This window comes from Helianthus annuus, chromosome 9, assembly GCF_002127325.2.
Source record: "Helianthus annuus cultivar XRQ/B chromosome 9, HanXRQr2.0-SUNRISE, whole genome shotgun sequence".
Lineage (NCBI taxonomy): Eukaryota > Viridiplantae > Streptophyta > Magnoliopsida > Asterales > Asteraceae > Helianthus > Helianthus annuus.
In genome coordinates this window covers 132,551,708-132,623,796 of record NC_035441.2, presented here as the reverse complement: position 1 = coordinate 132,623,796, position 72,089 = coordinate 132,551,708, and the positions used below count along the sequence as shown (strand labels likewise).

The 72,089-nt window shown below is 40.1% G+C and overlaps 2 protein-coding genes across 3 annotated transcripts; one reads left to right on the top strand and one right to left on the bottom strand.

The window, feature by feature from the left end:
* The first annotated feature begins 19,606 nt into the window (after window positions 1-19,606).
* LOC110889254 (protein MON2 homolog) lies at window positions 19,607-38,085 on the top strand. Of its 2 annotated transcripts, XM_022136762.2 has the most exons (44): window positions 19,607-19,934; window positions 21,085-21,270; window positions 22,580-22,669; window positions 23,023-23,096; window positions 23,480-23,635; window positions 23,703-23,823; window positions 24,304-24,359; window positions 24,688-24,742; window positions 24,878-24,934; window positions 25,011-25,112; window positions 25,390-25,470; window positions 25,576-25,628; window positions 26,094-26,163; window positions 26,474-26,537; window positions 26,809-26,957; window positions 27,034-27,161; window positions 27,240-27,297; window positions 27,413-27,510; window positions 27,713-27,800; window positions 27,894-27,959; window positions 28,046-28,105; window positions 28,221-28,307; window positions 28,448-28,634; window positions 28,797-28,840; window positions 28,927-29,046; window positions 29,146-29,268; window positions 29,913-29,965; window positions 30,043-30,091; window positions 30,405-30,463; window positions 30,845-30,984; window positions 31,084-31,244; window positions 31,397-31,525; window positions 31,842-31,927; window positions 32,023-32,138; window positions 32,224-32,336; window positions 32,448-32,571; window positions 32,670-32,791; window positions 33,632-33,818; window positions 34,187-34,388; window positions 35,035-35,362; window positions 35,444-35,583; window positions 35,883-36,004; window positions 36,088-36,292; window positions 37,806-38,085. In XM_022136762.2, exons 1-44 carry the CDS (start codon window positions 19,830-19,832, stop codon window positions 37,891-37,893), a joined length of 4,902 nt encoding a protein of 1,633 aa, XP_021992454.1. In that variant the 5' UTR covers window positions 19,607-19,829; the 3' UTR covers window positions 37,894-38,085. The 2 variants fall into 2 exon arrangements, with proteins under 2 accessions (XP_021992454.1, XP_035833494.1); XM_035977601.1 differs by lacking the exons at window positions 19,607-19,934; window positions 21,085-21,270; window positions 22,580-22,669; window positions 23,023-23,096; window positions 23,480-23,635 and having other exon boundaries at window positions 23,751-23,815.
* A 5,552-nt stretch (window positions 38,086-43,637) lies between these two features.
* LOC110889255 (14-3-3-like protein) lies at window positions 43,638-45,310 on the bottom strand. The gene is made up of 3 exons (XM_022136763.2): window positions 44,721-45,310; window positions 44,049-44,171; window positions 43,638-43,958 (listed from the first exon to the last, which is right to left on the bottom strand). The coding sequence occupies exons 1-3, from the start codon at window positions 45,207-45,209 to the stop codon at window positions 43,791-43,793; spliced, it is 780 nt and encodes a 259-aa protein (XP_021992455.1). The 5' UTR covers window positions 45,210-45,310; the 3' UTR covers window positions 43,638-43,790.
* Between the last annotated feature and the right edge of the window lie 26,779 nt (window positions 45,311-72,089).

Genomic DNA, 72,089 nt, shown 5'->3' with positions numbered 1-72,089 from the left:
TGCTAATGCTGGTGCTGAGGACATATATTCTTTAAGGGCTTGTAAAGCGTTCTCATGTTTCTCAGTCCATTCAAACTTCTTATTCTTCCTTAGGATATCGTAGAATTCTTTGCATTTTTCTGAGGATTTCGATATGAACCTGTTCAAAGCTGCTATCCTGCCTGTCAGTCTTTGAACATCCTTGGCATTGGCAGGAGATTTGATATTTATTAATGCTTTGATTTGTTCCGGGCTTGCTTCAATGCCCCTCTGGGTTACCATGTATCCTAAGAACTTTCCTGCCTTAACACCAAAATGGCATTTTGAAGGATTAAGTTTCATGTTGTAACTATCAAGGATATCGAATGCTTCTTCCAAGTCCCTTAGGTGATCCTCAGCTTTCTTTGACTTGACCACCATATCATCTATGTACACCTCCATAGTTTTTCCAATTTGATCTTTGAACATCATATTTACCAGCCTTTGATATGTTGCACCTGCATTTCTTAGTCCAAAAGGCATGGCAATATAGCAATATAAACCGGTTGGGGTCATAAAGGCTGTATCCTCTTGGTCAGATGGTTCCATCTGGATTTGTTGGAACCCAGATGATGCATCCATAAAGGTTAACAGTTCATGCCCCGCTGTTGCATCCACCGTGGAGTCAATGTGGGGTAATGGGAAAGGATCCTTGGGACATGCCTTATTCAGATCAGTGAAGTCGACACATACCCTCCACTTTCCATTTTTCTTTTGGACAACGACCACATTGGCTAACCATTTTGGATATTTTACCTCTCTGATCATACCTGCTCGAAGTAGTCTCTCTACTTCTTCTTGGATAATGGCATTCCTTTCCAGTGCAAACTTCCTCCTTTTTTGATGGATTGGTTTGATAGACCTGTCAATGCCAAGTTTGTGAGTAATAATATCCTTAGATATACCTGTCATATCTTCATGTTTCCAAGCAAAGGTAGATTTTCTTCTTTTGAGGAAGGATATTAAGTCTTCTTTCATCTTGCCAAGGATCCCTAATCCGATATAGATTTTTGATTCAGGATCACTAGGATCCAAGAGGATTTCGTCCACATCTTGTTCCCTTGCCTCCAAGACATTCCTCGGAGGATACTGTAATTGCTATTGCTCCCTTGGCTTCGAGGTTGGCTTCATGGATGAGGTATAGCAATCCTTAGCCTCTTGCTGATCACTGTCGATCTTGATTATCCCCCATGGGCTAGGGAGCTTCACACATTGATGGTAGGTAGATGGAACTGCTTTCATGTCATGTATCCAAGGCCTGCCAAGGATAACGTTGCAACAAGATAAACAGTCAATAACACAAAATTTTTGGTAATTATGTAATCCTTCCACGTAGATTGGGAGTTTGATGTCCCCCAGAGTTTTCTTCGTTTCCCCACTGAATCCTACAAGCACGGAGGATCTTGGTGTGATGTCTGATTCTGGGATTCCCATCTTCTTCAGGACATCAAGCTGGATAATGTTCACTGAGCTCCCTCCGTCAATAAGGATCCTGCGGACAAAATGGTTAGAGATAAAGAGAGTGATAACTAAACTATCATGGTGAGGATCCTGAATGTTAATGCGATCATCCTCATCAAATGTTATCATCTTCCCTTCTGAGACACTTGAGGTTCTAATAGGCCTTTCTCCATTATCCATTTTTGATTCTTTTGCATGTCTTTTGGCCGCTGAAAAGGATGTACCACAAATGTCTGATCCTCCGGATATAAAGTTAATCACTTGTGCGTTTGCCGGAGGTGCTGGAGCCTTTTCAGGGATCCTTTCAGGATCCTGGGTCCTTTGCTTTTTTCTCCCCAACAATTCTTTTAGATGCCCCTTGCTTAGCAGGTATCCAATTTCTTTTCTTAAGGCTATGCAATCTTCAGTTAGATGCCCGAAATCCTCATGGTATGCACACCATTTGGACTTGTCTTTAGTCCCGGATGGTTTATCATTCTTCCTGGGCCACCTAGCTTTTTCACCTAGATTCTGCATTGCAAGGATTAGTTCATGATTATCAACGGAAAAACAATATTCTGAGATTGGAGGATATTCTTCATCATCCTCTTCTTGGTCAACAGCATGCACATTCTTGTTCTCATTTCTATGGTAGGATTTGAACTTGTTGCTCTTGAAGGAGGATCCTTGCTTATCTTGTTTTGAGGATCCTACTTGTCTCTCCTGGATCCTCTTGTCATCCTCTAGCCGGATGAACCTGAGTGCTCGAGTTCTTACTTCATCTAGATTCTTGCACGGTGTCATAACAAGATCATCATAGAATAATGAATCCTTAAGCAGTCCCATTTTGAAGGCTTCAACAGCCGTAGCCATATCCAAGTTGGGAATGTCCAAGGATTCTTTACTAAATTTAGTTATATAATCCCTTAATGATTCATTATGATTTTGAGTTATCCTGTACAAATCACTAGTTAGTTTTTCAAATTTTCTGCTACAAGAGAATTGGTTATTGAATAAATTAACTAAATTAGCAAATGAAGTAATAGAGTAGGGGGGAAGACTTAGCAGCCATTTAAGAGCTGATCCTGTAAGAGTGGATCCAAATCCTTTACATAGGCATGCTTCCTTCAATTTTTCTGGGATAGGATTGATCTCCATCCTCTCCCTGTATTGTGCTATATGCTCCTCTGGATCCGTTGTACCATCATACAGCTTCATGGTAGGGATATGGAACCTTTTGGGTACCTCTGCATCACAAATTGGTGGTGCAAAGCGAGATACCTTGTGGCTTCCATCTGCAATCTCTGGGATAGGCTTGACTACCCCTGGAACACTTGAGATCATGTCCTTTAGTTTCTGTAATTCCCTGGTCATAGCATGATTGGTACCTGTATCCTGCATGAATCCATGGTTAGTGGTAGGATAATTATTTAAAGTGTTACCTCCCATTGGGTTCAAGTTAGGGAATCCATATTGCTGGGATTCCGGAACAACGGAGGGACCAGTGGAAGCAATGGTCTGCATTGGAATGAAGTCCCCTTGATGGACATCTAGACTTCCTGTTTGCAAACTTTTTAAGGATCCTGGCATCTGTAAGGATCCTGGTATCTGGGATGATCCTGGAACGAAGGAAGATCCTTGAACCTGGGATGATCCTGGAACAAAGGAGGGTCCTTGAGCCTGGGATGATCCTGGAACAAAGGAGGGTCCTTGAATCTGGGATGATCCTGGAACAAAGGAGGATCCTTGGCCCTGAAATGATCCTGGATAGGCTCCCGGATTCATGAAGGATCCCATGTATTGAGGATAGGATCCTATTGGCTGAGAATGTGAATCTGATGTCTGAGTCATTGCTGCCGAGTTGAGACGTGATCCTCTTGACTCCCCTATGATTTGCACGTCGGGGATCCCTGATGGCTGGGAAGTGATCATTGGAGTATCGAAGCTCAAGGATTTGGGCATCAGTGGGGAATGATCCTCTGCCGCTTTCTTTTGTCTTTTGAGGTCTCCAATTTCCCTGAGGATCCTGTCATTAGTCTCATCCTGTTGCTGCATACGATCTTTCATCTGCAAAATTAAAGCAAATACATCACTAGTACTGGGAATAGAAGAATTCATAGCAGAAGAAGATAAAGGTTTAGAGAAAGTGGGAGTTGATCTTTTCTCAGTATTTTTCTGAGATCCTGCAGGTGGAGGAGGCAAAGTGATCTGTGATGAGGTGACTGCAGACATCGCCGTGGACGTGTTCTTCAATGATGAAGCCATGTAACTCTTTGAAATGATTTCGAACAAAAAGATTTTCTTATGAATGAAGCACCAATTGCCCCACGATGGGCGCCAAACTGTTTTGGTCAAAAATCACACAAGGATAATGTAACCAAACTTTATGTAAACGGGGTATGATGCTTGGTTAATTATGGAAGTAAAGGATCACTTCTGTGATAAAGATGCAAAGACACAACGATTTATACGAGGAAAAAGCCCTTGATCAATATATGATCTCCGGCATAAAAAACCTCGGGTGATGGCAACTACCGATCACCAAACTTCAATATAAGAACAAAATGATTACAACTTTGGATGATAATGAGCTGAGTACAAGGATCACTATTGTTTCGAGTGTCTAAGTGTGTGAGAGTTGCGTTGTATGTCATGTGTCCTTTTCCAAATGATGGAGAAGTGATATTTATACATGTGTAGGTGACCTATTTTAGGTAGCTAAACTAATATTCAGCTCATTACCCCTTTAGAAATGAGATACAATCTAGCCTAAATAGCCGCCCATAAATCAAGCCATGTTTCCATATCCTGTGCAACGTCTATCTCTGATTTAGCTCCTGCCATAATTGTGAAGACGCGTCCCTGGATTATGACGCCTAGAGCGTATCCTGCTAGATGTTCCTGTAAAACAATAATGTATTAAGTCGAAGTGGCCGTTAGTATGAGGATCACCATAATGTCCCATGATCCTGATCCTGAAGTCCTGCTGAGGATCACTGTCTGCCAAAGAAACAAGGATCACTGGTTAGGATCATGTGTAAGGATTACCTATAATAAAAATCCAGCCGAGCACCGAGATATCTGGATTATCTGATGTTCAATATCCTAAGGGATATTGGTTCCTACGAGCACCGAGATATCTGGATTATCCTGGTCCAGGATAACTTTCTTCAGATCCTGCTCTGAAGCCTCCATGATATCCTAGCCTCGCATCTTTAATTGATATGTCATACTAGGCTTGGTAGAGGATTTCATGGAGGATGAGTAGCACTCCTTCGCCTCCTGTTGGCCACTATTAGGGGTGCAAACGAGCCGAGCTACTCGCGAGCTACTCGAGCTCGGCTCGAAAAAAAGCTCGAACGAGCCGAGCTTAAACGAGCTCGAGCTCGAGCCCGAGCCTAAAATCAAGCTCGTTTACTAAACGAGCCCGAGCCCGAGCTTCGCTTATCGAGCTCGAGCCGGCTCGCGAGCCTAATCGAGCTTTCTGTTTATATATATTTTTTTATTAATATATTAAACATATATTTATATAATATTAATTACCATTTATATAAATATAAAAAAATAACTAAATTGTATGTATAACAATAGTTATAATTAATATAAATTAATTAATAAATACTAAACAATTCGAGCCCGAGCCGAGCTCGAGCTTGAAAATTTACTTTCGAGCCGAGCTCGAGCTTCAGAAATAAAGCTCGAATCGAACCGAGCTCGAGCTTTCAAATGTTAAACGAGCTCGAGCTCAAGCCTGGTCGAGCTCGGGCTCGGCTCGGCTCGTTTGCACCCCTAGCCACTATCTACTTTGACAACTCCCCAAGGGGTTGGGATCTTGATGCATTGATGATAGGTTGACGGCACAACTTTTATATCATGGATCCAAGGCCTACCTAATATAATATTATAGCAGGATAAGGAGTCCATGACACAAAAGCGCTGCATTGAGTTGACCCCTTCAACATACACGGGGCAACTTTATCTCTCCCACGGTATCCCTTGCTTCTCCACTGAACCCAACAAATACGATGGATTTCTAAGTAATATCCATCGGGGATACATTCATCCTCTTCAATGTCTCTAGTTGGATTATGTTGACGGAGCTTCCATCGTCCACCAATGTCCTGCATACAAAATGGTTAGCCACATATAATGTTACTACCAGAGCATCATGGTGAGGATCCTGGACAGTATCCTGTCATCGCTATCGAACGTGATCACTTTATCAGTCGTGAGGGTTGACATCCTGGTTGGCTTATCTTCCCTCTCTGCCTTGGCCTCCTTCGTGTGTCTTTTCGCCGCAGAACATGATGTCCCGCAAATGTCGGATCCTCCTGAAATGAAATTAATTATTTTGGCATCCGCAGGAGGTGATGCTGCTCGTTCAGAATCCTTCTCAGCATCCTGACCCTTATTCTTCTTTCCTCCCAGGAGATCCTTCAGATATCCCTTGCTCAAGAGATAGCTTATTTCTTTCCTTAAAGCAATGCAATCCTCAGTAACATGTCCGAAATTCTCGTGGAAGGCACACCACTTGGATTTATCCTTCCAATCAGTTTTTTGTTGATTCTTCCGGGGCCATCTTGCTTTGTCTCCTAAACCCTGCATAGCATACATCAGTTCAGGTATATTAATAGAAAAACAATATTCAGATAACTCAGGATACTCCTCAGGATCCTCGTCTTCAACAGCATTCACTTTCTTGATGTCATTTCTACCATATGGCTTGGAGCGATATGGTTTGTATGAGGATTCTGACTTCCTGTTAGTTGATTCATATGTTGAGGATGCATTCATCCTCTCTTGCGTTTTCTTATCATCTTCCAGCCTGATATATCTCAAAGCCCTGTTCCGAGCTTCACCTAAGTTCCTGCAAGGATTCATTACAAGATCCTGATAAAATTGACGATCCTTCCGTAACCCCATTTTGAACGCTTGTACTGCCGTAGCAATATCAAGATTCGGGATATCCAGGGATTCTCTACTAAATTTGTTAACATAATCCCTTAGGGATTTTGTGATCCTTTTGTTATCCTGTAAAGATCACTTGTTAGTTTCTCAAAGCTCTTGCTACAAGAAAGTTAACTGATAAACAAATTAACTAAATGAGAAAATGATGTAATTGAATAAGGTGGAACATTTAAAAGCCATTTTAAGGCCGATCCTGTTAAAGTTGAACCGAAGCCTTTGCATAAGCATGCTTCCTTAAGTTCTGGTAGGATTGGATTGGTTTCCATCCTTTCCCTATACTCGGCAATATGCTCCTTAGGATCTGTCATCCCATCATACAACTTTATGCTGGGAGTCTGGAATCTTTTTGGAATTTCAGCATCATAAATTGGATGAGTAAATCGGGATATCCTGTGACTACCCTGGGATACTTCCGATATAGGCTGCACTTTTCCAGGAACACTTGATACCATATCCTTCAATTTTTGAAGTTCCCTTGTCAATGCCGGTGTTACACCTATATCCTGCAAAGAATCAGAATTATTAGTAGCAGGGATACTGATATTGGCAAACATGTTACCAGCCTATTGCTTTTGCCATATCCTGGACCATATCTTGGGCCATATCCTGGATCCCTCAGGGTCGATATCCTGGCGGATGATGGTATCTCCAGCATGTTGCTCCGGGACTGACTCGGTATCATGTTGCCTTGATTATCCTTGGTAGATGTTGCTGAACTAAAGTTCAGCATCCTGGGCGGTAGAGGAGTAGTTGTATCCTCCATAGGTTTCCTGGAGTTTGCCTTCGAGAGTTGTATATCCTTCATGATCGTCTAGTTAGTTTCTTGCTGCCTCTTCATTTGATCCTGTATATTACCAAACAAAGTTAAAATTTCATCATTAGAAACCATAACAGGAGTTCTCCCTAGGACACCAGATCTGTTGACATTCTGAGCGGGAGGAGTGTTTCGGGATATTTGGCTTTCATTTCTCTTTAAGGAGCTTGAACTTGTAGAGGAGGAGGAAGCACTAAACCAGTTGTTGCAGAGGTTGTTGCAGACACGGTAGAAGAGCTCATGTTTGATCTTGAAGCCATTGAAAATAGTTGTGCAAAAAGTTTCGAAAAAAGAAAACCAAGTAATGATTTTAGCAAGGTTTTTAGCAAGAATAGCATCACTTGCCCCACGGTGGGCGCCAAATTGTTTTGGTCAAAAATTACCGAAGCAATTAAGTGATCAAATTAGTTAAGTGAGGTAGTGTGCTAAGAGAACGTGTTCAAAAATATGTTAATTGAGTTATTTGCAAAAACAGTTTCAGGATACAGCTCAGGATATAGAGTCGTATATGTGATCAAACAATGAGCAAAAAAGTAAAGGTTGACACGTGATGTACGAGGAAAGCCCTTGATCAATCTAGATCGCCGGCATAAAACCTCGGGAGCTGACAATCGCAGCTGCCTTGTTCTTCTATTACTTCAAACGTCAGGATACAGTGCAGGATATTGATCGGATCGCTAAGTGTTACAATGAGATTTGAGTACAAGTGTTTGTGTGTAGTGGTTGCTAGTAGCTAGAGAGCAAAGAGTGTGAGTGAAAGTGTGTGAAAAGTTGTGTCCACCTATGATCCGATCGCCCCTTTATATAGTTACAAAAACAAACTAACTCTCCTATTATTCCGGGATGCTGGGAATATTCCATTCTGAATGTTGGGGGACTCTTTCTACTTGTTTTCCACGTGCTTATTGACTACAAAACCGGGTCTTCAGCTCATATAACCGTTACAATGTCAATAACATTGACCAACATCCGATATTCTCGCGGAATATGCTTTTCTGACCGTTACAAGACCCATTCTTCCACCATCAACGTCCATTTTTCAACCACCTTGAGCGAATCTTCAGGTAGATCAAGTCTTTTAACGTTGGTACCTTGCAACCAACGTTTTACAAGCCAATCGTTAGTAATAGTCAGGATACTGCCTCAGGATATTACCAATATCCTGGCCCGGTATCCTGATCCGGTATCCTGATCTGGTATCCTGATCATATACAACTAATAAAAAATTAAGATACAAAATCAGGATATGGGCTCAGAATTTCACCCATAACAAGAACTAACAAATAATCATGAAATACTTCCGAATTATTAATATATCTGAACTACTTATACTTTCTTAACTATCCCTTCCGAAATATTAAACTTTAGAAGTATGATACTTCTAAACTTGACCCTTCCAAAGAACCAAAAACTCGGAACCTCTTGCTCCTTTACAAACCTCGAAACTAATAAACTTCTGACTAATCTGAGCTCAAACCTCAGAACACATATTTCTCTGAACAAACTTGAAAACTCGGGCACTTGAAAAACTCAGACAAAACTTCTAAGCAATCTTAATACTTCGGAACAAAACCAAACTACAGATCAAATTCAGTAATTTGGACAAAGTTCTGTCTGAAGTATTAACCCTATTCCGAAGTATCTACCAATACATGACTTCACATAAAGGTCATCAATACTACGGAAGGATGAATCTGGAATAAGTAATACTGAACAATGTAATTCGGAACAACTAATCAAACTCGGAAAGAGCAATTATCAGATTAATAGTTCGGAACACAGAGTTGTTCTTCGGACCACTCCAAAACCCAGCAAAATCGAACAAAATCAATCCATTTTCACATATCTAAACCAATTTCACCCAAATTTCTTCAAATTTTCAGCAGAAATCCATTCAACCACACCAGATCTACTTGATTTTGAACTAGAATCCAGAAACACATTCCGAAATCATCAAAATCTCTCTGAAATTTCACGTCTCCGTGATGTTGGGCGGAAACAAACATCAAATCAAGAGCAAATGGTGATCCAGAAGGCGGTTAGACCATTCCGTATTGAGCACCATGCTCTGATACCACTGTGAGATCCCCCGAGACCTTCTACAACGATGACGAACACCGAAAACATTGCACTTAATCAAGACGTAAAACATACAAAACAAATAAGATATAAAATGTAGAAGAACAAGAAATAGGAGAAACTAATAAGTTTTTCAGTTATTTTACTTCGTTCCACATCATACACGTAAATTGTACATTGTCCCTAATGCACATAAAAAGTAAATATAATGCAAGGAAAAGGAACTGAAAACTCCTTTGGTATACTGTGGTTCATATATCGTGGCAAAGATATGAATGCTACATGGCCATAACCGCATTGCTGGATCCTTAATTATGTCTTGCTTGGTCAATGAGATTGAAGCTCGAAACTCATGAGTTCTCGCTTAGAGACTTTGAAGAAACACTAGATAAATGGTCGGAACCGAAATATCTAGGGGGTTTGAATCCGCATAAAAGGTTAGTTTCCACCCGACTGATTCAGATCCAATTGACCTTCTTCTCCGATAACTCTGCAAAAAAGAGCGCCGTTAGCCTCGCCAAAGGGAGAAGGGGGTTCTCTCCTTGACCTGACTCCGGTGTGAGAATAAGTATTGGTAATGAAGAAGAAGGTGATGTATTTGGTAAGTGTGTGTAACTTGTTTCATACCTGGGTTTCATCTCTTATTTATAGCCGGGAGTCATTTGGGCGGGAAAACCTGTTAGTTAAAAGTTAACGGAAGATGCTAACCCCGTAAGCGGTTACATTTCCTTCTGTTAAGCTTTCTGATCTGACGTGAGAGCACACGGATTGTGACTTAGATCGAAGGCTGGGAATCTGCCACGTGTAAAGTGATCAAGTGGAGATTTCTCTCCATTTGCATGCTTCTGTTGTGATTTCAGGGACGCATGAGATGGTGACACGTGTCCATTCGGTTGTAACCGTCTTGGTGGTGCACGATTGTATTCCTTCTAGAAGATTACTGTTGTAATCTGTGTCACCTTATCGTGTGGAGACAGGTGGATAAATAATTCCCAAGTCTGGGTAAATAATATCCAAGTCCGGATATAAAGGCGGGATGATTTATCTCAGGATTTTCATCCTTTGTTTATGGGAGAAAGCGCAAAGGTTTATGATTTCCTTTGGGCGCGCCAGTGTTGATAGTTTGAGTGTTCCTTAGATCTCTGTTTGTAAGACCAGTGCGCGGCCGCGCAAGGTATAAGGTTTGATCAGTAAGGTTTTGGTATGGTTCCCAGCGCCTTTTACGGGGTTTTTGGGACCTTATCCCTTCAAGTCCCCCCAGTCTAGTGTTGTACTTATGCAAGTAAGTGGAGCACTGGACTTTTGAGAGGGAAATGCTTTGGGCTACGAAAAAATGAAGAATCTTCGATGAGAAGATTTATATGTATTAAAAAAATTGTTCTTTGAAAATCATGCCATGACGTATAATGACGTCAGTTGGCAGGGAAGGTGGTATTTGCAAAAATTTACCTGCTTTTATTGGGATGTGTAACGGCGTTTGTCAGATTCATTTAATGGAGATATGACTCCAGTTCCTGTAGCGCCGTTTGGATGTGATATTTCCCTGACAGTTAATCATGATGGTTAAGCTTTCTTGAAGTTGAGTTTCCCTATATATATGCACATTTAAGATGCTTTGCTTTTAGCCTTTTCTGGTAAAGAAGATGAAACGTTCTTACTATACTCGTCGCTTGTTGGATGCTTTTAGGGTTTATGAGGCTGCTGAAGGTCTCGTGCTTCTTTCTTGTTCACCGCCTCTAATTGTTACCAGAAAGGATCCGATCGAACCTGTTTCCCTGGCGACTGTTGGTTCCAGCTGTAAGCTTCTCCAGCACAAGGTTGTTATTGATGGTGGTATTGTGCTAGATGCTGATGGCTTAATAGCTCGCTTTCCACTGCTCCAGAAGGGAGGGTGCCGGCTGGTATATCAATGCCGGAGAACTCGTCAGTGCGGGCAGATGTCTGTTGATGATGATTCTGATGTTGGTTAGGTGTTTGACTTTAGGACTATCTTTCATCCTTTTTTGTAAATCTGAACGATTTTTTGTGAAGATCATTGTCATGATCTTGCTAAGTGTTTGTGGTTACACTTTTGATGATGTGCATATTTTTGATGTAATATTATCCCTGTTAGGGTTTGCTTTGTATGTTTGGATTACAATGTGTTGCATATTTTTTAATTGCTTTGATTAGTTAGAGCGAATGAGAAATGGTATTGTGCTCACGTGTGAACGTTTGTCCGGAATATGCGCTTATGCTGCGCTTTTCTTTTTTTTCCAAACTGTTCATGAGGTGTACAATGTTTACCATATTGTTTTCGCGCGAACCAAAGTAATTTTATGCAATTTGTAGCAAACAGTGATCATGAAAATAGTGTTTGTATTAATAAAGCGCAAGGCTTACAATATGAAATTAGGAAACATATTGCCTGTGAGTGAGTTGTCCTATATGTAACACATGCGCAGCTACTGCGCGTTCCAGGTGCGGGGCACTAGAGTTCCGTCAATTCTCTTAAGGGTATATGCCCCCTTGCCTAGGACTTCATTGATGACATATGGCCCTTCCCACCTTGGGGCCAATTTGCCCGGTTTCTCCGCATTTGATGCTTCGTTGTCGCGTAAGACAAAATCCCCGGGAACAAAGGTGTATACGCGTACGCGTGCATTATAATATTTTTCGAGTTTGGACTTGTACCTTGCTTTAGTGATGGCGGCGTTTTCGCGCCGTTCTTCAAGAAGGTCTAAGTCCATTCTTCGCTCTTGCTCATTATTCTGCCTTTCCATGGCTATCATGCGCGGTGACGGAAGACCAACCTCGGCTGGAATACCGCTTCTGAGCCGTAAACCAGGCTAAACGGGGTTTCTCCCGTGCTAGTCTTTGGCATTGTACGATGTGCCCATAGGATGCTGGGGAGTTCGTCGACCCATCCTCTGCGCGCTGTTCCAAGTCTCGCTTTTATGCCGTCAACGATCTATTTGTTTATACTTTCTACTTGGCCGTTCGCTTGTGGATGCGCGACGGAGGCGAAATTATGTTCGAACTTCATTTCTTTGAACCATTTTTGAAGATCTTCTGAGGCGAAATTTGTGCCATTGTCCGAGATGATGCGCAATGGTAATCCAAACCTGCAAATAATATGTTCCCATATAAATTTGCGGATTACCATTGCTGTGGTTGAGGCCAGGGCTTTGGCTTCCACCCATTTGGTGAAGTAATCGACCGCAACGATGATGAATTTTACTACGCCTGGCGCATCAGGAAATGGGCCAACAAGATCGATGCCCCATTGTTGAAATGGCCAAGCAGATGTGACTGGTACTAGCGGATTTTTTGGTCGGAGCGTCTTTGGCGCGTGACGTTGGCATGCTGTGCATTTTCGTAAGATTTCTACCGCATCTACGTGCATTCCGGGCCAATAATATCCTGCGCTCATTATCTTGGCTACTACCGTACGCGGACCAGCATGTATTCCACACAAACCTTCATGGATTTCTCTGATCAGGTATTGCGCGTCTGTCTTGTCAACGCATCTGAGTAATGGTCCCATGAATGACTTTCTGTAAAGAATGTCGTCTGCCATTTCGTAGTTTACTGCTTTGTTCTGAATTTTCCTGGCTTCTGCTTTTTCCTCCGGGAGTTTCCCGTGCTGTAGGTACAAAATGATCGGGGACATCCACGATGGATTGCCGATCTCTATGATGTTGACTTGTTTGAGAGGAACAGAGGGATTGGACAGTACCTCTATGCGCACCTCTTTTGCTAAGTGTTTGAAGCTGGTCGCGGCCAGTTTGCTCAATGCGTCTGCATGTTTGTTTTCACTTCTGTTTATATGATTAACCCTGAATGTCTGGAATTGGCTGATTAATGCCCGCGCTTGTTCAAGGTATAATGCCATAGCTTCTCCTTTAGCATCATAATGGCCATTAACTTGCTCGGCTACTAGCTTTGAATCGACGTTGGCTTCAAGGTTTCTTGCTCCCATTTTAAGTGCTAAGCGGAGACCTGCCAAGAATGCTTCGTACTCGGCTTCGTTATTTGTACTTCGGAAATCCAAGCATATGGCTTATGTAAGTTCGTGATCGTCAGGACTGACTAATCGAAGGCCTGAGCCGGCTCCGTCATTGTTGGAAGCGCCATCTGTGTGTAAAGTCCACACCCTATCATCGAAAACAGGAAAGGGTTCTGGATTGCTTCGCATTCTTGAACTTTATCGATGGGAACTTCCATGGCAAAGTCTGCCAGAACTTGCCCTTTAATTGCCGGTCTTGGTCTATACAAGATATTATATCCCCCCAGCTCAATAGCCCATTTAGCCATCCTTCCCGCCACGTCGGGTTTGGATAAGATTTGGCCTAAATGATAATTGGTGAGAACTGTGATGACATGGCCCGAAAAATACCTGCGTAGGCGTCGTGTTGCATGTACTAACGCCAAGACTAGCTTCTCTATCATCGAGTAACGAGTTTCTGGGCCGGTGAGCATCTTACTTATATAGTAAATTGGAGTCTGAATGTTTTCTCGTTCTACCATCAATACTGCTCCTACTGCTACTTCCGCCGCAGACAGGTATAAAATCAATGGTTCTTTTTCTTTTGGTGCAGTCAGCGTAGGTAACTGAATTAAATACTCTTTCATTTGTTTGAATGCTGCTGCTACTTCGGGTGTCCACTGAAAGTCAGTTTTCTTTGTGCAATTTCACAGCGTGCTGATGAATGGGTAAGACCTTGCCGCATGATTAGCCAAGAATCTGTTCAAGGCCGCTAAGCGCCCGGCGAGTCTTTGCATTTCTTTTATTGTTGCAGGCGATGGCATTAGCTGTATGGCCTGAACCTTTTCTGGATTTACTTTAAACCCATCTCTTGTGACTATAAAACCCAAAAATTTCCCCTCTTCCATGCCGAAAGAGCATTTTGTTGGATTTAATTTCAGGTTTACGTTGCGCAATGAGTCAAACGTGCGCTGAATATTGTCGAGCATTGTGTTTTCCTCGTGGCTCCTGATGACGAGGTCATCCATGTATACCTCGACTGTCTTGCCAATGTCGCCTTTAAAAACTTTGTCCATCAAGCGTTGGTAAGTTGCGCCTGCGTTGCGCAAGCCAAAAGGCATTTTAGTGTAACAGAATATGCCCTTGTCTGTGCGAAATGCAGTTTTATCTTCGTCTTCTTCCTTCATCTGGACCTGATGATAGCCTTTGTAGCAGTCAAGAAAACACTTCCATTTGAAGGACGCTAGAGAATCGACTTTTTTGTCTATCTCCGGAAGCGCGTATCAATCTCTTGGGCACGCTTATTCAGGTCTTTGAAGTCGATGCACATTCTCCATCCGCCACTGTGTTTCTGTACCATTACTGGGTTGGCAACCCATGTATGGTATTTAACTTCACGTAAGATTCCCGCATTGAGTAATTCTATTACCTGTTCGTCCATGGCTTTCGCTTTTTCTTCACTAAAGTTACGCCTTCCCTGAGCAACAGGTTTTGTTGTTGGTTTGATATTCAAGCAATGTTGCGCTATGTCGCGTGGAACCCCCGTCATGTCTGTTGGGCACCATGCGAATACATCTTTGTTGTTGGTCAGCAACTCTTTTAATTGTTCCCGTGTTGCCGGTGAAATGGTGTGTCCTAGCAGGATGGTCTGTTCCGGATATTCGCTGTTCAGGACCCATTTCTCCGGCTCATTTGGTGCTGACGGTTTGGCTACCTTTGCCGGTGGTTCGTCATCTACGTACATGACCTCTTTGCTTGAGTATAGAATTGCTACTCCAGTCTCCGTTGGAAATCCGCATGCAGCGTGTGGGATAGAGGTGATCATGCTGAATTCTCTTTGTGACCTTCTCCCGAGCAAGACATCATGTCGCGATGTTGCCGGCATGACCATGAAATTTACTGTGACTGTTCGTGAATGCTCACCATCCGATAGAGTCACCGGGAAAGCTATCTGCCCTAATGGGAATACAGCTTCGTTACAGAATCCGGTGAGAGGAAAATCAACCGGTTCTAAACGTGCTTTGTCTTCTAGATCGAGCTGTTTGAAGCATTGCTCGTATATGATGTCCATCGAGCTTCCCGGATCTATAAACATATAGTCTGTCCGGTAATGGCCGAAGATGCCGGTAATAATTACTGGTCGTTCTTCTTGGGGGCCTCCAGGAACAACAGGAAATACGACTTGTTGTTCCCTCCAATGTTGATCATGGTTCCGCTTATGTGGTCTCCGTGACGTACCTCCTTGAACCATGTTTATTTGTTTTGGTTTAATTTCCTGATAACTGTTATTCCTGGATTGTGTATCGAGATTATGACCAGATTGGATTGCCTTCCAACAGGGTGTTAGTAGGTCCAATACTGTCATGTTGATTTTTTCACCAGATCTGATGTTTTTGTTTGCTCCCTTGATTTCAGCAGTCTGGGTTTTTTGGGGTGTGGAACCCTTGGATTCAGATCGGGGATCTGATGAGTGAAACAATGAATTCTCTACCATGTGAAAATAGAGAATAAAAAAGAACTGAATCGAAACGAGATGAAAACTGAAAAAACAGAGGAATCGGTGGGCGCCAATGAAGAAACACTAGATAAATGGTCGGAACCGAAATATCTAGGGGGTTTGAATCCGCATAAAAGGTTAGTTTCCACCCGACTGATTCAGATCCAATTGACCTTCTTCTCCGATAACTCTGCAAAAAAGGAGCACCGTTAGCCTCGCCAAGAGGAGAAGGGGGGTTCTCTCCTTGACCCGACTCCGGTGTGAGAATAAGTATTGGTAATGAAGAAGAAGATGATGTATTTGGTAAGTGTGTGTAACTTGTTTCATACCTGGGTTTCATCTCTTATTTATAGCCGGGAGTCATTTGGGCGGGAAAACCTGTTAGTGAAAAGTTAACGAAAGATGCTAACTCCGTAAGCGGTTACATTTCCTTCCGTTAAGCTTTCTGATCTGACGTGAGAGCACACGGATTGTGACTTAGATCGAAGGCTGGGAATCTGCCACGTGTAAAGTGATCAAGTGGAGATTTCTCTCCATTTGCATGCTTCTGTTGTGATTTCAGGGACGCATGAGATGGTGACACGTGTCCATTTGGTTGTAACCGTCTTGGTGGTGCATGATTGCATTCCTTTTAGAAGATTGCTGCTGTAATCTGGTGTGTTACCTTATCGTGTGGAGACAGGTGGATAAATAATTCACAAGTCTGGGTAAATAATATCCAAGTTCGGATATAAAGGCGGGAGTATTTATCTCAGGATTTTCATCCTTTGTTTATGGGAGAAAGCGCAAAGGTTTATGATTTCCTTTGGGCGCGCCAGTGTTGATAGTTTGACTGTTCCTTAGATCTCTGTTTGTAAGACCAGTGAGCGGCCGCGCAAGGTATAAGGTTTGATCAGTAAGGTTTTGGTATGGTTCCAGCGCCTTTTACGGGGTTTTTGGGACCTTACCCCTTCAGACTTGAAACAACCCTAGTGTGTGTTTTTTTGCTGGTGTGGGATTGGGACCTAGGGGTTGAATTCAAATAAGCATTGTATTCCATTCATACCATGTAAATTGGGGTACGTTCAAGCAATACACGATTGAGGTTACAGGTCGTATCGCCTTCAAAGTTTCGTCCTCGTTTCGACAACCGACATTTGACATTGTGTTCAATCAAGATCAAAGAAAATATTTGGAACCTCATGCCCCCACACTTATTCGAAAGAAAAATATTCTAAAACTCAGGTTGTGACCTGGAAACTCTAAGTTTACAAACGAGTCGTTAGTTGGACTCACACCCCATATTTTATTTTCTATTGGGACAGGGGGGGGGGTTATTGCCCCAATCAAGTGGCTTCGCTTTTCTCCGTTTACCATCGTCTCGTTTAGTTTCATTCGTCTACTATTGGGTGTCATTAGTCCAACGGTAGACCTTACAACGGCTTTGGAAATATGGGAGCTACAACAGCGTGTAACCCTTATGAATTGAATGGTAATTTTGATATAATGGTGGTTAATGAGTTCAAATGGGAAACGACTCTGAAGTATTTATGGTGGATGGAGCGCAACGAAGAACATAATTCCAAAGATGGAGGCACTTTTAAATAATGGTGCAAACATCAACTAAAGCCCTTATGTGACCTATAGTGAAGTACCGGAGTCCTTATCTCACCTACTGATCTTTTGCAATCTTGCAAAGACTATCTAGTACCAAAACAATCTACGGTACAATCATCCCTTTATGGTAGTTCGGCTTAGGACATCTTTGATATCAAAAGACAAATGCCAATATCTAACTACATGTTGGTGTATATGACTAGCTTAAAATGACAAAGTTTTCAATAACAATTTTTTAAATATAATCGAAAAAATCACGACGAGATTTCCTACAAATAAAGAATAGGACGAAACTTCCAACCTTAACCTCGCAAAATTGGACTAGTTTTAATTTCATTATCAAGTTTAAGAAACTATGTACTATGTAGGAATCAATCATCGATTCACATAATGTTACTCAAAATTTTAAGGAAAAATTACACGTTTTGTCCTTGTCTTAACACCATTTTACAGGCGGTGTCATTTTCAACGAATTTTGACAGGTTTTGCCCTTTATAGGGAATTTTGTTGCACGTTTTGTCCTTTGACCCTAACCTAGTTAGATTTTCTTGTGAAATCTGGTCATGTGCAAGTCACATGAGGGTAGTTTAGTCTTTATACATATAAAGGACAATTTTTCTAAATATTAATAGCCTGCAATCACCAACCACCGCTAGCCACCATCTCAAGCCATCACCACTTGCCAAGCACTGCCACACTACCACAACCCCACCATCCGGCGACCACCACTTGCCATCACCACCAGCCCACCATCACCTGCCACCACAACCCACCCAATCATCATTTTTCAACTAGTCCACACTGAATTTAGGAATTTCCAACCACTCAATACGACCTTCATTCCCGATTCATAATTGCCATCACGGACTTCATCAATCAACAACTTTTCACCACCACTTCATCTTCCCAATCCTTGACCCACCAAAATCATACTGAAGCTAAAGAACAAGTTAGAAGAAGATTACACACCACTAAACCCTATCAAGAAAGACTCTTAAATATGGCGGAAGCCCGAAGAGAAATTGTCACCACCCTCAAGATCAAAACAACAAAAATAAAATTTCTATTTTTTTTTTTTTACTTTTTGGATGAGCCAAAACCTGCAAAACCCATCATAGCTGCAACATCAGGGTCCACTTCAACTTCCTTCTCTATTGCCTTCTCTTTCTGTTAAAAAAACATAAACGTACACATCAATCAGACTCCTTTGATTCTAAGCTGGCGGCTAGGGTTTCATTAGACGGTGGGACGCCAGATCTATGGAGTTGGAGTTGTTGGTGGTCAGATGAGGGTGGTGCGGTGGGGTTGGTGGTTGTCGGCATGTGGGGGTGTGGTGGTCGGCAGGTTGCGGTGGTTGTTGACAGAAGAAAGGGTTATGGAGGCGATGGGTTAGTTGTGGCGGGTGGAGGTGGTCCGGTGGCGGTGGTGGCTGTTGTTCTGATGAAGAAGATGGTGATGGTTGTGGAGGTAATAAAGGGAGACAGATAGATATAGAGAGAGGCAATACAGTATAGTGTGTGTGATTTGAGAGTGAGATTTTTAATTTTATAAGTCCGCCCGTAGTGGGGCGTTTTGTTTAAAAAAAATTGAAAAAAAACGCCTAAAAACGCCCCTCCCACCATTACATGGGGCGTTTTTTTTTTTTAAAATTTCAAAAATTTGGTTCCAGCGTTTTATTTATAACGCTTTGTTAATTTTTGGGGGGCCAATCAATGTTAAGCATGTATGACAATCACCCACCATTGCATGTGCACAAGTTTGACCAGCCAATCCCATTTCTTTGCTTTTTTTTTTTTTTTTGTTTAACAATTGGAAGGGGCGTTATTGGCATAATGCCCCACTACGCCACTTTTGCTATAATGCCCCCTTGCTGACTAGGACGCCACGTGTCGTATAATGCCCCATGGTGGGGGCATTATAACCTCTACCACTACACATGGTCTAAAGATATTAGTTTTCTAATATATTAAAAAGATTTTGTTTTATTTATTAATAAAAAAATTAACAAAAAATGGGTAGAAAGACTAAACTACCTCTGTTTGACTAGATTTAACAAGAAATATTAACTGGGTTAGGTGTAAAGGACAATACGTGCAAGGATTTTTTTATATAAAGAGCAAAACATGTCAAAATTCGTGTTAAGATAAAGGACAAAACGTGTAATTTTTCCAAAATTTTAAAGTAAAAACACAGAAACAATTTTAGGGCAAGAACAAAGGCAACGAACATGACCCGAACCCATCGATGCCACCTAGCTCAACTAGCCTCAGGTCTTTAGTTGCGCACTTCTACGCTTCTCGTTCTTCTATGCACATCACACGTGCATCACAACTAAACATCACACAACTGATACTAATAACAAGATCTACAAACCGAAAAATCTGACCTCAGGATTTCAATAGATCGATCGATCGCTCGAAGGCGTATGTGAATTGCGAGAGAGGACGAAGATGGCGTTTATGGCGGTTTTGGAGTCAGATCTACGTGCTCTCTCCGCCGAAGCTCGCCGTAGGTATCCCGCCATTAAAGACGGAGCTGAACACGCGATTTTGAAGGTTAATTTCACGTTAACCGTCTTCTGTTTGTTCCAATTTGATGTTACATCTCGTTTTATTTGATCTGTATTTGTTATATGTGAAACTGATCTTGATATGTGCAATGCTAGGGCTACATAGCTGGTGAAAGAACTGTTGCTTTGTGAAGTTGAGTATTTAGCAGTAGCAGATGTATAGAATTAGGTGTTAGTTTGCAAATTGTTGAGCAGCCTAGGGTTCTGTAGTCTTACATTGAGTTATCTTTTTCGATTAAACTGTTTGCAAATTCGTTGTGACATTTTGTTTTATTTGGATTGATTTCATCTGTGTTTGTTATGTATGAAATTGATCTTAATATATGCAAGTGTACGGATACTAGGTTTATATAATTGTTGCTTTATGAACTTGAGTGTTTAGCAGTAGCAGTGGTACAAAATTAGGTGTTAGTTTGCGAATTGTTGAGTAGCCTAGGGTTCTGCAGTCTTCCATTGAGTTATCTTTTTTTGGATTAAACTGTTTGCAAATTCATTGTGACATTTCATTTTATTTGGATTGATTTGATCTGTATTTGTTACGTATGAAATTGATCTTGATATGTGCAAGTGTACGGATGCTAGGTTTACATAGCTGGTGAAAGAATTGTTGCTTTGTGAACTTGAGTATTTAGCAGTAGCAGCTGTACAGAATTAGGTGTTAGCTTGCAAATTTTTGAGTAGCCTAGGGTTCTGCAGTCTTACATCGAGTTATCTTTTTGCGATTAAACTGTTTGTAAATTTGTTGTGACATTTCGTTTTATTCGGATTAATTTAATCTGTATATGTTATGTATGAAATTGATCTTGATATGTACAAGTGTACGGATGCTAGGTTTACATAGCTGGTGAAAGAATTGCTGCTTTATGGACCTGAGTATTTAGCTGTAGCAGCTGTAAAGATTTAGGTGTTAGTTTGCAAATTGTTGAACACTAGCAGCCTAGGGTTCTGCTGTCTTACAGAATTAGGTGTTAGTTATCTTCTTTAATTAGACCGTTTTATGCAATATTACATCAGGTGCATTTGAAGGTGTTAAATACGATTAACTTTTTTTGATGAGTGAATCAACTTGAGCTGGTAATATGTTGTTGGATGTTTGTGTGTTGAGGTTGAGATTTATGTTGTTGGATACCTTGCAGCTCCGGTCGTTGTCAAGTTCTAGTGAGATTGCGCAACATGATGATATATTGAGGATTTTTTTGATGGCATGTCAAGTTAAGACGATCAAACTGAGTGTCATTGGTCTATCGTGTTTGCAAAAGCTCATAGCACATGATGCGGTAGCCTCATCAGCCTTAAATGAGATCCTTGTCACCCTTAAAGATGTAAGTGTGTTTGGGTCTTTCTTCTTTACTGTTTAATCTATGCAACGGCGTTCTAGCAGAAGTAACAATGTGAAGTAGCTTGGTTTGTACATATATGTGTCTCCAAAGCTTTGGTCGTCTCTTTCTTTTCCTTCTTCTAGTTTTCTGAAGCTTTTCATTTTAGGCTACACAAGTAGCGTGTGATACATTGCTTTGTTGTTCTTATTGTTTTATGTCAATGCCCATGCTTGTCATTGTTTTCAAGGTTTAGGAACTAACAAAATGATATTCCGATGATTAAAGTAATAAATAGTTTGGTATATTGGATTTAGGCTGTTTTTCTTTGTATATTTATTTTGCCCCTTTCAAAGTCAAAATCCTATTGATGTTTGTTTTTGACTTTAAGTGCAAGTTTCATGAAGGTCAGGTGGGCTAAAGTCAATCCTTGCAGAATTTAGTTAAAGATAAGCTAACCAAAATCGCCAACTTGATTTGTAATCAGAAGACTAAATAAGGGTGAACGATAATGCCAATGGCATGAATCATAAGATATGGCACTTGTCGCAAGTAGTGTAGTTCTTTATCAAAAGTGATATGTAGAAGTAGTTTAGAGCTATCTTATAGAAATTAGGCTATAGGGTGTGGTCATGACCCTCAAGACCACCATTACCTTCCATGTCAACGCCATGTCACCCCACTCTCATCCACCATCCAAATCCACCATCCTATATGGTGTGGTCAAGACCCAAACCACCATCCCCATTTAAAAAAAATTATTTTGTGTAAAATATATTTAACTAATTAAGGTAAGGGAGGTGCATAGTTGCCATGGTTTAATCCATGCCAACCATGGTGGTTCTCTAAGGGGGTGGTGTAGCACATCATCCACCATCCTAGGTGGCAATCCATGACCCATCCCATGCCCCCCATACCCCTTAGCCTTAGTGCCGAGCTAAGGAGTTTAGGGATTTGATTCTAATTTTCAGGTAATTATTATGTTTTTTTTTTCTTTTTAGATTTCTTAGTAAATATTTTATATGGCATACGGGGTTAATACGTAAAACATATCTTATGCAGTTCATTAAGATCACCAATTGTTTTTGTATCTTCCCTTGTGTAGCATATGTGTAGGGTAATACTTGCTTTGACTTGAGTCACATATTATATTCCTGGATGCTATATAAACTGAGTTAAATATTTTTGCATACTTATGTAAATTAGTTGTTTTGTTAGAGATAGTCTTTAAGGTTTTTGATTGGAACATATACTTTGCAAGGAAACTCGTATCGTGGTTTCTAGAAATTACTGTAAAAATTTGTTGTTTTCCCAGCATGGTGAGATGGCAGATGAAGGGGTTCAACTTAAGACTCTTCAAACAGTACTCATAATTTTCCAATCCCGCCTACAACCTGATAGTGAGGTAAGCCTTGTAGTAATGATTTTGAACTCCAAATTTGCTGTGTTTTCCTCCCTTTTAGCTATTGTAATTACTTTACTCTTTAAGGGTATCTGTATATGTGTCTTCATGCATCAGTTTGTTTATAGTATTTTAATATTGAAGAAGCTTTTCATTTCTTCGTATTTTCCAACTTGCAACAAGCTTGGTTTTGAGCACTTTGTTTTTCTGTATATATGTGCTTCTAAAGTCTACATTTTTTTATCATTAGTTCCTAGACGTCCTTTCTATCTTGTGTGTGTGTATATATATATATATATATATATATATATATATATATATATATATTGAATTTACTTTTTATTTGTGATTCTCAGGAGCATACTGCCCAAGCTCTTGGTATCTGTCTTCGACTTCTTGAGAACAACAAATCCTCTGACAGTGTACGAAAGTAAGATGCAACCAGTCAAATACAATACATTTTACATATATGTATATGTCACTGTCCCACATTATTAATGTGTGTATGTTTGCTTTTTTGTCAACTAATTTAGTAATTGGACAAACAACCATTATTGGAAATTAAAAGAAATACGTGATTGGAAATTATGTACTTTTACTTCCAAACAAATGCATTCGCTTATCTAGTAGGATACAAAGGTATGATTAGGATAGTCATACATAAGTGCATTTGGGTATTTAACTTGTTAGTTGGATGCTAACTAGTTTTTTTTTTTTTGTTGCTAATTGTTTGGGTAGTTGTTACCGTTGTTGGCTTATGTTCACTTCGGTTTTAACTAATATTCACTTTATTTTTTACCGAGACATTTCCAGTACTGCTGCAGCGACTTTTAGACAAGCAGTGGCATTAATATTTGACCATGTCCTTTCTTCTGAGGCGCTTCCAGCGGGAAAACTTGTTCATGGAGGATACGTTTCGCGAAGTGCTTCAGTTACCTCTGATGTTAATCATAGCATCAACAATTCGAAGTACGCAACATCTTTCGTAACAAATTGTATTAGTTCTTTTCTTAATGAAATGATCCGTGATGTGTAGGTCTTTGGAGGAAGAATTTGCCTCTTTAGGAAAATTAAAAATGCGGGAGACCCCTACAAAAGCTGGAAAACTTGGGCTACGGTTGCTTGAGGACCTGACAGCTCTTGCTGCAGGTGGATCTGTATGTGACATTATCTGTTTAAACTATTTTCTATAAGTTCTTTTGCTGAGAAGTTTGTAGATTTGCGAGATCTGTATGCTTAGGGTATATGTCACTAAAAAGCAGTTCCACCAAGGTCACTTGAACTTCTTTTGAAGAGGATTTAAGTAAAAATTGATCTGAAACCTGTATTACTATTTATATATGCTGAGGTCACATCCTAATTGTGTAAACTTGATGACATGGCGTGCGAGTAAGTATTACACAATTGGCAAGCTTTGTCGGTATATGTATCCAGTAATACAAGTTGCGAGTTAACATGTTTTATATATGAAATGAAGTTGAAACTCAAGTACTTAAACCTCTTAAAAAGAGTTTTGAGTGACCTAGGTGGAACAATTGTGAAAGTTGGTTGGTATTTACTGACTTTTTAGTGACATTTAATTAAAGTTCATATGCTTCAAGATATGTGAATATCAATTATATGTCCTCTTTTTTCAGGCCAGCTGGTTACGTGTTGGTTCCATACAACGGACCTTTGCACTTGATATACTTGAGTAGGGCCTCTTCCTTGGTTATGTTTTTCTGTTATCATCACATTAAGAACCAGAAACTACTTAATTAATGGAAATTTTCTGGTTCTTTCCAATTGGAATGAATTCTTATCATAAGGAAATACTAAAAACACAATGAGTCGTGCAAAATAAATGTCTAGATACATTAGAGAAGCAAAAAGAAAACCATCTCAAATGTGTATCTTTATTTAGGAAGTACCTTTACATCTGTGAACATGAGAAGTTTTTGTTTTATGTTAATTATTTTGATTCAGAAATGCAACCGAGTGATCAACTTATTATGTTTTTGCTTTGCTGTTTGAATCCTCAGATTTATTCTGTCTAATTATGTAGCTGTGTTTAGAACTCTGCTACCCTATGAGCAGGTAATTACCGATTCATTTTTATTTATATATTTTTTTAAATTACAGAATTACTTCTCTCTCTCTCTCTCTCTCTCTTATGTATCGAAAGTACTTGTAAAGTATTTGTGAATTGCTGTGAGCCTTGAATGTGTACAGGTTTTACGTCACCAGATTTGTTCACTTTTAATGACTTCACTTCGTACCAATTCTGAGGTGACTGGTCTGTTCAGCATTTGTATAATTTAAATCCTATTTCACCTTTAATTTATTTAACTTTATTTCATAACAGACTGAGGGAGAAACTGGAGAACCTTATTTTCGCCGCCTTGTCTTGCGGTCAGTGGCCCATATAATTAGGCATTATAGTTCATCCCTCATCACTGAATCTGAGGTATGGCTTTTCTTTTCTTGCTAATAAAAATAGTTAACAATTGTGAATGCTTAACAAATATGAAACCATTGACCATTGGAGGAAGTCCAGTGTTTGCAATGAAAATGATAAAACACCGGGAATAGAACACTTTTTTTTTTTTGCTGAACAGATAACGTCATAATTCTGATCCTTGCAAAGTGTTTCTGTTTATATTATTGTTGGTGCTTGCAAGGTTTCTTGGTGGACTGACTTTATTCTATGCTTTTTAGTTTTGATTTTGGTAATTTGTTTATAGGTATTTCTCAGCATGTTAGTGAGGGCCACGTCGCTTGATTTGCCGTTGTGGCACCGCATTCTTGTACTTGAAATCTTGAGGGTAATTTTGACGTATTAAATACAGATAACACTTTTTAAATTTTTTATTGGTAAACATTTACTTCCAATAACTTCATCTAATCACTAATAGCTGGGGATTTGGCAGGGTTTCTGTGTGGAAGCACATACTCTGAGAATTTTGTTTCAGAACTTTGACATGTAAGCTAATGTTGTGTCTTTTTCACACAAACAGTTAATTTTTCAATTGGTGGAAAATATGAATTTGTTCATATTGCTTCCCAAGTCAAGAACTCGCTGTTACGGTGTTACCAATCAAGCCCATATGTGCTTTGTAATATTTGTTTTTGCAACCAATGAAACTTAATCTTAATTTGGACTAATAGACCAATAAGGATTTGATTATTGAATACAGGAGAATACAATAGCCATATAAACATGCTTGAATAAACATGGTTAACAAGAAAACCTTATCCTATTAGGTAACTCATTAATGCTAAATAATATCAAAATATGCCAATAATAATGATGGACAATCCTTATAAACTCTAGTGGATATCACTCCTAACATATATGTCGTGCACCCTGCCGTTAGATTGTATGTTTGTATCTTAATTAGTTCTATTTTGACGAAAAGTAGATAATGATGTGATATGTTCTTTGCAGGAACCCAAAGAATACAAATGTAGTAGAGGGTATGATAAAAGCTCTTGCTCGGGTGGTTTCGAGTGTGCAGGTAATTTTACTTATATTCTATCAAGCTTCTGTTTGACCTGTTTGAGATGAAACAGAGAAAAAAACCCGAATTGACCCATTCATAAATCATAATTAAAAAAATGGGTCGGAATTGTCACCTTTAGTCAATAGTTCTAACCTATGTGGAAGGGCCTAGGGACATTGAGAAGTTGTTTGAGACTTAAATATGCACTTATTTTGTTTCCAATTATAATATTATAGCTATAATAAAGTTACATGTCTTGTAATATGGACATGTATTTGACTATGGACATGAGTAGAACTATCTATAACATATTTTCCTTTTTCAGTTTCAGGACACAAGTGAGGAGAGCTTGGCAGCTGTTGCGGGGATGTTTACAAGTAAAGCCAAAGGTAAGGACAATCAAATGATCAATGATGGGGAAATATTTATATGCTTACCTACTATTACTGCATTCCTTAGAAATTATATATGCAAACTTTCCCCTATGTGCAACTTTGTTTTTGTTGGTTTATATTTTCACATACTTTTTTTACGTTATACAGTTTTTTTTTAAATCCAGAAATAGGTATATGGATGTCATATTTGTAATGTTTTTGTGCAATTTACCTGTTTCTATCAACTTGCATATGCAACATTAGCTGATAAATAATTTATTGTCAGGAATTGAATGGAGTTTAGATAATGATGCATCAAATGCTGCTGTGTTGGTTGCGAGTGAAGCCCATGCGGTAACTTTGGCTATTGAAGGCCTGCTTGGAGTTGTTTTCACTGTGGCAACCTTGACAGATGAAGCAGTGGATGTTGGTGAGGTAACTTTGCATTTATTTAGTTATGAATTTCATATTCTTATTTTTCTGTAACATATGTCATCATTATTGCTCCCAGCTTGAGTCCCCAAGATGTGATTCAGATCCACCTGCAAAAGTAATTGGAAAAACTGCAGTTCTATGCACAACAATGGTTGATTCAGTGTGGTTGACTATCCTTGATGCACTATCCTTGATTTTGACCAAGTACTGTGTTTGCTAACAAATTCTTGTGTCTGTATTGCATAACCATCCATAATTTCTCATTGAAGCTTTATTTAGCAGATCACAAGGTGAAGCTATAGTGTTGGAGATATTGAAGGGTTATCAAGCATTCACACAGGTATCCCTTAAATTCTTGTACGGCAGGGTTATCAGCATAAGGATATCTTCTCTTTATATTATGCCATTGGTCACTTAATCTTTTATGTGTATGTTGGCTATTCCTGCTTTCTTAGGCATGCGGTGTTCTTCGGGCTGTAGAACCTTTGAATTCATTTCTTGCATCACTTTGCAAATTCACCATAAGTTCATCAAATGAACCTGATAGGAAAAGGTACTCAAGTTCTTTTTGGTCATATAGTATGTATATTAATTGATTATTATTGTTGTCAAATGCCACCATGGAATTGCAACCTTTTAAATTTTCTTATGGTCAACCTTGTAAATTTCTCCTTTAAATATTTTAACAATCATTACTTCTATGATCTGTTTGCTAGGGTAACTTCTTATCATTACTAATTATCTTTTCATGTTAGCCGTACTTTACAATCTCCGGGGTCAAAGCGGACAGAACTAGTGGTGGAACAAAGGGATGTCGTTGTTCTAACACTTAAAAATTTTCAGGTACGTGGTATGTGTGAATGTCATTGTAATAAAATAGCTTATTTCTGGTGTCTAATTGGTATGATGTTTTATTTTGTCTTTTATATAAGTTAGGCCCTCAGGACTCTCTTCAACATAACTCATCGTTTATACAATGTTCTGGGACCTTCGTGGGTGTTGGTATGACTATTTACTTTCTTCACACACACTCAGAGATACACACACACGAGTTAGAAAGTAACACCTGTTTATGTTCTACATTGGAGGTTTTGGAGACTCTAGCAGCACTTGATAGAGCAATTAATTCTCCACATGCAACAACCCAGGTAAATCTTCCATCAAGTCTCCTGTCGGGTCCCACATTTGGACTTCTTCAGAACTCATGGCATTAATCTCTGAGTTTTTTTTCATTTTTTATATTTGTTTTTTATTTTAAAACAGGAGGTATCTGCAGCTGTCTCAAAGCTTACTAGAGAACCATCTGGCCAGTACAGTGACTTCAGCATTCTGTCAACATTGAATTCTCAGGTGATCTCTTTGTTACACTCTCAACTAATAGATGTAATTAGTTTCTTTTTACCAAGTACCGACTTACATTTTCTTTCTCTCTGTATATTTACTGTATAGTCTAGAAGTTTTAACATATTTTCTTCTTTTTTTATTTGAAGTTGTTTGAGAGCTCTGGACTCATGAATATATCAGCAGTGAGGTCACTTCTTTCTGCGCTCCGCCAGTTGTCATATCAATCAATGGCTGGAACGTTAAGTGGCATTTCGCAAACATCAAGTCAGAAAACAGGAAGCATTAGTTTCGCAGTAGAGAGAATGATATCCATTTTAGTCAATAATCTTCACAGTAAGTTGAAGAAAGTTATTGAATAGCTGTCTTTCATTTTCAGGCAAATGCTATTTAAAACAAATCTGCTAAAAGGGAAAGGAAAATTAACATCTAAATCAAAAGATTTTGTTTTAAGTTTTAATATTTGCTTTAGTTTATGGCTTAAGTATTTTGTTGCAGGGATTCAGCCATTGTGGGATGAAGTTGTTGGACATTTTATTGAGGTTATTACATCACATTATTATGCATTATGAATAATGCTGCTATCATAATTGCAAGCACTTATTGATAAATTAAAATATCATTACAGCTTGCTAATAGCCCTAACCACCACTTGCGAGCAATGGCACTTAATGCTTTGGATCAATCAATTTCTGCTGTTTTAGGTTCAGATAAGTTTGAGGAGAATGCACTATCAAGACACCATGGTGTATGTGACAATATTTCATAGATTCACTCTTTTCTTGATACGTCTCCCTTTTTTCGTAGGATAATTATAGTTTCTGTTATAAACTCTGTTTTTTGCTAGATCAAAACAGAAATGAAGGCACTTGAAATTTCTATCATATCTCCGCTACATATACTTTATGATTCATGTCCGAATAGTGATGTTAATGCTGGATCTTTAAAAATCCTCCTGCATGTTTTAGAGGTAATTCTTTTGCAATCGCAGATTTGTTTCGTTTTCTGTTTCAACACCTGTAATATTTGCAAGATGTTTCTTTCTGGTAAATTTTTCAGCAAAAAAGTACACCAATTTCTCAAAGTCATCATTACAACTTGACGTGTCAGTTTGGACCTATTTACTTATGGGATCGGTTTGAGTTCATTTAGTCTCAAAATGTCCAATGTGTCAAATAAGAACTAGCCAGAAAGGGAATAGGTCAAATGGGCCCAACAGGGTTAAAGTGCTCTCAAAAGTTTTTTTTATTACACACAACCTCCAAATCCGTTTTATTTAAAGGTATGGATTATTATTGTTATCACACTTAAATTATTTAAAACATAAAAAGTGGACAAAAATGTTTGTTTGGGCCAGCTTGACCTAACCCGGCCTGTTTTGATCCATTACCCAACCTGCGTGACCCATCCATCTTGTTACCTTTTGTTGCATCCTTCTGAAAGTTGTTATCTTTTACAAGATTCTTTCTTTATGCTGTTAATATTGAGGATACTGAGTATTATTGTCAGACTAAATTTGGAACAGATTTGCGATTTTTGTGGGAGGGAGGAACTATATGCTTTATTTTTTTGTACATGCATGTTCTTTTTTCATAATGGAAACCTTTTTTTCAGAGGCATGGAGATAAGCTGTTTTATAGCTGGCCAAATATCCTTGAAATGCTAAGGTAATTATTCGCTACATTTTTGTTTTCTTTTTTGGTGTTGTGATGTTGGTTAAACTTCTCATTCCATTTTTCTTTAGATCAGTTGCTGGGTCATCTGAAAAGGATATAGTCACTCTTGGATTCCAGGTTAGTAAGATTGTAGCAACATGTTTAGAAATTAGGAGTTCTAAATAATATCATAATAATACAATATTCTATATTCAAGAGGCTTATAGACCTAGTGGCACTATATAAAGTATAATCTTATGAATAAGGCTATATACATTTTCAGATCATAAAGTTATTATCACTAGTCAACGATTGCAAAAAAAGTATAGGTTATCCATTCAAAGTTAATGAAAAGTGGTACTTTTGGGGAATAGTTGATAAAAAAGTACTTGTAGAGTCCTAGAATATTTTCACTTGTTTTATTTATGTAACTTGGTCTCGTTTTTTGTAGAGCCTACGAGTCATTATGAATGATGGGCTATCAACTGTACCCTCAGAATTTCTTCATGTGTGAGTTTTCTCAACTTTATATGTATATGTTATAATTTAGGGATTCCTCTCTATAGAACTTTTCTGACATTGCATTTTTGGTGCTTCTATATCTATATGTTGAAACAAATAAGCATGAGAGGCAAGGGTAGTTTTTTAATCTTTTGGCCGTTTATTGTGCTTAAGTTTATAATTTATTTGCAGTATACATTCTTAAACTCATTACAGGTCTTTTGGGCTTCTCTTTTATATATTTTTCAATAGGTTTTGTCTTTTTTAGCCTATCATGTCTAGTTTTCGATAAAGCGCTTGTTAAGTTTTTCTTTCTTTGTTTTTACTTTTTCATTAACGGTTTTTCTACTGTTTAATTGACTATTTAAATCATTCTTTTGATGTAATCAGATGTATAGATGTTACCGGTGCATATAGTTCTCAGAAGACTGAATTGAATATTAGCTTAACAGCAATTGGCCTGCTTTGGACTTCGACTGACTTTATCGCCAAGGGTCTGTTGGAGGGTCCTATAGAGGATAATGGCAAAGGTTCAGCTCTCATATGTTTTCTGTTTATCAGCTTTCATTATAGCAAAATTTGCCTATTTCACAAAATAAAAGATAAATCAAAGTTTGCCTATTCTGCAGAAACATCAGAATACATGAATGGTGAAAAGATAGAACAGACTGAGAACAGTGTTAAAAAGGTTAATCAACAAGATTCCTTGATTTCAGTAGCCGAACATGATAAATTGCTGTTTTCCGTTTTTTCGTTACTCCAAAATCTGGGAGCTGATGAAAGACCTGAGGTAACTTGTTTTCTCTACCACTCGGGCCTCAAGATTCAGATACTTTATCAGATATTTTAAAGTTTAAACGCAGAAATCTTTTCTACTCTGATAATAGTTAAAGTTTTATTAAAACATAACTTTTTTAATCATATTGCCTTGTTCATCTTTAGGTAAGGAATTCAGCTGTGCGGACACTTTTTCAAACCCTAGGAAGCCATGGGCAAAAGCTTTCAAAGAGCATGTGGGAGGATTGTCTCTGGAATTATGTTTTCACAACTTTAGATCGTGCTTCTCACATGGTAAGGTGCAGTATAGATAAAGTACCTAGAAATGGGTTTATTCTGGGTCATACTTTATATATTGGGACGGGTCAAATGGGTTGAAAGTGACCCAAAGTTCATTAAATGCTTACCTCTTAAATTACTCTGTTCAAAAAATTAGATTAGTTTCAGATAGTGAACTTTTTGTAATCATATTGTGTACATTTTCTGTATAAACTTCAATGGAAAAGGGATACAATATTTGCTGGCAAATCCAGACCGATGTTTTAAAATTAACTCATTACCCAACCCTTCCATTTTGTTATCTTTATTGGATACAATCATATAATTATAGGCTGCCACATCTTCCAAAGACGAATGGCATGGGAAAGAACTTGGTGTTCATGGTGGAAAAACTGTTCATATGCTCATACATCATAGGTATCTCAATCTATAGTTTATCTGATGCATTCTACAGTAAGCTGGATATTCTTTTCAGTCCATACAATGTTCATATGTCTTTTAATAATATGCAGTCGGAACACAGCTCAGAAACAATGGGACGAAACACTTGTGCTTGTATTTGGAGGGATTGCTCGTATTCTGCGTACTTTCTTCCCACTACTAAGAAGTATAACCAATTTTTGGTCTGGTGCGTCTTGTTTTAGATCACTATGTATACTAGCTTTTATTTTAACAAACAGAATGGCGGTTAAATCAAGCTCTTAATTTTGCAGGATGGGAATCTTTGCTTCGGTCTGTAAAGAACAGTATTGCAAATGGTAGTAAAGAAGTTGCCCTTGCTGCCGTAGGTTGTTTGCAGTCAACAGTCCTCTCTCATTCACCCAAGGTAAGTCTACTTTTCTTGGGTCATATCATATGTCTAGATCTTTTTTTTTTTTGATAAAATTTGCAAATGTTTGTATTAAGATTGTTAGAACTCAATTATATTTTGTATCAGGGAAATCTGCCAATGCCATATCTAAAATCTGTTCTTGATGTTTATGATATTGTTCTCCGCAATCCAACTGCATGTGGTGAAATGGCAACAAACAAGGTGAAGCAGGAGATAATCCATGGGCTAGGTAATCATTTAGTGACATTGGACAGCATTTCTGCATTTATGTTTTTAACATAAAAAGTCATGTCTTCAAGTTCTAAGTTTCATATTATTTTTTAACAGGAGAAGTTTATGTGCATGCACAAGGAATGTTTGAAAGTAGCATGTACGCACAGTTGCTTTCTATCATTGATTCTGCAATCAAAGAAGCAAAGACCACTCAAAATAATTTTGAAGCCGAATTTGTGAGTATGCTAATCTTTGCACAAGTAATTATTACTTCAGATTTTATCCTTACCTGAGGGCTGCATTATACTAGGAAAAATAATGGTTTGCACACAAATCTCTATAGAAATCCCAGCAGCTTAGGATTTTTTAGGGTTCACTGTTTTTATTTGCCATTGGTTCACAGTTGTCGTGTTACCTGTTCTGAATAAGTAGATTATTACTGTTCAGATATGGGATATTTTACCATTTTAGTCTGTTATGATGCTCCAAAACTTCCATTGAATTGATTAGATTTTCTTAAAGTTGAGGTGTTAATCTGCAAATTTCAGCAGGTTCATGCACCGTCCTTCATGGTCTAATTTTAAATTTTCTGTACATCCATGGGCAGTTTGGCAATATGTTTAGGAGTCTGGGTCTTTCTAGAATTTTCCAAAAAAATTGGGGATGGTTGTATTATATTGTACAAATGCAAATGCTAAAGTTCCAGCCGTAAACCCTTTTCTTGTTAAGAACTATATGTATCAAACTTTTAACGTATTTTTAAATTGCTAAGCTGCTCAAAATGTATATAAAAGTAGGTCTACGTGTTCTCATAGAAGCTAGATCATTTTAATATCTTACTTCTACTTTACCATTCTCTAGTCATTAATATATCTGGGTTCGTTACTTTTTAATCTTTGCATCAGTTTTTTACTATAAAACTACATATATCTGGGTTCGTTACTTATAATAAATTAATCCATCTTCATGTTTCCATCTTATAGTTAGGCATCGTATGAAACCGAGATAGATAGGAAACCTAGGCAGACATGCAGATCTATATGATATTATGATGGTCTAATAATATACTTCTACAGGGACATGTTCCGCCAATTCAGCGTGTAGTGCTGGAAGTCTTTCCACAGTTACGTCCGCCTCATCATCTTCCTTTATTGTGGGCAGTCTTCTTCCAGAAGCTTTTGCGTTATCTTCCAAATTCCGATTCTTCTGATCAGAATGAAGGAGATGATACAAAGCCTGTGGAATCAAAAGGCTACACTTCTGGTATTCGCTTGACAATTTATTATTTGTTTATTTATATGTTCATTTTTTTTCTTCTTTTACCTTCTGGTATTTACAATTATAAGTTGGTTTGCGTCATGTACTCATTTATCTCAAAACTGGTCAAACAAGAAAACTTAGCTAAAAGGGAACTAGTCAAATGGCTGTACGGGTTGATAGTCGTTCAAAATATATATTCATTGATTTAGATCAATATTTAATTTATAATCATACTGTTTTTGTATTTTTATATGTAATGAGTAGTTATTTACTTAAAACATGCCCAAAAAGGTGGTGTTCAGTCACCCGTTTCGACCCAGTAATGATTTTACCCACTTCACTACCTCTAAAGTTGAGTCTTATTTCTACAGATTCTAATGGGACTACTACTTCTGGTCAAGTAGAAGTAGAATCTTTGTCTACAATCTCTGATTCAAGAAAATCTTCAGCCGTGACCATTACAAGTGATTTGTTTGCTGAAAAGCTTGTTCCTGTGCTGGTAGATATGTTCTTACAGGCTCCAGCAACTGAGAAGTTTATCATCTTTCCTTACATTATTCAAGGTCTTGGAAGGTAACATATTCTTTGCAGCCATAACTGCATTTTTTTTCATTTTTTATTTCATGCATGCGAGGGGGCTAAGGAACAACAAACATCTTATTTTGTGAATTTCTGAAAGGAAAATCTAATATATGCTTTTTTATAGAGGTTGCAAAGATGGATTGGTTGGACGGGTTGGGTAACGAGTCTAAAGAGTTCATGTTTTAGTAGAGATGAGACAGTCCAGGTTGGGTTGTATTGACCCGTTAAAACTGTTTTGTCCAGTTCTCAGAGTTTTATAGATGTATTTAACGTGTAAATTCTGATTGCATAAACAATTAAACAATTTAGGAGGTTGAAAATATACTTTTTGTAACTTTAACCCATCTGAGCTGTTGCCCATTCAGCTATTTTTTTATTTATTTTGAGATAAATTATAACCTAAATTAACCCAGTCATAAGTAAATGGGTTGAAATGGCCACTTAAATTCATGTGTCAGTTTTGTCTAATATCCTCGATTTTTTTCCTTTTGACTACTCATAACATGCCATATATACCATTTCTAATAAAAAATTCAGATGTTGTGAAGGTATCCGAAACTTACATACAGGGTTGTTACGTTCAGTTCTGTATATTCGTTTCTGTAAAGAATTTAGAAAAAGAGTTGTGGTTATACAGGTGCATGATAACAAGAAGAGAAAATCCTGATGGTGGACTTTGGGGGCTAGCTGTTAAAAGCTTCAACCAATTGCTAGTTGATGACATCAACAGTTTTGCAAATGGGTCAAGGCCTGATGTAAGCAACAGCAACAAGCCCGCAAGAATTCGTTTATGGAAAGAAGTTGCTGATGTGTACGAAATATTCCTGGTAGGGTATTGTGGACGTGCCCTTCCTTCCAGTTCACTTGCTGCAATATCCAAGGAGGACGATGAATCCCTTGAAATGGAGCTTTTAGATGTTCTTGGGGATAAAATTCTCTTGTCAGACATTGATGCTTCTCCTGATGTAATATTTCTATCTCCAATCTATGTATATCATATATATTTTTTTTTTTAATATTTATGGTATTGAATTGACGGTTTACAGATATTGGAACGGTTGATAATAACCCTTGACCGATGTGCTTCTCGTACATGTTCATTGCCTGTTGAAACAGTTGAACTTGTGCCTCCCCACTGTAGCAGATTCTCTCTCACTTGCTTGCACAAGTTGTTTTCCTTGAGCTGGTATTTTTTCATCTTGTATATAAGTTACCGGTAATATGCCTATATATATAGGCGTTTAAAACAAAACCAATTTTAAGTAGAGAGCCGCATAAGCACTTGAACGTAGTGCTGTGGCGCTGCCAGATGTTGCGAGAGAGAGAGAGAGAAAGAGAGACGGTTACGTAACCGCTTTATGTATCACAACTAAACCAATATGTACATGTGTTTATGCGGTTCTTGCAGTCTCTACTTATGATTGATTCTGCATTGGCCGACTATATATACGTTTATTTTGTAATAATAAGTTTGCTTTTGCTCAGTTACAATGAATCAAACAACTGGAATCCGACTCGAAGCCAAGTAAGCAAAATATCTGTGATGATACTTATGGCAAGATGCGAATACATACTAAAAAAGTATTTAACTGACGAAAAGGAATTAGGTAAGTTTCATCTTTTATAAAACTTTTGTGTCATAAAGGTTTTTGTGCCAATATCTTTTTAACAATAAAACTATTATTGGAAGGTGAACGTTCATTCCCGCCTGCAAGAATCCAAGAGACTGCTTTTGTACTACAAGAGATGGCACGTGTTGTCTTGCATCCGGAAACAGCTTCAGTACTTCCGTTACATCCTTTTTTGAAGGGTGGTGGTCAATTAGAGGAGAATACCGGTCAACGCGCACATTTATTTGTCCTTTTCTCACCCTTATGTGAGCTTGTTAAGTCCAGGTAACAAATTCTTCATACACATGAAGTTCTATAGTTTTGCTTTCATAATACACAAACACACATAGGGAGAGAGAGGCGCCTTAACCAAACTTAAAAGTAGTGAACCACATAAGCCACTTGTACTTGTACTTAAAATTGATTTTATTGAACGGAGTCCACCTAATGGCATCTTAAATTTTAAGTAATATGAGTATTGTTGCTCAAGGTAGAACACTTCATGCATGTGTTAATCTATTTCAGGGGATAAATCGTTCTTTTTAAACAATACTTACCCTTTTGCCCTACTCAACTTTACTCGACTTTTGTTTATTTAAATAATAATTATACTTTTGCTCCTGTATTTTAAACCACCTACCAGTTCGGTTTCTTCATACGTTAATACTTTTTTAAAAAAAGTTGCACCGAGCATTTTGTTCTTCTTAATTTGAGTATAGTATTGCTATAGTTTTTATAACTTTAAAGGGGTGAGCAATAACTGAAACCAAACCGAAAACCGAATTAACTGAAAATTGGTTGCCGGGTTCGTATTTTCATATATTTCTAACTTTTATACCTCCATTTCATATTTTGTACCCCCATTTCATGTTTTATACCTCCATTCCATGTATTTATACCTCCATTTCATGTGTTTGTAAGCAAAAATAGCCCGAGTTTGGTTTTGGTTATTAAGCAAAATTAACCGAACCGAAAACCAACAATCTAACCGAATAATCCAAACTGGTTAACCCAAAAACAACTGGTAAAGTTAACATTATGAAGTAAAAAACAATATTTTTGGAATAAAAATTTTTACAATATTTTCCGGACTCTCAAAATCCAATATTTTACACTAGAATAATTTTTTTTCAGTAAAATTAACACTACGAAGCGAAAAAACAGGGTGGGCCGGCCCCCCTGCCTTGCCATATTGCGTGCACACCCTCTAGTGTGTGTATATATATTTATGTATAAAACATTAGTGATAATAACAATAATGAAAATAGTTATATATTTTGGAAACATCTAGTGTATCAAATATTATTATACAACTTTATTAGATTAACAAGGAATGTTTTTCACTTGTACATAGTGATAGACTGATAGGTAGATATAGTGAGGGAGTTGGAAAGAGAATGATAAGCGGTTACAGCCTTATGTTTTTGTATCACAGATAAAACAAGATGCATAAGTGTTTGCATTTCTCTATTTGAAGTCGGTTTTGTATTAATCGTCCTTTTGTTTAATAAGCACCATAAGTTTTGAATAAAATGATACGTTTCAAAAATCACAATTTGCGCTACTTCCACTTCATTGACTTGTTCTCTTTCCGCAATTATTTATTTGACCGGCTAAAGATAGCCATTCATAAGGAAATGTGGCTCAAAATTACCGCCTCTAGAAATAATGTTAACATCTCAACCGTAATTGTATAAAACTATTGTTACAAGGAGACGGTTATATTCTGGAATGTGTGTGTATTGTATGCATATATATAGAAGTTGGTTTACATATATAACTTAAACTTATGTTACAGGAATTCTCGAGTTAGAGATCTGGTGCATACTTTACTTAGGCTTGTCAGTACCGAGCTCGGAGTACATAAAATATGTTTAACAAATTAAACGCGTTCTGTAATATTTGCCAAACAATCATATTGGTTAAGATGGAGTTTGTACAAGTGTTGGTGAAAGTTTTGATCTTGATTTTTTTTTGTATTTAGAATTTCAGTTTTCAGAGTGTATTTGTAATTTGTGGATAAGGAAATGTAGCTTTGATATGATTCAAACAATTAAAATTTTAGATGTTTTTCTTCACTTGTTTCAAATGTGTTGGATATTTCATCATCAATCAGTTAGTTTCATGGCAACAACGGTGATTTTTTTTTTTTGTATGTAAAAGTTGAGTTTGTATTATCAGTAATTGCTCATAATTTCAAATTCGTTAGTCTGCTTTATATGTCATACTTTTATGTGTTTTAGTAAATAATATTTTAAAAAAGGGATTTTTACATATTTCCCCCTCCTAAGCTGACTTATTACGTATTTCCCCAAATAAAAAATACAATTACATATTTCCCCTCCCTAACCCATATATATTACATATTTCCCCTTTTCATTAAAAACTCTTATTAGATGACTATTTTACCCTTAATGAACTATTAAATGAATATTTACATATTTCTCATTTTTAATATCATCAATCAATTACATATCTCCCCAATTCATGTAGTATTATATCAATTCTTCTACTTGCTACTCTTCTCAAACAATACCATAATAATCATAATAAAAAATACAATCTTTCAAAAATGTAATCCTTACTTCTTCATAATCAAAACTATCACAGAATACAATTAGCAATAAGGTAAAAATGAATAGAAGTTCATACATATTTATTTAGATTAACTATCCGTACAGTAGATTTGTTTAAATTATTCAATGTCTTACAGCCTAAAAGTGATAACTATCCGTTTATATTCTGCAAAATTTTAGTTTCAAGTTATATGAAGTTCATCTCCAATGGTATGCAATTTATCAATATATGAACACAGTTTAAAGGAATTGCTAACAGAATTAGAATCCCTAACTTATACCAATAGTTACACAACAAAGAAACAACGGCACAACTTTCACAAATAGTTTTGCAACTCAAACATCAGCTACCCAAGTAAATCATTCCTATTAATTCTTTCAACATAAATTGAGGTTGTTTTCTAAAAAAAATAAAAAAGAAAGAACAAAAAAGTTGATTTGATCACATTCAACCGACCTTAGTAGACATGCATTCAGAAAAAAAAAATCCACCTGACCTTAGTAGACATATGCATTCAGAAAAAACTGTTTTCGGTTTAATTGATTTATATTTGCTTTCATTTTGAATATTTAATCTCCATATCTCGATATTCTTTCAGAAAAATATTTATGGTGTTGATTCAGAATTGATTTATGTTCGAAACGATTTCCGAAGATCGTTTAGATTACTCAATACATGTAATTTATTTTAATCAAAATAAATATGTATGAACTTCAATACATTTTTACCTTATTACTAATTGTATTCCGTGATAATTTTGATTGTGAAGAAGTAAGGATTACATTTTTGAAAGTTTGTATTTTTATTATGATTATTATGGTATTGTTTGAGAATAGTAGCAAGTAGAAGAATTGGTAAAATACTACATAAATTGGCGAGATATGTAATTGATTGATGATATTAGAAATGGGAAATATGTAAATATTCATTTAATAGTTCATTAAGGGTAAAATAGTCATTTAATAAGAGTTTTTAATGAAAAGGGGAAATATGTAATATATATGTGTTAGGGAGGGGAAATATGTAATTGTTTTTTTTATTTGGGGAAATACGTAATAAGCCAGCTTAGGAGGGGGAAATATGTAAAAATCCCTTTAAAAAAGATCGATTTTCTAGTTTTGTATTTTTTTCACACACAATAAACAATAAATAAAACATTATTTATAAACAATAAATAAAACATTATTTAGGCTAATACAACAGGATTTACTCTGAAGATATTTTAGGTTATAATTTATTTATATATGACTCTCTCTCTCTGATACATGAAGTTTATCTTTTATTTAAACGAGCCAAATGAGTGAGTTAACAAGCCGACTACTGAGAGAGCCACGAACTGAACCTATCTTGGTTTGGGTTTAGCTCCTGTGGCGGATCTAGACCAAAATTTTAGGGGTAACGCTCAGTTTTTTTACCATACTTCATACAATGTAACCAAACAAAAATAGAAACACGATAATAAAACGTTTCCGACCACTAGAATAGTTTGTCCATTTAAAATTGGACCAATTTTTTTAACCATAGGCGACTAATAAAACGTCCCCGACCACTAAAATAGACCAATTTTTTTTTATCATACTTTATCAAACTATTTTACATTAAAATATCTCCGATCATTAGAATAGTTTGTCTATTTAAAGTCATGATCTCATGGGTGAAAAACCTATATATCAATATTAGTAGCGGACCCATGATTTTTTTTCCAATGGGGTCCAATTTTTCGGTGTTAATGTTAAAAATTTTCGGGTCCGTCCTCGTTCGGGTCAGAGCAAGGTTTGAATTATATATTAAAAAAAAAGCAAAAACAAGTTATACAAGGATTGAAACCATGACCTCTTGTTGGTAAAGAAAGGGGAAAACCATTACACCAACTTTCCTTTTCTTTTTATGGTGTCCACCTAATTTTATTTATGGGGTCCTTATAAAATTTAATATACCGGATCTACTAACTTTTTAAAAAACATTGAAACTCGGTTTGCCAATAGGATAAAAATGGCAACAAAAATGAAATTTTAGAGATCCAAATACAAAAGATTTCATTTTTAGACTGAAGTGACAAAAGTTACCTAAACTCAGTAACTATTTCGACACTTTACATTTAAAGAAACAATAAATAAAATTGTGAAATACATAAAAGGATCTTTACTTTTGAATGATGTGTTTGCTCTGCAACGTATCAAAAAGTTCATACTCTATGTTAGAAAATACAGTAAGATAAAAATAATAAATAAATAAAATTTTAAACTAAGTTTTCGACTTTAGAGTCATCTTCTTCAAGAAAAGAACCTGCGTTAAAGCTTGTCGACCGGAAAAAGAAATAAGCCACCATTATGCCATTTATTTTTACTGATCTCTCTTTCATTTTAACTATTCCATATGAGAAGGGGTAGCGCAATATTTTTTTAAGGGTGGCGGAATACAAAAAAACGTCGAAAAAAGAAAAAAAATTACACTTCCGGAGAAAAGCCTCCTTCTATGGTAAGTCCGCCCCTGTTTAGCTTGTTTACATACTGAGCGGCTGAGCCGAGCTGGCTTGGCTTATTAACCGAGCTATTTTTAAGCGAACTTCAAACAACCCTACTCGATGGCGAGTCATTTTTCTCACTTACATTTTTTGTAGATTTAAGTATTCATTGCTATTTCAATGCTAATTTGTCACCATCTTTTCATGATGATTTTAACAGCCTTTCATGACTATATTTAGCTGCTAATTCTTAGACGTATTCTTGATTTAGAAGTCCTGTACTCCTGTGAACCATCGTAAGACCATAGAAAGAGTTCCTCAAATTTAACTTTCCAAATAAATGCCTAATGGTTAGACCATGCATTATGGTACAACGCCCTACCTATGTGGCTTCTTTTCTAGCGTGAGCGAGCATGATACACTGCACCATGGTGGCGTGAAACCCGCGTGAAAGTGGGGAGTTCGGGCTGGGTTAACCGCTTGAGGTAGAAGATGGTGGTGACCCCCCTCCATTTCAACCAATAAAACTTTTTATTTATTTATTAGGTTTAAATATTATTCTAATGAATGGTGTGTAGTGGTAAAACTTATGAAACCATTACATACTAAAGGTGAAAAAAATGAGTATGAGCTCATAACTACGTGGCATCGATGTGGCATGAAGTTTGTGATGTGACAGTGAACAATCGTAAAACGGTAACACATAGCCTTATCAAATGTTTCTTAAAAACCATAGTTTTTACAATTAATAGCCGCTGTGGTTTGGTCCAACCAATAGTATTGACAATCTTGACCCATATGTTTAAATAGAAAGTCATCTTTCAATTTTCATTATAACCTACTTCTTTTTGAACGGCGAATGTTTTAAAAGGCTTTGCCTTACCATTAGACCAACCAACCCCAACAGATGCCAGGATTTAGTGAGGCCTATGATTTTTAGAAGGCGAACCTTCTAAACGAGATATGACTCGAACCAGAATGACTAATTCTCAAAGCAACCAGTCTGATCAGAACCATTTTTTAAATGACTCGTTTAACCCGACATGTTACCCTACGACTAATCCAACCTCGTCCTAACCTGTTAACCAGTAAGACTGACCTGACCAATTTTGCCAGGTGTAACTATAATCACAGGTCGTTTGTTTACGTGACCAAGAGTCTTTTGACAGCATACAAAAAATATAGTTTATTACCATGGAGTCGGTTTTATAATGACTCACTACTTGATATATAGATAAATATAAGATGATTATGATTCATGATTGGTCAAGGTTATTGAGTGGTATCCTTTATATATTGTCAGTACCATACCATGTTTTATGTTTATACGCCTTAAATGCTACATGATCTAGATGACACCAAGTCATCAAACCATGAACTATCAAGATTTGCTGGTAGTAAAGCATTAAAGAAATGATCCAAGATAGTAAAACTTGTATTCAAAAAAAATAACAATGTGTATTTGCTAATAAAGATGGAAAAGCAGGTGACATAAGAGTATCACTCGTTTTTTCCAACGAAACAACCCTAACTCGAAATTCACAGGTTTGTTTTTAGTTTAAAAGAACTCTGATCAGTTCTATCAAACCCACGGCGTACACAGCTAAAAAAGGTCGCGCTCAGGTCAACCTGTCAGGTTTGCGGGTTGACCCATTTAACCAATCTGTATTTACAACTTAGAAAATAAAATACATATTATTAATTAAAAACTTAAAAGTGATTTCCTATTTTATGTTACGATTTATAAGAAAGATAAATGTGCAGTATGTTTTATAGTATATATATAACTATTTCATATATATATATATATAGGTAAAGGGTACTGTACAAATTCCCTTATCGTACATTACATACGCTAGAATCTCAGTCGTCCGATCATCTACCCGCAATGAAAATCGCATGTTTTTTTTTTTGTAATAATTTCGCATGTGATAAATTTGATGAAATAGCAGGTGTTTTTTTGTAATAATTTCGCATGTGTTAATTCAATTTCGCATGTGATAATTTTGATGAAATAGAAGGTTGTTTTTTTTGTAACAATTTTGCATGTGTTAATTCAATTTCGCATGTGATAATTTTGATGAAATAGCAAGTTTTTTTTAACAATTTCGCATGTGGTAATTCAATTTCGCATGTGATAATTTTGATGAAATAGCATGTTGGTTTTTGTAACAATTTCGCATGTGGTAATTTTGAAGAAATCGCATGTTAAAAAACCAACATGCGAAATTGTTACAAAAAACAACATGCGATTTTCAAAGCAGGAAGATGATCTGACGGCTGAAATTGTAGCGTACGTAATGTACGATAAGCGCATTTGTACGTTAACCAGCCCCTATATATATATATATTTGTATTTTTGTTGTAAACTTGAAACTTAATAATATGAAAAAATACAGATTAAATAGGTAATATCAACCCGCAAAAACTCATCTCATGCTCATGTATCCGACATGATTTTCAGGTTATTTTTTAGTTGGTGTCAATATTTTTGGTTTGTGATGAGTTCAACCAGTCAACCGACAAACACGATCCATTTAACGCCCACTAAATTCGGTGAGAACTGGATAGTTGAACTACGCAAGCAACTAGATATAAAGCATAATTAATTAAACAGACTAAAACACAAAGACATTAGGAACTGTGGGTGAGAGAGGTGTGTATAACTAAGCACGAAACTCCACTTCAATCAAGTATAATAATAGCAACTGCATTAACAACTTAAGCAAGAAAAGAAAATGATTACTGATCATCAGGCTTAGGTGCTTCTTTAACTTCTTCAGCAGTGTCATCCTGCATATCAGAAGTCCACAAAGTAAGGTTATCGCGAAGTAGCTGCATGATGAGAGTGCTGTCCTTGTATGAGTCCTCTCCTAAAGTATCCAATTCAGCAATTGCTTCATCAAAAGCCTGACATCCAATTACAACATCAATCAATCAATCAATCAAATGGATGCACGTATGCAGAACATGATTATGAGTCATTCATATCTATCTCACCTGTTTTGCAAGATTACAAGCGCGATCAGGTGAGTTAAGGATCTCATAGTAAAACACAGAGAAGTTGAGTGCCAGTCCTAATCTGATCGGATGGGTGGGAGCTAGTTCCGCATTCGCAATATCCTGCAACAACCAAAACATTACACTTGCTTCATCATCCATTTCCTCTAACGATCATATAAAGTTCTAATTCTTAAAAAGCGTGTGGCGATCCGATGCATCACGTATGCAAGGCGTTCATTGTTAAAAAATAAAAACCATCTACAAATAATATTTAAACATGTTAACTTTTAACCACTAAGATATCAAAATACTCTCATCATCTCTAGTCTATTTGTTCAATCAATTGTTTAATTTGTTTAAACACTAAAACCTATTGCTTAATCGAAGGTCCAATTAGTTCAATCAGATTTGACAAACTCAAACACATTGCAATCACAGTCCAATTCGTTCAAATATTAATCACTGCATAAGGTGCAGTATCTAACTACTACTATACACATGTGTGCGATGCGATGCGGTCTCAACACAATGCGTGCATTATAAACAATATATCAAGTTTAATTCAAGTGTATCTACATCAACTAATTTATATCCAAAACATAATCAACAACAAAACCAGTCACTAACATAAATCAAATCCATCACCAAAAACAAGAAACAAACCCTAACCTGAGCAGCCTTATAAGCCGAAAGAGTATTCTCAGCAGCCAGCTTCCTCTCATCTCCGGTCTTAAACTCAGCCAAATACCTATAATAATCACCTTTCATCTTCAAATAGAACACCTTTGAATCACCACCAGATGCAGATCCAATAAGTTTGGAATCCAGAACCTTCAAAATACCGTCGCAAATCGACGATAACTCCGACTCGATCTTAGATCTGTAGTCACGGATGGTGGACACGTGTCCTTCGTTGCCACGGCTCTCCTCTTTCTGCTCGATTGAAGAGATGATCCGCCACGAGGCTCTTCGTGCTCCGATGACGTTCTTGTAGGCGACGGATAAGAGGTTTCGTTCTTCGATGGTTAGTTCTTCTCCGCCGTCTGCGGCGGCGACGACTTTTTCCATGAATTCGACCATTTCTTCGTAGCGTTCGGCTTGTTCTGCGAGTTTTGCTAGGTATACGTTCTCTTCGCGAGGAGATGATGCGGCTGCCATTGCTCTGTGTGTTTGAGAGAGAACGGTTGTGGGTGAAAACCCTAATTTAGTAGCGTGGATTGTTGTCACTTGTTACTTTGACTTATTTAACCTAATTTGGATGCTCTAAGTTTACTCACTTTCCTAATTGTTAAACCGCTAAACTAACACTCTGTTCCCGAGTCTCATTTAAGAGAAGGAGTGGAAAGAAAATAAATAAAAATATGAAAAAACCATGCTCTCGAGATTTTTTAAGGATAGAAGGGGAGGGGAAATAAGGGAAAAGGGGGGAAAATTTGTTAATAGGGTAAATTACACTTTTCGTCCTTTATGTTTGTATCAGATTGCAATGGATAGCCTTTAACTTCAATAATTACAGTCACGGTCCTTTTTTTAGAAAAACCATTACACCTTACGTCCTTTGCCCATAACCTTGTTAAAATTTCCAGTTAAATATGTCTTGTGCAAGGCACATGAGGGCGGTTTAATAATTTTAACCATATAAAACTCACTCTCTTTCTCTTTCATTCTGTAAAACACTATTTCTCTCCTACCAGTCTCTCCTTCTTTAGTTCTTCTTCACTGTGCTTCAAAATCAAGAATCTCATCATCACTATCAACCATAATAACACCACCACTGTACAACCTACCACCGCTAAGTCCGCCGTCGAAGAGATCGTCACCTCCCCTGCCTCCGTTGTCTTAAAAAACTCGCTTTTAAAATTGGTCTCCTAAAACTGTGCTCCATAAATTTTTGATAAATTAACCCATATCACATATTACCCTAAAATTGGTCTCCTTTGTTCCTTTCAATGTTTCAAAGCCTTGTGCTGTAGACCGGTAAGTCTTCTACTGATTCTTATTTCAGTGCATAGGCATTCATTAATACCACAATAATTAAAAATCAAGTAAGGAAACCAAAGACAATCCTCAATCTATTAATAACTCACACATTTTCTTCTCTCTCGCATCAGATATATGAGAAGCCCCTGGTTGGACAAAAACGATTTTGTCTTATAAACTGGCAACTGCCACACTCAACCTGTACATCCATATAAGAATTAGGCAAAACCCACAGTTTTTCACAATAATGCTTAGGGAAAATAAAGAAAGAAAGAAAAGATAGAGAGAACAGAAAAATTATGACAGAGATAGGGAGCTGCGGTGGGAAGCATATGACGTAAATAGAGGCGGTTGTGGTGGTGCGAGGGTTTAAAGTCTTGGATTAGAGTTGAGTTTCAGATATGGTTTAAATTTGGATGCGAGTGAGGTTTATTAGGATTAGATTGTGGGTTTGAAGATCAGGGTTTGAAGTTGTGCTTTGATTGCTTTAGATCTTAAAGATTTGATGGTGGTGGTGGGATTGGTTTAAGAGAGAGAGAGAGAATTGGGGGGGGGGGGGGGGGGGGGTTGGGAAGAACTTAGATATAGAGAGATTGGTTGTTATTTATTTGTTTAATTATATTGTAAATATACTAGTAAAATTATTAAACCGCCCTCATGTGCCTTGCACAAGATATATTTAAGTGGAAATTTTAACAAGGTTATGGGCAAAGGACGTAAGGTGTAATGGTTTTTCTAAAAAAAGGACCGTGACTGTAATTATTGAAGTTAGAGGTTATCCATTGCAATCTGATACAAACATAAGGGACGAAAAGTGTAATTTACCCTTGTTAATATATTTATCCTCCCAAATCGGAGAGTGTCGCAACCCCCGACCCCTACACCGGGAGCGGGCGGTCACGAGATCCAGATTAGTGGTATCGGTGTTTATTAAATTTGGCAGCGAAAATTAAACATCAAGACCGTAGTTAGAAAATAGTTTATCAGAGTTAAAACACCACATTTTTATAAATAATAAATACATGGGAAAACCCCAAGTTTCCATTACAATATGTTTATAGGGATAAAACCCTAATTTATTGAAATAAAACTTCTTTCTTTATTTAGGTAACTTTTATAGCCACTTTTCCAAGTCTTCAGTGCTCTCCAGCTGGCTTCTATAGGCTTCACATTAATTTACCTGAAACGCGTTATAAAAGTTTTATCAGCAAGAAATACTGGCGAGTGCATCCAGTTTAATCAAAACAAGCTTTTATATCTTTACAGTATTGAGAGCAATTACAATGTTTTTATCTACCCAATTACCACCCACGGTACTGTCAATCCTGACTTGTGGTCATGCTACTACTCACAGTGTAGTAACAAGTAATGTATACAAAACCCCAATATACCAACAGTAATTGTAGAATACTAATGAAACAATGGTTAACCGGGCAGGGTTAACTCACTGGTCTCGTCAAGAAGGGTTAATCCCTTCCTCTCGAGGATCGCCGGCTGGATCACCGGTGGGTTGATCTCCTGCACAAGGAAACAAACCGTGACTCGTAACAAGGAGGATGGGGTGGGGGTGCTCCTTGTTACCACTCTCCGGCGTGAGAATCAGTAGTTTGCTTGGGAAGCAAAGTAAGATTGTAGTAGTAGTTAGGGAGTTGTGAAGAGATCCCTCAAACCTGGTTTGGGGTTGGTATTTATAGCCGAGGAGTGAAGGAGGAGGTGGATGGATAGACTGACGGCATGCTGCACCTTTGCAGGTGTGTCAGACATGTCGGCCGTGGAGACGACGCCACGTCAGTCTGTCGCTTCCGTAGACCTGACAGGTGACTGCCATTGGTTCCACTTGCACTGTGGTGTCAGTCCCACTTGTTGAGCGTATAGGATGCGGTGTTAGCCGCATCGCTGCCTGCGGTAACATCTGATGTTATCGCGTCTCTTGCTAGTGATCAAGAAATACGCGAGATGCGGTGCTGGCCGCATCGTCGCCTGCGGTGATTGTTGCTGTTATCCAGCTTCCTTGTATTGATAGAAGTGTTCACTGGACGCGGTGTGAGGCCGCATCGCTGTGAATACTTCCGTTTTCATACACCAGATGTGATGCTATGTCGCATCACTCTACCGTTCTCATGTTCCATGTAAGTCCTCCTTCGTTACTAGATAGATTGGTTTCAACCCTTGTGTCGACGCGTTCTCGCATGGGCACAAGTAGGTTGTTAGCTAGTGGGGTTTTGATAAGGGTAATGGTCACTCGCGGTCGATGCTGACACGAGATCTGGGACCATACCCCTTCAAGTCCCCCCAGTCTAGTGTTGCTGCCACATACAAGTTGTATGTGGGAGGAGTACTGGACTATGGTGTTTAGAAGGTAGTTTGGAGGCTGGAGAAGATCCTAGACCATGTGGATGGTCTTTTCTGTTTGTAAATCAAGCTGGAGGTCTGGAAGGGTCATTTGACGCCTCTTCCGTACCGGTGAAAATGTTTCGTCTGATGCGAAATTCTCAGCCTTTGGCTGGTTACCACCTGTTGGTGTGCCGAACCAACTGTAGGAATTAGTTGGAGGAAGTGTACAAACTTCGAACCAATCTTTGAGATGTGGTTGAAGGTGTGCACAAACTTCGACCCAACCTTTGAAGTGGTGAATGAAGAAGAGAGCATGTTGTTCCCATGATTGGATATCTAATGATGATTCCTTTCGTGGGGTGTTCATGTTCTTCCCATTAGCTCTCAAGTAACCGCACGTCCTTTGCGGTTACCTCGTTGCTTGACATTGTTGGCCACGGTTGTGGGAGCAACGTTGGGCACTTGCGTCATTGTTGGCCATGTTTGGTCGAACAATGTGATTCTGGATAACGGTCAAATAAACATGATCATAGGCATGGTAATGCCCATCATTGTTTATTCTATCCAACGTACAAGAAGGGTAACAAAGTCATAAGCAGACTTGTTACCGCTGGTTCGACCGCTTGCTGTTCGACAAGGGCTCGTATGATTATTGGGGATTTCGTCCGCATCTCTTCCTTAGGCACCTTCCTTCCCGCTCCAGTACCGAGGAGTTTTCCTTGGAGTAGTTTCGTCCCCTCGATGTGGAGTTAGTTGTGGCTCTACCGTAGCAACCATTTCCGGAAGCTATGGTTATGTCCGCAGTGACTCATGAGTGTCTGCGGTTTTGCATTCCCATATTCGCTCGAAACGGGTGTGTTGCTCGGATGCGGCTCTTGAAGGTTCAGGAGTCAGGGTTGCTGATGTGCGCGCGCGTACATTCCCTTCCTTCTTCAAGTTAAAGAAGGTGTTCATGTACCCTCTACGGTTGTGAACCGGACAGGAGGGATTTGAAGCTTGAAGAGAATGAAGGCAATGCGGTTTACCTATTTCTGAGATGCGGTTCAGTCCAAAGAACAATGCTGGTTCTGAGTATCTGACACACCTGAACGGGCTCGTGTGTGTCATTTCCGCATATTCCACGTATGCTCGTGGGTAGTGCGGAAAGGTATTATACCCCCTATAGTGTGAAGACATATATTTTTGCCTATTTTTAGGGGTATGTAAAAAAACGATATGCGGTATGGGTTATGGTGCGGTATACCAGAGAAACCGCATACCGCTTGCAATTGGATAAGGTAGTCGCTTTTTGTTACATACGTGGCTGAGCGCACGTGTGAGTTGGTGGAAGTTGGTGAGATTATCTGGCATGTGCTGAAATGAAAGGACATTTGCACTGCCCGAGGCATTAAATGCACTGTAGCAAGGAGTGTAAACGTCTCCTATGTCAGGCGCGTGGGCGGCCACGCGCGCGTGGTAACCGTCAGCGGAAACGGCGCTTGACACGTGGTGTCGCGCAAGTCGTTCTTTTTGAACGTGATGATTCGTTTTCTCCCTCCTCATTAATTGCGATGGGTATATAAGGGGAAACCGTTCGTGGTTTCCCCTCACTTGTTCAAAATTTCAAAAAATTTGCCGGTGAGAGAAAAGAAGTTACTTTGTCTTCTCCGATCAATTGTTTGAAGTTTCCGGTGAGGTTTTCTGAGTTTAGTGTTTCTACTCACTTTCTTTCGTTTCTTCGACATTTCTGATGGCTGAACCATCAAGTCCACACAATGTGGAGGGTGAAAACCCGGAGCCTTCATCGCCGGTGGTGGCGGAGGAAGAAGAGGAGGGAGCCGCCGGTGGTGGTTTACCGGTGTTAAAGTGGACCAAGAAGACCTTTGATCGTCTGATTCGTGATATCCAAATGCCCCCTGAATATGGGGCCTGTTACCCATCGGATGGTGACACCGGTGCCGATGCTCCGGCCAGTTATGTGGCCATGTGGGCAGACTTTTTTGGTGACTGTAATCTCCGGTTACCTTTGACTGTTTTTGTTGTTGAGGTTTTGGAGTGGTATAAGGTCCACATTTCTCAACTGAGTCCGTTTGGTATGATTCGGATTCGAAATTTTGAATTCACCTTTCGTGCTCTTGGCATCGAGCCTACCGTTGGAGATTTCCGACGGTTTTATCAAATGACGGTGTCTTTGGGGTTCTTTTCTTTCCGTCAACGAGAGGGTAGTCCCAAGCTGATGACTCCTCCCAAGGGGATGACGAAGTGGAAAATGAAGTTCTTTTACATCAAGGCTGCTGCGATTGTTGGCAATATGACGTTTCGGAATGTGACCGATACGATCATATCAGAGACCATTGCAGTCCCTAGCACGAAGTCGGTGGAGTGGTTTCCGCAGTTGCAGACCATTGAGTCGGTGAAGCTGAGCAACACACAGTTGTGGGTGTTGCGCATGATGCTGACAAGGAGGAACAAGAAGTCAAAGCCCGTGGTGCGGGAGAAAAGTGGTGGTACGTACTTTTCATTTGTTTAACTTCCTTATCCCCGTATGCGTTACTGACTTGTGCGTTTGCTATCAGAGGATGCTCCGTTATGGAGGATGTTTGCCCCGGATTTCCAGGGTCAGGTTGAAACAGTTGTTTGTGTGGATGGCGAGGAGGAGTTTAATGTTATCATTCGAGATAACTTCCGGGTGCCTACTGAGGCCGCATTAGCAGTTGAGTTGCCGCGGGGCAAAGGTATGTTTAGGAATCCTTTATTCTTGTGATAACAATAATGGTTGCACTGACTCACCTCTTGGATGGTTTTCATGCAGGTGATCTTGGGGCCTTAGGGGACCCTGATGCGAAGGGTGTGCCTAAGAGGCAAACGGTGAAAGGCGTGCGCTTTCGCCAAAAGAAAATACCGGAGGTCACTGTTGTGCCTCATCTGGTACCGCAGGCGGCATGTATCTCTCACTCTTCTTTCCGTAGATACTTGGATTATGTGATAGTATCTGATACCCTTGAGGGTTTGGGTACAGCTGCGGGCTCGCAGTCTGGTGCTGGGAAGAGGCAAGTAGAAGAGACGGCCGCTGGTGCCGGTGGACCGAAACGTCGGAGGTTGCAGTCTAAGAGGACTGGTCCGACATCAAAGAAACCGGCGGGTACTGTTGGTAAGTGTTGTATTGCTTGTCTCAAGTGTTATGTACAACTTGTGTTTTGATAGCTATTTGACTTTGTTTTGCAGAGCTTCAAGATATAGATTTTTCTATCTTTGATGCTCCGTTGTCACCTCCGCATGCCACGGGTGCAGGTGCGGGTGCGTCAGAGGAACCTTCGGCACCCTTTGTCAAGGTGGTGCCTGATTCGACCGTGCAAACGGAGGGTACCGCAGAGAAGGTCGCGACCCAGATATTCGATACCGTTGATTCGTCCAACAATCTGATCTCTCCCAATGAGGGTGACAATTTGGGTCTGCGGTTTTCTGATTCTGGGAAGCAAAAGTCTGATGCAGAGCCGCAAAAAACTGATGCTGAGGTGCGGCAGCATGATGCTGAGCCGCAGAAGTCTCGTGCTGGTGAGAAGGGTACCGGTTCGTCTGCCGGTGGTGCGGGTTATGATGGGCCTCCCATTCAGCCTGGGGAGTCTGAATTGGAGTATTATTACCGCACCTATACCCAGGGTCGAAGTACTGTTTATCACCGACCCCCCTGGACTGTTATGCAGGGGGATGATATTTCCAACGACCCTTCTGCGTGTAAGGAGATTCTGGGTGGTTTGGGCACCCCCTTTGAAGTGGAACGTGCCCGTGCCGCCCCCCGTGAGTTGCGCATCAATCAACTCTCCACCTTGCTAGTAGGAAGTTCCATAGTGGCTAACGCCATTTTGGAAGACTACAAGGTGTTAGGCCGCAGAGAGGATGAAGCTGCTCGCATGCGGGCCGAAGCGGAAGAGTTGATCAAGGCTGCTCGTGCGGGTGCGGAGCAACTTGAGATGGATAGAGCTGCGTTTGAGAAGCAGAAACAGACCTCGGAGTGGGCTGCCACTGCTCAGCTGAAACAGGTTCGTACTCTTGCCAAACTCCTTTCTGATGAACGCAAGAGTTGGAACGAAAAGTTGTCCAACGAGCGCAAGAAGTGGAATGAATCTTGGGCTAAGCAGAATGACAATTTGTTCTGTGCTCGGCAGGAGTTGACAAACGCCAAGGCAGCGAACGTTGCCTTGGGCAAAGAGAAAGCTGCAGCTGAGGCAATTGCGGTTAAAGCGCAGCAGGCGGAGGACGGGGCCATAAAGGCGTTTGAAGAGGCCAAGGAAGCCGGGGCGCGTGCTGTGAAGGCCCTGGAGGAGGCCGAAGAGTGGGAGAGCCATTCTTCCAAGGCTCTTGAAGAGGCGAATGCTGAGCGCATTCGTTTGGATAAAGTTGTTGCAAGCCTTCAGGTATGACTTGTTACCTTTGTTTTATATTTCCCTGCTTTTTGACAATGTTTACTGAGTAAACTGTTTTCTGCTCTTTGACAGGCTGAGGTTCAGACCCGGGAGGTCGCGGTCACTGACCTCACAGCCCGCATGACTGCAGCGGAAGAGCGGGCCAATGTTGCTGTTGAGGCCAGAGATGCTCTGACCTCTTCGTTTAACCAACTGGAGGCTGACCGTGAATGGATGCGGAGGCATGGTATCGCGCATGTAAGTATGTTGTGATGTTTGTGCCAAAAGTTGACCATATGCTGACTTTATTATCCTTGAGTTGCAGATTGTTCAGGCCATTATGGATGCTCCTGAAACCGCAGCTGGTTTGGACTTGGTCAAGCAGCGTGCTCGTGACGCTGGCTTTAAAGCTGGTTATAACCGCTGCATTTCCCATATGAACGTCATGTCTATAGGCGGTGTTATCGAAGAGCGATCCGGCTTTCGGGACGTGGATACCGAAGGTCGCCTGAACGCGGCCGTAGCCTCCTTTTATGATACGTCCCTCTCTTGTGTAGAGAAGTTGGACGACTGTTTAGAGGCTGCGGATTACGTTGACCGGCTGCGGATGCTGTATGCTGATGCCGAAGAGGAGGATCCCGCTGGTGGTGCTGGAGATGACGCGGGTACCAGCGGTACGAAATAGGGTTTAGGTTGGCAAGTGTGCCCCCTTTTTGTTTTCCCCTTGTAAATCCATTAAGCACCGCGTGGGTGCTTGAATTTTTTGAATATAAAGTTTTTTGTTCAATGTGTACAAGTGTTTTTAATTCTTGCATGTTTGAACGTATGTATGCGGAACTTGACCCATTTGTGAATGGGGTCAAGTATATTCCATACCTTTGTCGTATGAGTACGCGTCAATTCTGTTATTTACCCCGTTAGGGTTTTAGAATTGTGGAAGCTTTGTAAAAACTTATATATCCGGAACTCTACCCATTTGTGAATGGGGTCGAGTATACTCCATACCTTTGTCGTATGAGTACGCGTCAATTCCATTGTTTGCCTTTTTGGGCTCAGGAATTGTGGAAGCTTTGTAAAAACTTATATATCCGGAACTCTACCCATTTGTGAATGGGGTCGAGTATACTCCATACCTTTGTCGTATGAGTACGCGTCAATTCCATTGTTTGCCTTTTTGGGCTCAGGAATTGTGTGAAGTGTTAATAAAAACTTGTTTATCCGGCCGGATAAATATGCAAGTCTTTTTGCCTTTTGCTGGCCTATTACAATAGTTGTGTGTGGTTACCACTTTGTATGGGTACCGCGAATGAAGATTTTGCCCATCTGTTTTTGGGATACCGCAAAGTGGAACACGCATTTGTAATAGTAGTAACAAACAATAATGTATAAAATTGCTTATTTATTTATTTGCCAATGGCCTGCGGCCCGGTATGTTACATAGAAAATGTAGGAACATGGCTTACATATAACAGCGTCGAAGCTGTTGTGCGTTCCATGTTCGTGCGATAGGTTCGCCTTCTAACGTTTGTAATTTGTATGCGCCTTTCCCCAAGACTTCTTTGATGAGGTAGGGTCCTTCCCACTTGGGGGCAAGTTTGCCTGGGCGCTCAGCATTAGATGCTTCGTTGTCGCGTAGGACGTAGTCTCCCGGATTGAAAGTACAAACGCGGACACGCGTGTTGTAGTACTTTTCAAGTTTGGATTTATATTTGGTCTCGTTGATGGCAGCGTTTTCGCGCCTTTCTTCCAAGAGGTCCAAATCGATCCTGCGTTCTGTGATGTTGTCTAGTTTTTCAATAGCCAACATTCTAGGAGAGGGGAGACCTACTTCCGCGGGGATCACCGCTTCTGAACCGTAGACTAGGCTGAAGGGTGTTTCCCCATTGCTAGATTTTGGGCTAGTACGGTGAGCCCATAAGATACTTGGGAGTTCATCGACCCAGCCACGCCTGGCTGTTCCCAACCTTGCTTTGATGCCCTCGACCAGGCTTTTGTTGATACTCTCAACTTGGCCGTTTCCTTGCGGATGTGCCACGGACGAGAATATGTGTTCAACGTGTAGTTCTTTTAGCCATTTTTGAAATTCGTCAGCAGCAAAGTTGGAGCCATTATCGGTGACAATGCACATTGGTAAATCGAAACGGCAGATGATGTGTTCCCAAATGAATTTTCTCGTTATCATAGCAGTGGTTGAGGCGAGCGGTTTTGCTTCTACCCATTTTGTGAAGTAATCAACCGCTACTATGATAAATTTGACCGCACCCGGAGCGTCAGGGAAAGGTCCCACAACGTCAATTGCCCATTTCTGAAAGGGCCATGCGGTTGTGACGGGGACTAAGTTGTTCTTTGGCCGCAAAGTTTTTGTAGCATGACGTTGACAGTCGATGCATTTGCGCAACTCTTTGACGGCGTCCAGGTGCATACCGGGCCAGTAATACCCGACATTCATGATTTTGGCCACTACCATGCGTGGTCCAGCATGTATGCCACATATGCCCTCGTGTATCTCTCGGATGAGGTATGTGGCATCCTGGGGGTTGACGCATCGTAGTAGTGGCCCTAGGTATGATTTGCGGTATAAGATACCGTCTCCCATTTGATAATGGCACGCTTTGTATTGTAGCTTGCGTGCCTCTGATTTGCTTTCGGGGGCCACACCTGATTGCAGATATGCGATAATAGGTGTCATCCATGATGTTGTACCGTATTGAATGACGTTGACTTGGCGCAGGGGTACCGAAGGATTTTGCAGAATTTCGATGCGTATCTCCTTTGCCAAGTGCTGGAAGCTGGTGGATGCGAGTTTTTATAGTGCATCCGCAGACTTGTTTTCACTTCGATTAATATGTCGGATATTGAACGAAGCGAATTTGGATGTTAGTTGCAGGGCTTGCTCGAGGTAGAGGATCATGATATCCCCCTTTGCGGCATAGTCGCCGCGTATTTGTCCTGCAACCAACAAAGAGTCGACGTGTGCTTCCAGATGCTGCACGCCGAGTTTGACTGCTAAACGTAGTCCTGCCAGTAGGGCTTCATATTCGGTCTCGTTATTTGTGCTTTTGAAATCGAGGCGGATGGCATATGTAAGTTCTTGGCCATCAGGGCTGACGAGTCGCAGACCTGCGCCCGCACCTTCCTCGTTGGAGGCACCGTCGGTAAATAGTGCCGAAGTTTCTGAGGAAGATGGCGTTGGTGCAGGATTTTGTGCTTGTTCGCATTCTTGGATGCGATTCACCGGTACTTCGGCAGCGAAATCAGCTAAGATTTGGCCTTTTATCGCGGGGCGCGGTTTGTAGTTCAACGTGTGCGCGCCCAGCTCTATTGCCCATTTTGCTAATCTCCCAGAAATGTCAGGTTTGGATAGGATCGGGCCGATCCTGTAATTGATTAGCACTGTGATGACGTGATTTGCGAAGTAGCGTCGCAACCGTCTTGAAGCGTGTACCAATGCTAGCACCAATTTTTCCATTATTGAGTACCTTGTTTCTGGGTCGTTGAGCATCTTGCTGATGTAATAGATGGGTGTTTGAACCCCCTCCCGCTCCACTATCAATACCGCACCTACCGCGTTGTCCGCGGCAGATAGGTATAATATGAGTGGCTCCTCCTTGCGTGGTGCGGTTAAGGTTGGGAGTTGTATCAAACACTCCTTCATTTCCCGGAAGGCGTTTTCAGCCTCTGCGGTCCACTGGAATTGTTCTTTCTTTAAACAGTTCCGCAGGGTCTTGATGAAAGGATAAGACTTAGCTGCATGGTTGGCTAAGAATCTGTTGAGTGCCGCTAGCCTGCCGGCTAATCGTTGCATATCTTTCATCGATGAAGGCGATGGCATGCGCTCGATCGCCTGAACTTTCTCCGGGTTTACCTTGAATCCATCTTTTGTCACGATGAACCCAAGGAACTTGCCTTCTTCCATTCCAAACGAGCATTTCCCTGGATTGAGCTTTATGTTAACGCTTCGCAGAGTCTGGAATGTTCTTTCAATGTCTGTAAGCATGGTATCTTCCTCCATCCTCATGATGACTAGGTCGTCCATGTAGATTTCGACACTTTTGCTTATTTGGCCGCGGAAAGTGTCGTTCATCAGTTTTTGATAGGTTGCGCCCGCGTTGCGCAACCCAAACGGCATTTTTGTATAACAGTAATTCCCGGTGGGAGTGCGGAATGCCGTTTTGTCTTCATCCTCGATCGCCATTTGTACCTGATGGTACCCTTTGTAGCAATCGAGGAAACACTTCCATCTGAATGGTGCGAGATTATCGACCTTTTCGTCGATTTCCGGAAGTGCGTAACAATCCTTGGGGCAGGCTTTGTTAAGGTCTTTGTAATCGACGCACATGCGCCAGCCCCCGGATGGTTTTTCTACCATAACTGGGTTGGATAACCAAGTCTGGTATTTGACTACCCGCAGGATGCCTGTGGAGAGCAGTTCTTCGACTTGCTCTTGCATCGCCTGATTTTTAGCGGACCCAAGGTGGCGTTGGCCTTGGATCACCGGCTTGATACCTGGTGAGGTATTCAAGTGGTGTTGCGCAATATCACGCGGGACCCCTGTCATGTCTGCGGGTGTCCATGCGAAAATGTCTTGGTTCCCGAAGAGAAGCTGCTTCAGGTGCGCTCTTGTAGTCGGGGATAAGGCGTGACCCAATGTAACCTTTTGTTCTGGGTATCTCGCGTTGAGAACCCATTTCTCTGGTTGGTTGCTGGGGGTAGGCCTTGCGACCTTGGTCGGACGTAGTTCGTCCGTCATCATGACGTCTTTTCGTGCGTAGATTATCGCGACCCCCGATTCGGTTGGAAAACCGACAGCAGAGTGGGGGACGGATGTAATCATATTGAAATCGCCTTGGGATTCTCTCCCAAGGAGTACGTCATATCTGGAGGTGTGAGGTAAAACCATGAAGTTTACCTCTTCTATTCTTGTGTGTCTGCCGCTGGTAAGACGCACAGGAAAAGTGATCTGGCCCAGGGGAAAGACAGTTTCCCCTGCGAACCCAGCCAATGGGTAATCTACTGCTTGCAACCGATCTTTGTCCTCCTGGTCGAACTGGTTGAAGCATTGTTCGTAGATTATATCAGACGTACTGCCCGGGTCGATGAATAGACGCTCGGTGCAGTAATGTGCCAGTTGGCCTGTAATAACGACGGCGCGCCTATCGCGCGGTCCGCCTCGGACTTTTGGAAAGACGACTTGCTCGTCTTTCCAGTCATTGTCCGGCCTTCTCGCCGCTTTGCGCGGTCTACCTTTGCCTCCGTTGATCATGTGGGTGGAAGCCACGTACATGGTTCTCTTTCCGGAGGAGGTACCTTCGCCATGAGGGGTGATGCGCTTGGTGGGTTTTTGCCCACATGGCAAAAGGTGTTGCAGTTTCCCCTCTTTTAAGGCCCGCTCAATCTCCAGCCGGAGACTGATGCAGTTGTTGGTGGTGTGGCCCGAGTCCTTGTGATACTCACAGTAGAGTGTGAGGTCCTGATTTTTCTTGGACTTCATCGGTTGGGCCTGTCGCAAGAATTGCGGGTCCGCAAGAAGGACCTCGCTTGGCGACATGTTGATCTTGGTCCAGTTGCGGTCCCGAGAATCTTTCTTTGGTGCCCGGTTGTCCCGTTGAGGGCTGCGTTTCCTCGGGTCAAACGGGTTGGTCCGCGGGACGTATGGTTTGGAAATATCGCTATTCCCTACGTCCCGGTTGCGTTTATTGTTACGCTTGGACCCGTGGTTGGAAGTTTCGGCCTGGGGCTCTGCCTTTGTCACATGCGGTTCGAGGGACCGCTGTGTCTGGGCATATGTCTTGACTGCGGTCATGACATCTTCCCATTTTTTAGGCAAGCCTTCTTTGCCAGAGATGGTCATAACCATCTGCCTATCTTTCACGGCCCTGATGAAATGGTTCCGTGCCATTTGATCTGCCACGTCGCCTATTTCCAGGCACTCCTTATTGTATCGGACAACGAATGCTTCTAGGGATTCGTTGTCCCTGCGCCAGATATTCATGACGTCCAACGAGTCACGCGTGTGACGTCGTTTTGGCTGAAATGAGCGAGAAACTTGGCATGAAAGTCCTCGAATGAGTCCAGTGATGCCACTAGCAAAGAATCGAACCAAGCCCTGGCCAGACCCGTAAGGGTCTGGGGGAAAAAATTGCACCAAGTGGGTTCGTCCCACTGGCCATTGCACCCTGCGCCTATGAAAATGTTCATGTGGTCATCCGGGTCGGATGAACCACTGTATTTCCCAACGTTGAATGGGAATTTTGTTGTGGTGACATGGGCGTGGGCTATTCGCGGGGCGAATTTGGAGTTTTCGGCCGCAGCTTTCGGCCTATAGGGCTGGTTCTCAGGGCGTTTTGCAGCCCTGAGGTATGTACTGCGGGGGTGAGTGGGAGGAACATAGTTGCGTCCTCCCGGTCTGCTGCAGGTGTCATGCGAATCCCCACAATATGTACGGTCGTCCGGGTCGGTACGACCATACCCTTTGGTGTATGGCTGTGGGCCCAACCGGCTCTGAATTCCAGAGCCATGTCGGGATGTGGATCGTCGTCTGTCCTCAACATAAGGACCAAGGCGGGTATGCACTGGTCCCCTGGTGTGGGACCCGTATGCGGAATCATCCTCGTTGATTGTGTGGACCGAACAGTAAGAGGATCCGCGGTCGTCACGTCTGCTTCTCGAAGCTGGACGTGAATGCGCTCTGCTGTCGTATTGTAAAACACGATCGGCAGGGGTGTGCGGTGCTGGGGTTGGCCCAGCTTGTATGTGCGCTTCCGCACAAGCGCGGTTGTATGTTGCGGCCAGCAGGGTGGCCTGTTGGTCATACCAGATGTGGGGGTCCATGTTCGGGGGGACCACAGATGCGTACTGTGATAAGTCGTGTCCGAACGTTAGGGATGGACCCCTTTGCGTTGATGTGCCGATATGGCCCGGATTCGGTTCCGGTGGGGTACTCCCCACATTTCCTGTGTTGGTGGGGAGTGGATTATCCCCTGTAGTATTGTTTTGGTGATCAGTCATGATTTTGAGAGAGGACAAAGGATGATCGAAAAAGTGCTAAGAGTAGCGGTGGGCGCCAATGATGAAACAATGGTTAACCGGGCAGGGTTAACTCACTAGTCTCGTCAAGAAGGGTTAATCCCTTCCTCTCGAGGATCGCCGGCTGGATCACCGGTGGGTTGATCTCCTGCACAAGGAAACAAACCGTGACTCGTAACAAGGAGGATGGGGTGGGGGGGTGCTCCTTGTTACCACTCTCCGGCGTGAGAATCAGTAGTTTGCTTGGGAAGCAAAGTAAGATTGTAGTAGTAGTTAGGGAGTTGTGAAGAGATCCCTCAAACCTGGTTTGGGGTTGGTATTTATAGCCGAGGAGTGAAGGAGGAGGTGGATGGATAGACTGACGGCATGCTGCACCTTTGCAGGTGTGTCAGACATGTCGGCCGTGGAGACGACGCCACGTCAGTCTGTCGCTTCCGTAGACCTGACAGGTGACTGCCATTGGTTCCACTTGCACTGTGGTGTCAGTCCCACTTGTTGAGCGTATAGGATGCGGTGTTAGCCGCATCGCTGCCTGCGGTAACATCTGATGTTATCGCGCCTCTTGCTAGTGATCAAGAAATATGCGAGATGCGGTGCTGGCCGCATCGTCGCCTGCGGTGACTGTTGCTGTTATCCAGCTTCCTTGTATTGATAGAAGTGTTCACTGGACGCGGTGCGAGGCCGCATCGCTGTGAATACTTCCGTTTTCATACACCAGATGTCATGCTATGTCGCATCACTCTACCGTTCTCATGTTCCATGTAAGTCCTCTTTCGTTACTAGATAGATTGGTTTCAACCCTTGTGTCGACGCGTTCTCGCATGGGCACAAGTAGGTTGTTAGCTAGTGGGGGTTTTGATAAGGGTAATGGTCACTCGCGGTCGATGCTGACGCGAGATCTGGGACCATACCCCTTCAAATACATAGACTTAATCATTGTTAAATATACTTTAAAATAATTGAGGCTTTGTAAAAACAGTTTGGTAGAAAAAGAGAATGACTCACTTTACTGTTTCAGATAATACTGCTGCTTTCTGGTGACTTTTTGGTTATAATCTATTAAAATTAAACAATGCACATGTGTTAGTAAGATAACCCAATTTACATTAGCCATACCCCCGAGACAGAACTCCAATGACTGAGTCAGGCAGAGCCTTGACATGCGTTACGGAGGCCTAGATCAATCGGGTATAGTAACTAATACGTAACCTGTAACAACCCGCACTTTCGTGCTTGTTACTCTCGTTACACTCGTTACGCCTAGCACCAGAGATTCAGATCATAATGTGACTATATCGCTTACAATGCTACTTCGCATATATCTCATACTATCAACACGCTATATCGCACATCACAATGCATACTACACTAATGCTAACGATGACATCGCGTGAGTGCTTAAACTACTCCCCTCGCTCGTCGTGGTAACGATGACATCGCGTGAGTACTTAAGCTGCTCCCCTCGCTCGTCGTGGTGCGACACAACGGTAACACAAACTCGAAACTCAATTACTTATGCTATTACATGTTATATATAATGATAATAATAATAATATGTGAGTAATAAACACGTCTAAACGCGCACTCGCTGGCACGCGCACCTAAATCTATCGCACTGAAACGCAACTTAACACGACGCTACTTATCTCGCTAAAACGTATAAAGTATCCATAACGCTTAAACGCAACGCAATACTCAATGCACGAAACGAAAGTCGGAAACTAACTCGCACAACTTGGCCGATCGAATGACCATTCGATCGAATGGCCATCCGTCCGGATGACCATCCGATCGACTGGCCATCCAACAATTAACCTCCACTGCCTTATCCTCTCTTACACTATAAATACCCACCTGTCACATCACTATTCACTGATGTGACAGCTCTATCCGACCAACTCGCTCCCAGCTCGTTCTCAAGCACATTTCACTCAATTCAAGGCTATTTCATAAGTATTTCTCCTCAAATCTTGTACAATCTTCATCACTAAACACTTTTACATCTTTTTCTCCATCAAAATCACTGTTTTCTTCTTGAAATCATCTGATTTGGACATCTTGAAGGTGGTTTTCACACGGTTTCTTATGCAAACTGTAGTGTGACGTCACCTCATTAAGAATAGTTCAGATCTAAAGAATTTCCAAACGTTTTAACACGAATTGCAATGAGAAACTCAACATTTCCAAACTTTTCCTCACTTTATACTCGAATCCGATGGGATTTGGACTCAAACTGACTTTAAACTCGTTCCTTAGTCTAGAACCGGTCTGAAAACGGACTTCCACCGAAGAGATGACCGACTAACGGGTCAGACCTGAAACTTCATCAAGAATAGTGAAACTGATCGAATGGGGTGATTCCCATCCGATCGAGGGAGCTGGATCTTGGTGAGTTTTACCTACTACTTGCCACTGTAGGTCCCCTTGAGTCTATGGATCGTCACAGAATCGTCTTTCCAATCAAGAGTGCGGAATCCTCTTGATCAGAATTAGCAGAAAACGTGTAGGAAATAGAAACAGCAAATCACTTTCAAACCGGGTTTTATTGATTATCTATCAAGACTTATTACAATCAATCAAACCCTAACCACAAACCCTAATTTCGTCCAAGCAAGCACTCTCACGAAATTATGTCTCTCAAACTCTGTTTTAGCTGATTAACTGATTAACCTAAACCCTAAAGCCTAACCTTGTTTATATAACACAAGGTTTACTATTTGGACTAGGGTTTCCTACATGGGCAAGGCCCAATTCGTTCCCCCTTGACCCAAATGGGTTTAGTTTAGCCCAAACTCTATAATCTCACTATTACAAAGCTAAACCCGCTAACTGTTTATTGTTAAACTAATTACAAGATATCCAAAGACCAAATCTAAGCTGTTGTCACAAACATGCACCAACAAACTCCCCCTTGACAATAGCTTCATAAAAACTTTGTCTTGAGTCAAAACTTTGTCTTCGGTCTTCTTGCAATCTTCAAATAGTCTTGCACTGTCTTTGGTCTTTGGATAGCTTCAGCTTCAATAGCTTCTGTCAGCAACAGACTCCCCCTAAGCTGATGCATTCAATCACCAAATCTTCAAAACGTTAGCGTTTGAGTAAACTCCAGTTTAGCATTTGCACAGCATTCTTCAACTCTTCAACTTTGGTCTGCAATATAGAAAGGAGGTTCTACCATGCATCCAATCAAACTCTCATCTTCACACTTCACAGCAACTTCTTAGCAACAAACTGCTTCAATCTGTATACTATAAAAACAAACATCTCGAGAAACCATAAGAATTTTTCAACAAAGTTAAATAAATTATTATTTTTCAAGAGATAGTTAAACTGTAAATGCTTTAAATGCTGTGAGTATACTTGATCCCCCTTTTAAATGCTTTAAACACACTTTGGGGTGTAACAGCCACATCATCGCGCTGTCTCCGTTAAAACTCGAACTTTTAAACTTAGAAATTTTACAAAGTTTACCAAACAACAGATTTCCCAATCGAATGATTATCCGATCGGATGACCATCCGATCGAATGAACATTCGACCAGGTGACTTGTCTTTTATACTATTCCATGTTCAAAACGACTTAGCTAAACTTCAAACTACCAAACTGCCAATCGAATAGCCATCCGATCGAATGGCCATCCGTCTGGATGACCATCCGACCAGATGACTTGATTTATACCACAACGAAAACTTCAAAAGTTGAAACGTTTTACGAACACTCTCATTCAATCGAATGACCAACCGTCTGAATGGTCATCCGTCCGGATGACCATCCGACCGGATGATCATCCGATCGACTCACCACTCGACACTTATCTCATCCGACTCACTGCTTACACACTGTTCAATGCTTACGCTACTGTTCTATGCTCAGGCTAACTCCAACGCGCTCCCAATCAATCCAAATCAAGTTGTGTTTACTTGTTAAACACCTACTGTGAGTATACTTGATCCCCCTTTTAAATGCTTTAAACACACTTTGGGGTGTAACATACTTTCATATCTAAAACGCACTTATCAAAACGCAGTCTATACTCTAAACTACTATCACATACGAATTGTTGTTGTACATATTTACACGTGATGCTTTGTTACACCCCAACTGATGGCGGAATCATCGGGGCGCGGCACTGAGCGAAACAGATTGTCCAGAAGTTTCCATAACAACTATATTTACCAATTATTTAAAGCAACATGTCCCATACCATGTCATAAAAGATAATACAATTATTACAGAAAAGATCTAGTCAAATTGTTCTGTTCTGACAACTCAGATTTTTATTACAGACAATTGTTTATTGTTGACCTAGGTCTTTCCTAGCCTCGATTTCACAGCAAAGTAAGCAAATAAGCATCCTAAGCACCTGTCACATACGTTAAAGTAAAATTCAATACACATAGTGTAAAGGTGAGCATACAAGTTTAGTAGATATAATAGAGTTCAAAATCATTACGCATAACCAGCATGTACACAGTGTAAAATGAGGCATGTTAGTTATCGATATGAACCTATCGATACCAATGACTGCGAGTTGACTGCCCAAGGCAGTTCGTAATACACACTCACCACAGTGAGCCATATAACAAATTGTCCTTAAAAACCCCTGAGTGAACAGGTGCTGAGTCCAAACAAATAGTACTACCGTTGCTAAGGCAGGTAGACAACATTCGATGTGTAAACATAACAAACAAGCATTTATTAAGTCACGTATAACATGCGGTAATTGGTTAGCGATTAAAGTACTGAGTAGTGTGATTGATGTGGTTTAGAACAAGTAACGTATGTAACACCCAAAAGTGCGTAAAGCAAAAAGGGATCGAGTATACTCACAGCGATGATGGATTGAAGGGAGCGCTAGAGAGTAAGGTTAGCCTAATCAGAACGATAGCATAACGATAAACGACACGTAAAACGATACAAGTGTCAGTGGGTCGGACAACAGTTCGATTGGATGGTAGTCCGACGGACAGCCGGTCGTTCGAGTGACAGTCCGCTCGGATGGTCATCCGATCGGGTGGCCTTTCGAGTGGATTGTTACTTCCTTTGGGAAGGATGTGTTTGTGTATGATGGCTTGACTTTTGAAGTTTTCGTTGTAGCATTTTGAAAACACAGAAGTATCTCTACCTTTCAGGTCGATCGATCGAACGGTCGTTTGATCGGGTGACAATCCGATAAGTTGGACACCTTAGTGAGAACAAGTTCATAGCAGTTGGTCATTCGACCGGATGGTAGTCCGATCGGATGGCAATACGTTGATACTGAACATGTTGAAAATTGTTTAAGTGTTGAAGTCTGAACATTACATGATCGGGTGGTAGTCCGGTCGGGTGGTAATCCGATCAGGCAGCACTTCGTTCAATGTTTATCCTTCAGAGTTTTGGAAAATCAAAGTTGATTGTGGGGCCAAGGTGCAAGTCGATCGGGTGACAATCCGATCGGACGGTAGTCCGATCGGACAACATTCCGTCCTGGTCGTTCCGTTCGTCTTACACTTGGTTGTTTTGATAGTTTGTCGTTTTTATCGAGATGTGTTGTTAACGTGCCAACCAACAGAACCCCACCTTGACCCCAGTGACCCGGTTGAACAGGAATCACCCAAGTTCAACCAGTTAACCGGTTCAAGACGGTTGTTCCTGGTTAACCCGAAATCGGTGGTCTCGTGGATAGAATCCAGATCTTGAACCAACACATCAACAAGAAAAAGTAGAAGGTTAGGACAAGCTCCGATTCTATCGGTTTTTGAGTGCATTGAGTGTAAAAGAGTTGAAAGAAAGTTAAAAACCATCTTTTAATCCTTTTCCACCATGAATATGTTTATATCTATGCAAGATCTTTGTTTATCTGTGTGGAAATCGGTTAGATCTAAGTTGTTCTTGGTGGATTGAGGCCAAAACATGAAGTTCTCAAGAACACCATGATGACATCATCCTAGAACACCTTGAATCTTGATGATTTCACGGTTAAAAGTTAAGATTCAAAAGATAGAAAGGTGTAGGAGTGAGTGTAGATTAAGAAAGTACAAGATTTAGGTTGAGATCTTACTGGAGGTCGTGAGAAATCGGAGAAAAGGTGGCTGGAACGAGTGGAGAGAAAGAGAGAGCTGATACTTTCCCAAAGTGGTAATGAAGGGGTACTTATAGGGTTTCCTAAAGTGTAAAGGGTTGGTCGATCGAGTGGCAGCCTGGCCGAATGGCTGGTCGATCGAGTGGCAGCTCGATCGAGCAGCTGATCGATCAGCTGGTCACTTGGTCGATTAGCCACTTGATTTGAGTGTTTGGTGCGACGAGTTTGGCCGTTTCGATTGCGATTGCGAGCGTTGCGATGCGATAGAGTTTCCTATTTAAATTACTTTTAATCCCAACTACTATATCAACATACAATCATCCTTAATTCACTTGCGTTTAGCGTTTGTGATTTGGTTACGATTGAGTTTCGATTGCGTTTTGATTAATCACCCAACATAAATATTTAAACATGCACAAGTAACACATAAAAGGCACACACACATAAGTACAATAACCAAAATGCATAATTCGAGTTGCGAGCGCGATTGCGATAAGTGATAAAGCGATCAAATATGCTATAAATATCGAATAACCTCGATTATTAATAAGCACTCCACATAATACAACTAACGTTAAGCATAAAATAGACTAACTACGAGTCAAAGAAGTCAAAACAGGAATTGAGCAAGGAGTGACAGATCGCAATTAGCAATCTTGTCTCCCTTTGACTTCAATCTTGACTTTGACTTTCAAAACACGGGGTGTTACATGCTTGATACATATGTGCTAGGACTCTTACTCGCGACGTCCCACCTTAGCTAGTATGGTACTATAGTTGGACTCACACCCGACGGGGTCTAGTTAAGGAAATCACGCCCTTTTTGGGATCTCTATCGCAGTCATCGAGTGACTTAGATGGTAGTATTTGTCTTGTAGTGTTTATGTTGTGTATCTCGTTTATGTATATGGAAATTCGCAGCGCTTTTATCTACCTTACACTATTTCAAACATGTATACTCGCCAATACTTTTGTATTGACATTATTTTAACGTATGTTGCAGGTTAATCGCAGACTATCTCAAAATCAAACTAGGAAGTCTAGAAACTCACAATAAATCTAGGTTGTCGGATTTGTATTGTTTGAGAGAACATGAAATCTGTATGACTGTTATAGATATATTGTTTATTAGTATGAGATAATGAACGCATTAAATATCGTCACCAAATAGTTGTTATGGATTCTCTTGAGCAATCTGATTCGCCTAGGGTCGCGCCCCGATGATTCTGCCATCAGTTGGGGTGTGACATAACCGGGGGTTATAATACTTACAACGAGGCAGAGCTTCGCTTTTTAGGGGTATTATATCGAGCAACACTATTGCTATTATAGGGGTTTTGAGAGAGAAAATAATTGAACGACTGAAGACTGAGCTCGACCCCTCCTTATATTGGCTGGATATATGGCGGCTCGCGGCCCGCGACGGCCGCTTCTATATCTCTCGCGGCCCGCCAGAGAACTAGGGTAGACCCTAGCTTAGTCGACTCAACCCCCTAGACCCAACACGTACAAGACACGTGGCACAATGTGGTGCGGGCTGGTGTCACTTGGTCGCGGCCCGTGACGACCGGGCTTGACCTGGTCGTGCCCCGCGAGGACCCACTAAAATTTGTTTTATTTGATTTTTGTAAATATAAAGGTATTTAGGGTTATTTTTCGTATACGGGGTATATTTTAGGACGTGTAGGAGTATTTTAATGGTTTTGGGAGAGTTGTTATATCCTCCCCACCTTATTTTAGATCTCATCCTCGAGGTCTACTAGAACAGGTGTGGATATTTCCTTTGCATCTCTGATTCAAGCTCCCAAGTGTATTCTGGTCCTCTCTTGGAATCTCATTTTACTTTGACTAGAACTAATCTCTTGTGTTTGAGATTCTTGATCTTTCTATCTTCAATCTGTAGGGGTTTCTCTACAAACTTAAGTTTCTCATTTACCTCTATGTCCTTAAGAGGTACCATTAATGATTCATCTGCTAAACATTTCTTGAGATTGCATACATGAAATACATCATGTATTCCTGCCATTTCCTCTGGCAGTTGTAGCTGGTAAGCTACTGGTCCTATTCTTCTAATAATCTTAAAAGGTCCAACATACCTGGGGCTTAGCTTTCCCCTCTTTACGAATCTGACCACTCCTTTCCATGGAGAAACTTTTAATAATACCTTATCTCCTACTTGAAATTCCAAAGGTTTTTGCCTGTTATCAAAATAACTCTTCTGTCGATCTCGGGCCGCTTTTAGTATTTCCTTGACTTGAATAATCTTGTCCGTTGTTTCTTGTACTATCTCTGGTCCAGACAGTTGATTTTCTCCAATTTCTGCCCAACAGACTGGAGTTCGGCACTTTCGTCCATAAAGTGCTTCAAATGGTGCATCATTAATACTGGTATGATAGCTGTTATTGTAGGAAAATTCTATTAATGGTAAATGATCGTCCCTTACACAAGCTCTAAGCATATCCTCCATTGTCTGAATTGTCCTTTTGCTTTGTCCGTCCGTTTGAGGATGGTAAGCAGTGCTTAGATTTAACTTGGTTCCCATTGCTTTTTGGAAACTAGTCCAAAAATGAGAAGTAAAATGGCTATCTCTATCAGAAACAATAAAGGAATTCCATGTAATGAAACTATTTCATTTACATATAACTTGGCTAATTGTTACATATTGAAAGTTTCCTTCATCGGTAAGAAATGAGCAGATTTGGTTAATCTGTCTACAATCACCCATATTGTATCATTACCTTTTCGTGTCTTGGGTAATTTGGTAACAAAGTCCATTGTTATCAATTCCCATTTCCATATAGGCATTTCTAGTTGCTGCAATAAACCTGAGGGTTTCTGATGTTTAGCTTTAACCTTGACCAGGTTAGACACTTGGCAACATAGGTTGCTATATCCTTTTTCATTCCTACCCACCAGAAATTCTTTCTTAAGTCTTGATACATTTTATCATTACCAGGATGTATCGTATACTTAGACTTATGGGCTTCTTCTAAAATTCGGTGGCGTAGGTTTCCTTGTTTGGGTATCCAGATTCTTTTCTTATGGAATCTCCAAATTCCATCTGTTCCTTGTTCTAATTCCTTAATCATTCCTTTTAATTTTTCAGTATAGTCCTTGATTACTGTTTCCTGTATTTCTCTAATTTGCTCATTTAAATCTATCTGCAGATTTAATTTGAGAGAATGTACTCTTCTTGGCTTTTCATGATACTTTCGACTTAAAGCATCAGCTACTATATTAGCCTTTCCTGCATGATACTGGATATCACAATCATAATCACTTAGGATTTCCATCCAGCGTCTATGTCTCATATTTAACTCCTTTTGCCCGAAAACATATCTTAGACTCTTATGATCGGTGAAAACAATAAACTTGCTACCATACAGGTAGTGTCTCCAAATTTTAAGGGCAAAAATTATGGCTCCTAATTCTAGATCATGGGCTGTATAATTCTCTTCATGATTATTAAGTTGTCTAGAGGCATAGGCTATAACCTTTTGACGCTGCATCAACACACATCCATAACGTAACTTAGAAGCGTCACAATAGACTATCAAGTCTTCAGTTCCTTCTGGTAACGCAAGTATGGGTGCGTTGGTTAACTTTTGCTTAAGAATTCTAAAAGCTTCTTCCTGTTTTGGTCCCCATTCAAACTTAACTGATTTGCAAGTCAGTTTTGTTAAGGGAATGGCTATTCTAGAAAAATCTTGAATAAAACGTCTATAGTAACCTACTAGTCCAAGAAAACTTCTCACCTCCGTCGGTGATTCAGGGACTTTCCACTTAGTAATCACCTCGATTTTTGTGGGATCCACATGAATTCCTTCATGATTAACTAGGTGTCCAAGGAATTGCATTTCTTTTAACCAAAATTCACATTTTGAGAATTTAGCATAAAGCTTTTCCTTTCTCAGCAATGTTAGAAGTGTATGCAGATGCGCTGCATGTTCCTCTTTACTCTTAGAATAAATTAGAATATCATCTATTAAGACAATTATGAATTTATCCAGATATGGTTTACATATTCTGTTCATCATGTCCATAAATGCGGCTGAGGCATTGGTTAAACCAAATGGCATGACTGTAAATTCATAATGACCATACCTTGTTCTGAAAGCAGTTTTAGGAATGTCCTCTTCCTGTACTTTCAATTGATGATATCCTGAGCGTAAATCGATCTTAGAAAAGAATCGAGCTTCTTGAAGTTGATCGAACAGATCATCGATTCTCGGTAGTAGGTACCGATTTTTAATCGTAATCTTGTTCAATTCTCGGTAATCAATGCACATATGCATTGATCTGTCCTTCTTCTTGACAAACAAGATTGGTGCTCCCCACAGTGATGAACTCGGTTGTATGAAACCTTTCCCTAGAAGTTCGTCCAATTGCTTCTTCAGTTCTTGCATCTCTGCTGGTGCTAAACGGTAAGGTGCCTTGGCAATCGGTGTTGTTCCTGGTAGTAGGTGAATTCTGAATTCAACCTCTCTATCTGGTGGTAATCCAGGTAACTCTTCTGGAAAAACATCTGAGAATTGAGGTACTACGGGAATATCTTTCAATTCTTTTCCTTTAGTGTTAATGATTATGGAAATCATATATACTAGTGATCCTTTCCTGGCATAGCTTGCCGTTTTCATCACAGAGATGAATTTTGTGGACCTAGTTGGCTTATCTCCCTTAATTGTGTTCTTTTCACCCTCTGGTGATTTTACTTGTATTGACTTTTAATCACATAGAATACTGGCATGACTGGCTACCAACCAACCAATCCATTCCTAATACGATACAACCAGATTCATTGGGTAAAGGTTAGCAATAAAATTATGGTTTAATATTTCTATTCTTGCTCCCTGCAAGATTTCAGTAATCTTAATGGATTCTCCATTTGCTGTTTCTACCAGACATTCTTGTTGAAATTTAGTTAATGGTTGGTTGAGAAGTTTGCAGAACGAAGTATTAATAAAACTTTGGTTTGCACCAGAGTCAAATAATACTTTAGCAAAAATATCATTAACTAAAAACGTACCGGCAATCACATCCGGAATCATCATGGCTTCTTCAGCAGTCAGAACAAATGCTCTGGCATTCTAAGTAGTTTTGTTGTTTATTGCTAGAGCTAGTTTCGGACAGTTTGGGTTTGATATGACCAGTCTCTCCACAGTTGAAGCATAGCTTATTACTGTGTTTCTTCCTGCGTTCTTCTTCCTTGTTTCCAAACATTTTGCAGAAGTTGCAGTATATTGAGCATCTTCCTGAATGCTTTTTCTTGCAGTACTTACAGTAAGGTGCAGAAGTAGAACCTGTATTTTTCCCACAGTTGGAATTACCGTAGCGGAATTCCTGGTTAAGCTTTTGAGCTAGGTTCTTTTTCTGGTTCTCTTCTTTAGTACGTACCAATTCATCATTCAAGACATTGGCAAGTTCTACGGCTTCTTCTATGGTTTGTGGTTGAGCTGTAACACCCCGTGTTTTCGAATGTCAAAGTCAAAGTCCAAGTCAACTTTGACTTTCTTTGATTGTAAATAGTCTATTTTCAGTTTTATTTGTATTATGTGGAATAAGTGTTGTAATCAGGAAGAATCGAAGTAATCGAATGTCTACCAACGCGAACCGATTTACGACTGTGAATAGTAGGAAGTAACAATGCGATAAAGTTAACTAATCTATAATCAAACCGATCTAACTATCATCGAACTTGAATCTCAAATTACGCGAACTTTGGTTGTTATATGTGTGTGTGCGCCTTATGTGTTATCTGTGCGTGTTTACCTTATGTTTTGTGCTTTGTGCGGTGATCAATCGAAACTCGAAACTCAAATCGAATACAATCGAACTCGAACTACGACGAATGGTAATGTTGGGATAAGGTGAATTATAGGTGATTGTATGTTAGATATAGTAGTTGGGACTGAAAGTAATTTGAATAGGAAACTCTATCGTACTCGATCGAAACCGAAATATCGAAAATCGTCGCCCGAAACCTCGAACCAGGCAGTTGATCGATCAGGCGATCCGCCGATCGAACAGCCCAGCCGATCGAGCAGGCAGTTCGATCGAGCAGGTTGTCCGATCGGGGAAGCCTGGCCGAACGGCCAGCCCTTTCCTCTTTTGGAGCCTGTAAATAGGGCTGTCATTGTCACTCTTTACCACTTTTGTAAAGTTCTGACCGACCAGCTCGTGCTCCTCATCTTTTCTCAGATTTCTTCCGATTTCGGTAAGTTTTCATCCTAAATCTTGTACTTTCTTGATCA

Coding starts and splice junctions, on each gene's coding strand:
- LOC110889254 (XM_022136762.2), top strand. CDS start 19,830: ATGGCGTTTATGGCGGTTTTGGAGTCAGATCTACGTGCTCTCTCCGCC. Junction 29,269..29,912: donor TCCTCCTGCATGTTTTAGAG/GTAATTCTTTTG, acceptor CCTTTTTTTCAG/AGGCATGGAGATAAGCTGTT. Junction 33,819..34,186: donor ATCAAAAGGCTACACTTCTG/GTATTCGCTTGA, acceptor TTATTTCTACAG/ATTCTAATGGGACTACTACT.
- LOC110889255 (XM_022136763.2), bottom strand. CDS start 45,209: ATGGCAGCCGCATCATCTCCTCGCGAAGAGAACGTATACCTAGCAAAA. Junction 44,172..44,720: donor CGGCTTATAAGGCTGCTCAG/GTTAGGGTTTGT, acceptor TGGTTGTTGCAG/GATATTGCGAATGCGGAACT. Junction 43,959..44,048: donor CTTGTAATCTTGCAAAACAG/GTGAGATAGATA, acceptor ATTGGATGTCAG/GCTTTTGATGAAGCAATTGC.